Here is a 72,089-nt window from a genome sequence, read left to right as displayed (position 1 = left end):
TGCTTTCTCATGTAATGCTTTTGAAAACAATTTAGTAAATAATTTCAGAAGGATTTCAATTTCATCTACATATTTGTGTTTTTTATACAAGTAACCCCAACTCTAAAAGTTTATTCTGAAAGTGAAATGAGATAAGGAAGTTTTATAATGAAAGATGGTGCCATGTCATTTATAATAGTGAAACTTGAGAAATAACTAAAACATTCAGTGATACCAAGAAGTTTATCTAAATCACGCTATTAGAAATTAATATCAAAAGGTGCATAGTGAAAATAAAGTGGACATATTTAAAATCATAAGACTCCACTCTCTGATGAGACTCATGATTTCTTACCCTTAATGTCCTTCATTGTGCCATTTGTTAGGATGGAAAGACAAAATGCTGTATTCTTTTTTAAAAAATTTCAGAGTAATATGGGAGTACAAATATTTTGGTTATAGGACAATTGCACTTGAATGTTTATAGCAGCACAATTCACAGTCTTAAAGATGTAGAAAAACCCAAATGTCCACCAATATGTGAATGGATTAATAAAATGTGGTATATGTATACTATGCAGTTTTCTCCAGCCACAAAAAAAAAAAATAGTGAACTAATACTTTTTTACTAACCCCAATGGGACTGGAGCCCACTCTGCTGTATTTTATATCAATAACTTTGTAAATGGCAGCACTTCAATTTACCACGTTACATCAGTGATCTTTACAAAGGCTCATAAAATTCTGCTCATTAATCTAAAACATCAGGATGGGGAGAGCAACAGAGGTTAAATGACAATGGGAATATTTTAGAAAGAATAAATAAAATGCTTTGAGGAACAAGGAAAAAGTATGCATTGTTGCATTTCTAAGTTATTCATATTTACCTTAAACATGAAAGGAAAATGGTAGGTCCAATTTCATTAGACAGGAAGTAATTAGGAGATCCTACTGCCCTCCCCCATTAAGCAAACAGGAATTTGCATTCTAACAGCTGCTGTTCATTGAACACATTATGTATAGGGTGCTGTTCTATGGACTTCACATGTATTATTGTATTGTTTCCACATCCTTTCAGTTTGGTAATGTTATTATCCTCCTTATGTGTGAATAGTCTAAGAGCCTGAAAGATTATGTAACTAGCCCAAGTGAGCACAGTTCTTAAGTGATAGGCTCATACATTGCATTAAACCTTATAGGGGAACTACAACACCCACACTTTGAAGCACTACATCACAGTTTGAAATCCTCTCTGAAAATGAAAATATGGGAATTATAAATGTCACCGTTTATCAGTTCATTGAAAATTCTGATGATGGTTATCTCCCATTCTCTGTGGAAAAGAGTCCATCAGGGGCTGGCCAAACATGAAGGTTGTTTTGAACCCTTCCTTGTAAAAATAAGAGGGACAGGAAGGGCATGTCTGGTGGAAGAGGTAGAGAATGTCCCCACGCTGCTTACCAAGTGCCATCTTCTACATGGTTTACAGAAAAATAAGCAAACAAAATTTCGTCCTTGGTTTCTGATTGCAATTTAAAGACTTTTCCCTGACAGGTCATGAGCCTATAGAATTGCGTCTCAGCTTCCCCTCGGGTTTGGAAATTTCTCATGAGTATGATTTTCCAAACACAATTTTATGTGTATTCACTTGCGCAAGTGTTGGCAAAACTTTATGTCTCTGATGGATTGGAGAGTGCTTTACTTTTTTCCTTTTTTAAGTTATTCTGGGTTTCCTTTTGAAGATGCTTGCATTTTCTTTCATGTTTAGGAATAGGACACTGTGTATACTGCGACTGAATATGTAGTTTGTCTTTGCAGAACTAGGACAATTGTACTTACTACATAGAAGAACTGAGTTCTGGGATAAGACAGTATGAATCTATAAGGACAGTGTACATCGTTTTGAGTCTAGGGCAACAATGAATGCTTATTAAAGGATAACATTTTATGTATGAGTAAGTGTGCAAAGATTCATAGGTTAATCAAAAGTTTATTTTTTTCCTCTCAGAAACTGATCTTGAGATTCTAACACTTTAAAACTAAAAGTACCATTTGTAGAGATTAACAGATCTTTTTCTCTATTTATTTTCTTTGAAAAGGAGACATATCATGACTGTTTAAGAAAAATGTAGCATTGAGACTGAAACCTGAAGGACAACTTGAACTTAGCTCATCAGGCCCAGGAAAAACACCAAACAATTTTTTGCTCTATACAGTCTTCAAATATTTTATCCTATGTATTTTTATGTCTATTTACATCCCAAAGAAAAATGCAAAATTTAACTGAATTAAGGGCCAGAAACTCTATCACTTCAATTGTCTGTGGTATTAAGACAAAATTGTTATTTTCTTTGATTGAAATTTTATATGTGTATCCTGACACAGAGGAATCACCTTATATGGACCACAGTCCTATTAAGGGTGATAATTTTTGTAAATATCATTGAGTAACTACACTTGAGAAATACATTCTGTGACCCTAGTTCACTCTTTAAGGCATAGTTAGTATCTTCTATTTCATTCTATGTCTTTCTTGAATTATTATTTTTTTCTGTTAAAAGACTGCACCTTTATGTTTATAGCAGCACAATTCACAATTGTAAATATCTGGAAATAACCCAAGTACCCATCAATACATGAGTGGATTAATAAAGTGTGGTATAGGTATACCACGGATTATTACTCAGCCATAAAAAATGAGGAAGCAATAATACTACTTGTGTCAACCTGGATGGAATCTCAGTCTATTCTTCTAAGTGAAGTATCACAAGAATGGATAAAATGAACATCACATTTACTCACTAGTAAATAGGGACTAATCGAATAACACTTATATGCACATATAGAAATAATATTCATCAGAAACAAAGCAAGATGTAGGAAAGAGGAGGGACAGGTAAATTCACACCTAACAGGCACAATGCACACTATTTGGGGGAAAGGCACACTTATAACTTTGACTCAAATGGTACAAAAGCAATTTATGTAACCAAAACTTTTTTAGCCCCATAATATTCTGAAATACAAAAAGAAAAATATAATAAAAATAAAAGAAATGCAAAAAATAAAGTAGGGCAGGGAATATAAGAAACATTATTTTTGCAGCATTATGAAAAAAATGAGCTGATTTATTGTTAAAGTTCACATCAAAATAAAGAAAAAGACAGAGAGAGCCACTGCAAAGGAGAAGAAACAGCACATAGGTGCTTAATAATTTGCCATTGCAGAATTTACCCAATATTCTACTTATTAAAATTCCATTATCATCAAGTATTAAAGTACAAAATTTATACTAATTTTTCAAAGTTAGATGCTTCAATTTCTGGGAAAGTTGTTCTGTTCATTAGAGTTCTTCATTACTCAGCACTTACCAAAAATTGTACAAACTGGAGCCTTAGGAAATGTTCTGATATCTAGTGAATCTCTTCTTCCATCTCTATGCTTCTTATATAATCTAAGTACCAAAGGCCCATAGTCAACACAGGCACACATCCATGCACATGTTAGAATTGGCTTGCCAATTTGTGTGAAAAAACTGTTTTTTCATTGGGGAGGAAGGGATGGGTGGCTATTAATTCATCACAAAATTATTATCTCCAAAATAAAGACCTCTCCTGGGTTGTGCAGTGTCAGCCTAATATTTTCTACTGTAGCTCTGTTTAAATAATCAGCTTGATGTAAAAAAACAATAAACAATTTGACTGAAGAGTAACGAGTCAGTGTCAGATGTAGTGATTTATTTGTGCAGTTTTATAACCGTGAGCAGAAAGGAGGCACCTAGGTATTTGTATATTGTCCAGTCAGAGAACATGAAGATTCTTCTGGTGTCCACGCATCTGTATTTCTATTCAGGTCCAAGAACTGTCTCATCTTGTTCTCTTCAGATCCTGCTTATGTTGAAATTATGCCTGTGCAATTCCTTAGTGGTATTTATTTAACTTTATTTTACTTCATTACTCAGAATGCTTTCTTATTTTTTTAATTAAATTTTTATTTGGGGATGATTACAGATTCACTTGCAATTATAAGAAGTAACACAGAGAGACCCCATGTACGTTTTACCCAGTTCTCCTCAAAAGCAGCATCCTGCAAAACTATGGCTCAGTATCACACTGGGGAATGGGCATTGATGCAGTCAGGATGCAGGATGCTCCTGTCACACAGGGTCCCAAATGTGGCCTCTTTGCAGCACTTCCTTCCCATCCCCAGTCCTCCTCACCCCTCACAGCCACAATTTGTTCTGCATTTCTGCAATAATGTCCTTTCAAGGTTGTTATATGAATAAAAACATAAAATATGTAGCAATTTGTGGTTGGGTTTTTTCACTTAGTGTAATTCTCTAAAGATTCGTCCAGGTTGCTGCACATATCCATAGCTTGTTCCACTTTTTTGCTAAGTAGTTTTTCATGGTATGGATGCACCAGAGTTTAACCATTCACCTGATAAAGGTCATAGAGGCTGTTTTCAGTTTGGGGTTATTATGATTAAACCTCCTATAAACATTTATGTGAGCATGTTTTTTGTGTGAACATAAATTTTCATTTCTCCAAGATAAATGTCCAAAAGTATGATTTCTGCATCATATGGCAATTGCATGTGTAGTTTTTCTTAAAAAACTCCCAAACTATTTTCTAGAATGGTTATACCATGCTATAGTCTGTCCAGGAACGTTTGAGTGATGCAGTTTCTCCACATTATCACCAGCATCTGGTGTTATCACTATTTTTTATTTTAGCCATTCTGATAGATGTGTAATGACAGCTCATTGTGTTTGTTTTTTTTGGTTTTTTTTTGCATTTTTTTATTTTTTATTTCGGCATATTCTTGGGGTACAGATTATAAAGTTTCAATAAATGCCCCTTCTCCCCCTCCCCTCCACAAGTCTGAGTTTCCAGCATGACCATCTCCCAGATGGTGCGCATCCCACTCATTATGTATGTATATACCCACCCTCCGACCCCCTCTCACCTGCCCTATACCCTATTACTGTAGCACCTATGTGTCCACTTACGTGCTATTCAGTTAATACCAGTTTGCTGGTGAGTATATGTGGTGCTTGTTTTTCCATTCTTGGGATACTTCACTTTGTAGTATGGGTTCCAGCTCTAACCAGGAAAATATAAGATGTGCGATATCACCATTGTTTCTTAGAGCTAAATAGTACTCCATGGTATACATATACCACATTTTATTAATCCATTCTTGGATTGATGGACACTTGGGCTGTTTCCACAGCCTTGTGATTATGAATTGTGCTGCTATAAACATTCGAGTGCAGGTGTCTTTTTTGTAGAGTGTCATTGGATCTTTTGGGTAGATGCTCAGTATTGGGATTGCTGGATCAAATGGTAGATCCACTTGTATCGCTTTAAGGTATCTCCATATTGCTTTCCACAGAGGTTGAACTAGTTTGCAGTCCCACCAGCAGTGTAGGAGTGTTCCTCTCTCTCCACATCCACGCCAGCATTTATTGTTTGGAGACTTTTTGATAAAGGTCACTCTCACTGGAGTTAAGTGATATCTCATTATGGTTTTGATTTGCATTTCTCTGATGATTATAGATGTTGAGCATTTTTTCATGTTTGTTGGCCATTCTTCTGTCTTCTTTAGAAAAATTTCTGTTCAAGTCCTTTGCTCACTTTTTAATAGGGTTATTTGATTTTTTCTTCCTGATTTTCGTGAGTTCTAAGTATATTCTAGTTATCAGTCCCATATCGGATGCATAGGATGCAAAAATTTTCTCCCATTCTGTAGGTTGTCTGTTTACTTTCATGACTATTTCTTTGGCTGTGCAGAAGCTTTGTAGCTTGATCATGTCCCATTTATTTATTTTTGTTGCTGCTGTGATTGCCTTTGGGGACTTCTTCATAAACTCTTTGCCTAGGCCGATGTCTAGGAGAGTGTTTCCAACATTTTCCTCTAGAATTCTAATAGTTTCATACCTTAGGTTTAAGTCTGTTATCCAGCCCGAGTTGGTTTTTTTGAGAGGTGAAAGGTGTGGGTCCTGCTTTAGCCTTCTACAAGTGGCTATCCAGTTTTCCCAGCACCATTTATTGAAAAGGGATTATTTTCCCCAGCGTATGTTTTTGTCTGTTTTGTCAAAGATTAGATGGCTATATGAGGATGGTTTTATATCAGGATTCTCAGATCTAGTTCATTGTGTTTTTATGGTCATTTCCCTAATAACTTCTTATGTTGAACACCATTTCCTGTGTTTATTTCCCATCCTTACATACTTTAAAGGTCTTTTGTCCATTTTTAATTGCACTATCTATTTTTTACTATGGAATTTGAGAATTTTTTCATACAGATACTGGTACTGTCTTGAACACGTAGTTTGCACATATTTCCTATCAGTATGTAGCTGAACTTTTCATTCTCTTCACAGGGTCTTTTGAAAACTAGAAGCTTTTAATTTTAATGAAGTCCATTGTATCAATTTGGTGCTTTTGCCTTTTGGTGTTAATTCTAAGAACACTTTGCCTAACCTTAGATCCCGAAGATTTTCTATTTTTTTTTCCAAAAAGGAAATTAAACAATACACTTCTAAATAATCCATGGGTCAAAGAGAAAGTCTCAAAGGAAATAAAAAGCACATTGAGCTGAATAAAAACAAAATATCAACCCTTGTGAAACACAAACAAGCAGTTAAAAATGGGACATTTCTAGCACTGAAAGCAAACATTAGAAAAGTGGAAAACTGTCAACCCTATAATCCACGCTCCCAAATAAAAAATCAAGAAAAAGAAGGGCAAAATAAACTCAAAACAATCATTAGAAAAGAAATAATAAAAGTGATTTAGGAATAGATGACTATGAAAACAGAAACATAATAAACAGTATAGAAAAATTGGTGAAGCTAAAAGCTAATTTTTTGAAAAGATTGATAAAATTGATAAATCTCTAACAATAATCACAAAGACAAAAAGAAAGACATAATTTATCAGTATAAAGAATGGAATTGGATATCATTGCAGACCCTGCAGACATCTTAAGGGTAAGAATGAAATATTCTGATCAACTACATACAGAAATTTGATGAAAAGAAACCAATTTCTTGAGAATCAAAAGCTACAATCAAGTCACTCAGAGGGAATAACTGTAGTACTCCTTTATCTGTGGTTTCACTTTCAGGGGTTTTAATCACCTGTGCTATTGCACAATAAGATATTTTGAGAAAGAGAGAGACCACATTCACATAACTTGTATTATAGCATATTGTTATAATTGTTTTATTTTAATAATAGTTATTGTTAATATCTTACTATAGCTAATTTATAAATTAAACTTTATCATATGTAACTATCGGAAAAAACATAGTATATAGAATTTGTGGCTATCTGTAGTTTTGAGTATCCTCTGGGGGTCTTGGAAGGTATCCCTCACTGGGAAAGAAAGAACACTATAGATAATTTGTACATGTCTACAAATATTAATAGCCCCCCATCCAAATCTCAAGGCCCAGATGGCTTCACTGTAGAATTATATTCAATGTTATGAAAGAATCAACATTTCACCTTACCTCTTCCAGAAAATAGAAGAGAAGGGATCATTTCCCAATCCATTTAACAAAGCTGGTATTGCTGTGATACAAAAATCAAAAATAATACAACAAAAGAAAACAATATACTAATATCCCTTATGCTACACACTAAAAATCCTGAAAATATTAGCAAAAAAAATGAGCCTCTACCTTAGTTTCATATTTTATATAAAAATTAACTCAAAATGTGATATAGACTTGCATATAAAAGATAAATTATAAATAGAATGCTTTATTTTTTATTGGGCTTCAGGTGAATACTGGCTTCCAATGACTCTGTCAAACATACTTTCTTAAAAAGGGTCACAGAAACAAATATGATGAACAAAATATACAAGACAATTGAATAATTCTTTTCTCGTTCTTGTCAAATCTCTCTTACACACACAACAACTAGGGGGGAGGATAGATGAAAAATGAGACTGAGGATAAGAAAAGTGGTTCAACTCAGGCAAGGCACGTCCCTCCTCACAGATGACTTAAGACCAACGCAGGAGCACAAAGTGTTACCAAGTCCAATGTAATCAAGAGAGAGCACCAATTAGGATCAAATACTGGACTAGGGGATACTGAGATAAACGTACTGAGAGTAGGTGAGAGGCAACTAAAATAATCCAGGTGAAAGGCGATGACCGCTTGGAACTAGGTGACAGCTCTAGAGTGACTGGAAGTGGTTACATTTGGAATATACCTGGAAGTTGACTGGATAGGATTTCCTGATGGACTGGACATGGGGTATGACATACAGAGATCAAATGTGTTCTCAGCTAAGCTAGCAAGTGTTGTGAGTAGAGTAGTTTTGGAAATGGGAGCAGAACCAAGAGTACATCTTTAGTCGTTATCGGTTTGAGAAACCTGTTAGTCATTCAGGAGGCAGTGCCATGGAAGAAGTTGCATTTCCAGGTCTTAACTTCAAAAAAGAAGGCTGGGCTGGAGATATTAATTTCAGAATCTTGGTCATGTTAGAAGAGTATGTCCATGAAAACTGGATTAAATGTTGCTACTGGATTGTATAAACTGAGCAATGAAATAACTAATGCATTTAATGACACAGGGGTCATTGGTATTCTAGACAGCAATTTATTAGTTTAATAACATGTCTGACAATGTGTGGTGTGTAAGGTAGTCCGCTATCCATATTGAGGGAGGCAGAATGAGCACATATGAAACAATGCATGTATGATACAAGTTCCAGAACTGGAAAATATCAGTATGATTTACAGATTTCAAAGTATATGAAATGAGCTAGACCTTGACATGAGTGAGAATTTAGAAAATTCTAAATTTATAAACTTGCAACTTATAAAACGAGCAACTAGGGCAACAGCATTAGCAAGGCATGAAGACAGAAAGCATTGTGTACATAGTTGAAACCTATGGACTTTGCCATCACAAACACTTGGATTATGTTATAGATCTTTCAGGGATGTAATTAAGTAAAGGGTATACACTTTCTCTTAATCTCAGTTGCTTTTCTGAGCGTGCATATTAAACATATTAAATGTCTGCAACCTCTCTGTGCCCCAGTTTCATTTTCTATAGAATGTCAAACTAATGTTACCCACCTCAAAAGGATTTTGTAAGGATTAAATGTTTTTATCAATGTAAAAGTCTTAGATCAGCATCCCCATTTCTTTTCCTAGGATGTGGACAATGATACTGAGCAAAAACTACCTTCAGACAGGACTCCCACCTCTGCATGGATCCCACAGACCTGTGCTTATGTACTCACAGTGGTTACCAGGATGTCACCTTAATACTCCTCCTCAACACACAGCAGGCTGCGACATTTTATTGTTTTGTTTTTATTTTTTGAGGGGGGACAGAGTCTCCCATTTTTGCCCAGCATAGAGTGAGTACTGTGGGGTCAGCCTAGCTCACAGCAACCTCAAAATCCTGGGTTCAAGCAATCCTGCTGCCTCAGTCTCCCGAGTACCTGGGACTACAAGCATGCACCACCATGCCTGGTTAATTTTCTCTCTATATATTAGTTGACCAATTAATTTCTTTCTATTTATAGTAGAGACGGGGTCTTGCTTTTGCTCAGGCTGGTTTTGAACTCCTGACCTCGAGCAATCCCCCTGCCTTGGCCTCCCAGAGTGCTAGGATTACAGGCATGAGGTACCGTGCCTGGCCCTACTGCAACAATTTGTATTGACTTTAAAAGACAAGTCTTCCAAAACCATTTCCTAAAACAGCCTACAGTTCTAACCAAAAGCAAAACAGGTTAAATAAAATATAAGGGTTTTCACTATTATTTTTATAAATTAGGAAAGTAAAGTATGGCCCATAAAAACATTTTATATACAGTGATAAAATATTTAAAGTCAAAGGATCACTCCCAACCACAAGCACTAATGATGGATGAAATTAGCTTAATTTAATCATTACACAATTATACATACCTCAAAACATCACATTGTAGCCCATACATATATATAATTATTATTTGTCAATTAAGAATTAAGACAAAAACACTTTAGTGCATGTTCTTTAGAGGGCCATAGGTAGGTAATATTGTATATGTACAATATTTATGTATTTTACTTTATATAAAAGCATAGGAAATGTGATGCATTAAATTTTATTTTTATGTTTATTTCTTTTACAGATAGGGTCTCACTCTGTCACCCAGGCTAGAGTGCAGTGGCATAGTCATAGCCCAATGGGCTCAAGCAATCCTCCTTCCTCAGCCTCCTGAGCAGCTAGGACTATGGGCACTTGCCACCACACCCGTCTAATTATTTTCTCACTTTATTTATTTATTTTCTTTCTTTTTTTTTTGTTGTTTCTAGGGACAGGATCTTGCCGTGTTGACCAGGCTGGTAACAAACTCCTGGGCTCAGGTGATCCTCTCTCCTTGGCCTCTCAAAGTGCTAGGATTATAGAACTGAGCCATTACACCAATTCTGTAATTCTAATCTAATATTTTCATGGGCATTATCTCATAAGAGAATTTATAAATCTCTTTCTTTTTAATTGGTGAACATAATACCATTTTATAATTGCATCATAATTCCTTTAACCAGCCTATTTTTGCTTGACATTTATCCTGTTTCTAACATGCTACCACACATGATGATGCTGCAATGAATATTTCTTTACAGACATCTTTACTCACTGATTTTTTTTTAATTTCAGAATATTATGGGAGTACAAACACAATGGTCACATAAATTGCCTTTGTACTGTCCCAGGCAAAGCTACAAGGGTGCCCATTCTCTAGAGAGCACATACCATATTCCTAAGGTGTGAATTTACCAATTTACCCATCCCCTGTTCTCCTCCCACCTCTTCCTTCCCGATAAATATTACTTCCATATGTGCACATGGGTGTTGATCGATTAGTACCAATTTAAAGATGAGTACTGTGATGTTTGTTTTCCCATTTTTGTGATATTTTAGTTAGAAAAATGGGTTCCAGCTCTATATAGGATAATATAAGTGGTATTAGTTCACCATTTTTTTGATGGCTGAATAGTTCTTAATACATGAGTTAGCACCTGCTGTGTACCCGATATTTTGCTAGTACTTTATACACATTTTCTCATTTAATCCTCACATCTGGCTAAAATGTGGCACATTTTATGGCTGTGAAAAAGCAAAATAATTAATTTGCTATAGACTCTACAGGGAGTTGTTATAGAGTCAGATTTTGAATCCAGGAAGTTCACTTTATAACTCATGTGTGTATCTTGCATCTGAATTTCTTATGGAGCTAAACAATTTCTTGAATAAAATTTTGAATTGCAAGAAGGTGTTAGTCATGTGTCTAGCACATGCCCAGGGCCACCATTTTTAACAAGCATCAGGGTCCCCGTGTCCTCAGATGGTCTGTAAACTGAACATGCATCATCAATAGCCTGTATCTCTAATTAAGGGCTTAAAAGGATGATTATTGTCCATAAGTCTTCTAAATTCAGTTAGCTTTACTTGAGACATGCGTGGAGATAGAGTTATCCATAGTGACAATTTTATAAGATGAAAATTACTATACCACTGTAGATACCATAGTAATGCTTTCTTACTTTGGGGAGGGAGAGGGCTTAGTCCCTGAACAACTTTCCTGGATATTACCCCACTTCCCAGCAAATCATCAGCATCAACTCAGCATGAATACAGTTGCTCACAACTAAATATGTGTTTATATTAATAAATATATTTACCCTCTAATTCATCTTTGCATTAAAGATGAAAGCCAGAATTTGAAGTATCGTTACCTAATTAAAACAGATAGGGAAATATTACATAACTTCTTTCTCAAAAACAATTAGTAGAAAAATAAAGATGAATGGAAGTTGGTATGAGAGGAAAGCAAAAATACACATACTCTCTCTATATGCATATATATGTGTGTGTAATATATATACACATAGAGAGAGAGAAAGAATTATATGAGAGAGGGGGAAACACATGATCTCTCTAAATTATCCTAGATATAGGAGCTATTTGTGTTCCTCCTCTTCTGAAGATCACATCTCTGCAACATACACACTCTCATTTGCTGATCTTAATTACCTGGATAAAAGCCAAAAGGAAGACACTTAATTTCTGACAACTTGCCAAAAGAGATTAAAACAAATCATGCCAGAAATTGTTGATACTTCAAGTCTCTCCATCCTGGGAGCACAATTTGTGTATACAGATAAAATGAACAAGTGAATTAATGACATATTTTAAATATAATAGAATTTTGCATGTATGTAGGTGATATAATTATTTCAATAATTTCAAAACAGTAGTTCAAATTAACAGGGACATGTTTAATGCTCAAATAAAGTCTTAAGGACACCTCCATGACACACACAGGAATTTCAAAGTAAGTCAGGACCTGCACAGGAAACAAATCATCTAACCATTCAATGGGGAGTGATTTGATAGGACTAGGGTTTCTGATGATTCTAACAAAACATTGAAAACTGATGTGCCTAGTGTCCTAGGACTTCCATAGGGACCAACCTTTGTAGTTGGAGGAGGAACTTAAATTTCATCTCCATTGGAAAAGTTGCCAAAAAAGATAACCAGCTGAGCTGTTTACAAAATCATTCATGGGACTGTGCCTGCCATTTGGCTGTATTTTGAGCTTAATTTGTAAGCAGTTTCCAATCCACTTTTGAGAAGAAATATCATTAATGAGTTGTTCTCCTTTGGGTAACAGATCTGGGCTATAACAAGGCAAAGTGCCATTTCAAAATGGCACAGAATTCCACAGTGTGCAGACTTACATCATTCCAACCACATCCCTTTGAGGCTGTGTCTCTGCTGACCAAGGAGCTCATCACAGTACCACAGAATTCCCATCACCCTGCAGTGATTGGGTTTTCCCAGGGGCAGAGCTCCATTGGAGCCAGGCCAAGCTGATGCACCATGAACAGAAATTCAGATCATGGTCTTACCCATTCAAAGATTTTCTGCACAGCTAAACTCTGATCTTCAGTAACCCATGATCCTGCTGCCAGATCACATAGATGAAGAGAGGGACTATTACTCATTTTGTCCACCTAGAAATATCAGGACCTAGTTTTTCTGACATGTAGTCTGGTGCTGTCTTCACCTTTCAGACTGTTATCAAAATTGTGCCACCTAACTGCAGGTACCTGTCATTACTAAGGACTAATAAATGGACCTCAGCCAGAAAAATAAAAACTAAATTTCTTCTCACTCCATGATACTCAAATAACACGATTCCAATTTAGAAATATTGAACATAGGGTAAGTGGTTTAGCTGAGAAATATTTCCTTTGGTTTACCATGGAGTAATGATTCCCAATTTCTTTCCATATACCTTATAAACCATTTCCTAAAGCATTTATCAAAGAGGATACCAGATTCAAGAACTAAATGTACAATTATATTTTTAATAGTAAAACTATTTTATGGATAAATTCTTGTATTTGCTGTTGTAAAATAACTGCACTTAATTGCCACTAATGATTTTTAACCCAATTTTCACATTTCTAATATATAATCAAAAATATTTTATGTACTAAACCATAATTAAATATTAGTCTCAAGATATTCTATGAATGCTGAAAATACCATAGACTATAGAGTCTATGGTATTTTCTAATGGTTAAAATACCATAGACTATGGAGTAAGCACATTTGGGCTCAAGGATTATGTACATGTTCTATGATTTATTAATAGTTATTTAACCTTTTGATCCTCCATTTTTCTATAAAATTAGAACATTAGGTACCAGTTTTATAAAGTTGTAACCCTGTGAGGACATTTAAAAATTTCACATAGGTTTAATACAATTAATTTTTGACAACTTTTACTCAGTAGAAGAAACCCAATATATTTTGAAATATAAGATATATCAAGTGTGTTCCAAGAGAGTATTGGCTAGATCTTGTTTCTAAATTATAATATTAGTATATTCCACACTATCTTAGATCCCAGTAGGCAATACTGTTTAAATATGCTAACATATTACATAACTCTGCAATTAGAAGAGAAAAATATTTATTTGTTGCAAAAAGAAGGGTTTTCATCTAAATGCTCCCTTTTTTCTGATACCATTGATATGTTTGAAAGAGCATCAGATTTGTATCTAGATGCATGCAGATTTGAACACTAGATCAGTTTCTGACAAGGGGCTGGCTACTTAACTTTTTTGAATTTTCTTTTCTTCATCTGTAAAATTAAATAATTGTAATAGTACCTACCTTGCAAAAGTGTTGGGAGAGTAGAGTGAAAGGTGGGGAAAAGACTTTAAAGTACTGAAATATAAAATTGAAAGGATCATGATGGAAATACAATCTTCATGTTAGATCATTTATTTCCTGAAATTACATTCCTGTTTAATAGCATTCTGATAGCACTTTTTACATCTGCATTTCTTACTGTGTAGATGACCGGATTTAACATCGGAGTGACAAGAGTATAAAACACTGCTATGGCTTTATCCATGGGAAAGGTGGCTACTGGTCTCAGATACATGAAAATACAGGGCACAAAGAATAAAATAACAACTGTGATGTGGGAGCCACAGGTAGAAAGGGCCTTTTTCCTCCCCACAGAGCTGTGAGTCTTCAAGGAGCACAGGATGAGCACATAGGATATCAACAATGTCACAAAGGTGATCAAAGGGATTATCCCACCATTGGCAGCAACCAGGAGACCAACAAGGAAAGTATCAGTGCAGGCCAGTTGTATCAGGGGGAAAATGTCACACACGAAGTGATCCATGACGTTGGGGCCACAGAATGGGAGCCAGAAAGTAACTAAAATCTGCCCAATTGAGTGGAGAAAACCTACTGTCCAACACACCCCCACCAGGAGGCAGCACATGCGATGGCTCATCATGGTCACATAATGCAGAGGTCTACAGATGGCCACATAGCGGTCATAGGCCATGACTACCAGGAGGACAATCTCTGAAGCACCTAAGAAATGTTCAACAAAGAGCTGTGTCATGCAGCCATTGAAGGAGATAGTTTTTGTCTCAGAGAGCAAGTCGGCTAGCATTTTAGGGATTATGGAAGAGGAATAGCATGCATCTATCAAAGATAAGAAAGCCAGGAAGAAATACATTGGGGAGTTCAAAGTCTGGCTACAGATTATGGTCACCACAATGAGCAGGTTTCCCAAGACAGTGACAATGTAGATGATAAGTAACACCAAAACCAGAATTCTCTGCATTTGAGGATTTTGTGTCAGTCCCTTCAGAATGAATTCAGTCACATTCATTCTCATTTATTTTATTTCAATGCTGATGCCAAAATCAGAAGCTGTGAATTAACCTGTAAAAACAAAATTCTTAATGGAAAAGTCACTATGTATTTTGGGTTTTCAGATAAGCCAGAGGCATTTTAATAACAGAAGCTGTTTTCTTTCATGGTGTGCCAGAAGAGAAGAAACATGCTTTTTTTTTTTTTTTTCTATTTTATAAAAAGATAGGAGAATAAGTCTTTGAAGCTATTTAATTCAGCTTCTAATGAGGATTCTGAATTCCCGCTCGCTGGAGGACATCCAGGCAGAGAGAAGTCACCTGTAAAAAATCTGACTCCTTCTCAGCCAGTAAGAAATGTTACAAAACTCCTCCTTAAATATATTTTTAAAAACTCTTTTGCCACTCTTGGTTCTGGTTCTGCGCACTGTTGATATGTAGATTAATTCTAATTGACCCTCCTTGCTCTATTTAAATGCTGTTTAAATAAACTGCAGAAAAGAGGGCTGTGTCTGTCTTGTTCACCTTTTTATGCCCAGCACTTGGTTCAGTGTCTGACTCACAAAGGTATTCAATAAATATTAAGTAAACAAATAATTTGGATACTCTCCTTATTTCCTGGGTTTTCCCATTTCCAGGTAACTCCAAAAAGGGGGGGGGTGTCACAATCTTAGAAAACACTTGAATAAACTTTTGGAAAATAAACTCTATGTACTCCTTTCACTTCTTTGGATCTACTCTTAAATTTTTTCTATGTCGAGTGGCTGTTTTCCAAGTTTACCTTTAACCAGCTGCCTTACCTCTGGCCAACAGGTGAATGCTAGTGATCAGGGAGGGAAGAAAAGGATGACAGGGTATTTATTTGGTTGGTTCCCTCCTGTGGCTTCTCAGTGGCTTGAGTGGCTTTAATTAAGACTACAGCTCTTTGGGGAGGATCTTTAGTGCTACAATTTCTTTTGGATTCATGTAATCACCTTCTTCCTTTGCTCTCTCAGGCCTACTTGTGGTAATGGTTGCCTACTGTTTTCACCATGTTTCCCCGAAAATACTACCTACCCATAAAATAAGCCCTAGCAGGATTTCTAAGCATTTGCGCAATATAAGCCATATCCCAAAAATAAGACCTAGAGATGGGCGTGGCAACGCAGCGTTTATGCACAACCCAAGCATTATCTTGGCGAGTGGTAAAGAAGACCAGCAGCCCTTCTCATCTTCACCATGAGGGCTCTATTGCTGGACATGAGAGATTGGGGCCAATGGATCTAAAGGAAATAGAGTCACAAGAATTTCAGGATATATTTCAGAGTTTGGAGAGTTATGATGATGTTCCAGAGGACAAGGACTTAACTATATTTGAATAAATGTAGATTGTTGTACCTAATTAAAAAAATAACACATTCCCTGAAAATAAGACCTAGGGTGTCTTCTTGAGGAAAAATAAATATAGGACTCTGTCTTATTTTGGGGGAAACACGGTAACTCTGGGATGCTTTATCATGCCTTAGTAGTTTTCTTTACACTTAGCCATACCTTGAGAAGTAATTTTTATTAAACCCCCTTTAATCTTTCATTCTGAGTATGCTATTTCTTGCCAGGACTCCAAAGGATGCAGAACATTTATATTTTTCTCCTGTCAATACAGTTGATCCTTGAATAACATGGGTTTGAACTGCGTGGGTCCACTTCTTTGTGGATTTTCTTCTGCTTCTGCCACCTCTGACCAATTTCTCCTCTTCCTTCTCCTCTTTAGCCTACTCAACATGAAGACAATTAAGATGAAGACCTCTGAGTAATCCACTTTCACTTAATAAGTAAATAAATATGATTTTCTTCCTCCTGATTTCCTTAATAACATTTTCTTTTCTCTAGCTTACTTTATTTTAAGAATACAGTATATAATACGTTTAGCATACAAAATATATATTAATCAACTGTTTATAAGTAAGGCTTCCCATCAACAGTAGGCTATTAGTAGTTAAATTTTGGGGAAGTCAAAAGGCTTTTGTGGATTTTTAACTGCACAGGGGCTCTCACCCATACCCCCTGGCTTTGTTTAAATGTCAATTGTAAATGGAAATATATAATAATATATATTTTCCTCTTATATAAATTTATTTTATTTAAAATCATCTGTACTTCTTTTGATAGATAATGGCTAAATATATTTAATTTTTGTCAGGAGAAAATATTGTGAAAGACATTCAAGTATTATACAAAACTCACTATCTAGCTTCAATCTTTGTGTTGTCTATATCCTTCTCTTTGGGGCTATATGGTTCTATGGAGTTTGCGCCGTTCACTGTCTTTGAGCTATTTTATAACTCTTTAAAAATTTTAAAATCCATATATTCTCACCCTGTTGGTTATTGCATCATGTGTTTTTCTGTTTTATTGTATTTGGGATTTTTTTCTATTTAATCAACTTATAAACATCTGTTTTCAAACTTGCTTTGAAGTCGAATGGAAACAAAATATGCTATTAAAGAACATTCTTATTAACCTTATTCTACTCCTCATATTAGACTTAGCCAATATGAGTATTCTTGTCAATAAGGTACATCCAAGCTGTTGAACAAATTATGTCATTTGGCCCTGGTGTATACACGTGTGTGTGTGCTGGGATGATGGGTAGGGTTACCTAATATAATATAGTTTTAAGCTTTATTTAAAAATTAATTTATAAGTTCATTTCCAAATATTTATTGATTATGTACTATGTACCTGGCACTCTAGGAAATAGAGATATAGCAGTGAAAAAAAGAAAAACAGATAAAATCTGTATTTTCGTGTTCTAGAAGGGAGAAACAGTAGGTAATAAATTTAAAAAAATGAATTATATAGTACGTCCGATTGTGATACCTGCCGTGATAAAAATAAAGCAGAGTAAATGTTATGTGGAGGCCACAGAGAGGGATCATTTTCCATAAGGTAGACAGAGAAGGCTTCCCAGAGAGGGATTACATAACCAGACCTGAAGGAATTGAGGAAGAAGCCAAGAACATATCTAAGGAAAGATGTTCCAGGTAGAAATACAGAAAGTGAAAAGTCCCTGAGGAGGAAGCATGGTTAGTACCAGTGATCTGAGGATGCCAGTGTCGCTGGACTGACACAGGCCAGGCTTGGCTGATGGTAGATCTTGTAAGACCTTTAGATCATTGTAAGGGCCATAACTATTCTAAGTGGCAAATAGGTTTTGTGCTTTGGAAGGTTTTGCATGTTAGCAGAATGACATGATCCGACTTAATTGTCCAGTGGATTATGGTGTCTTCTGTAAGGAGAACAGGCTATAGAGGAGCAAGAGTAGAAGCAAGGTGACAAGTTACGATGTTATTGTAACTATCCAGCTGAAAGTTGATAGTGGTTTGGACCAGAGCGGTAGTAGAGGAAGTGGATGCATTGTGGAAGTGGACCCCGTAGCATTTTTTTTCCTTTTTTATCTCAGCATATTATGGTGGTACAAATATTGAGGTTACATATATTGCTTTCGCCCCACCTGAGTCAGAGCTTTAAGCATGCCCATCCCATCGAATTTGCTGATGGCCTTGAAGTAAGGTATAAAAAGAGAAAAGAATAAAAAGTACTCCAAAGTTTTTGGAGTATACAACCTAAAGATAATGTTGCCATTTTTGATAAAATTGTATGGTTAGAAGCCATAACTAACACAGCCAACATTTGCTTGGGTTGCACCACACATACTCAATTTTTATATCAACATTGAGTCAGACATAATTATTATCCTAATTTAACAGATGAAATAACTAAGAGTTAGTGTAAGGAAGTTGTTCACTGTTACTTAGTAGGCTGTAACTCCAGCCTTCCATTGGTATAAAGAGCAAAGGCAATTCTATAAAATGTATTTAATCTATGAAACTCTATACTATTTTTTGTGAAGTGAAGATTATTGGCTCAAAAGGTAACTGTGAGAGTAAAAGGGATACTAGCTCAGTAATTGGCACAAAGTAGGTATGAATATAAAGTAAGTAGCTGCCAATATCAGCTATTTTAGTTCATATTTAAGTTTTTAAAAGATTATGATATCATTATTGACTAAAAATGGATGACATTTGATCATGACTATTAAAATCATAGTGTTCCTTCTATGAGGCTGTATCTATGCATGCCATGCAAAAGCAAAGGATTATTAAAAAGGATGACATGTTTGTCTATCATTTATCTGCATGTTTTTTAATCTCTCAACATTTATTTTTTTCTTGTTTACCAATGTGACTGTATGTTATTTAACACACATGCACACATACATACTTCACTCACATCAGAATTATTGATTACTTTGACGTTAGGCAGATCCAGACAGTATTTGTCACACATAATTACATTTTTAATATGAATGCCAAATGTAATTTTCTGACATAAAGAACTATATTTACTCACAAGAGTTGTCATTCACTGGTACTTTTTCCTTTAAATCTTTTTTTTTCTACTTTACTGCTCAGCAACCTCCCTTTACCACAAAAAAAGATCTCCACTTGTCACTGCTCTCCATCACCTCCTAATGACTCTAGACGTGTTTTCATTCTCAAGATAATGTGAAATGTTAAGGTAGGTAATACTATTATAACTTTGTACCTGTCTAACCTTGAAATATCCACCTGAGTTTCTCATCACCTCAAAAAGGAGTTCAAAACCAGCCTGAGCAAGAGCAAGACCCTGTCTCTACTATAAATAGAAAGAAATCAATTGGCCAACAGATATATATATAGAAAAACTTAGCCAGGCATGGTGGCGCATGCCTGTAGTCCCAGCTACTTGGGAGGCTGAGGCAGTAGAATAGCTTGAGCCCAGGAGTTTGAGGTTGCTATGAGCTAGGCTGATGCCACAGCACTCACTCTAGCCTGGGTAACAAAGCAAGATTCTGTCTCTAAAAAAAAAAAAAAAAAACAAGCGTTTGCTATTTTTTGTGTTAAGTTGTTAAGAATTTGGAAACATTAAAGCTCCAACTATTTCATATATTTTTCAAGTGAGAAAATTTCAACTCATACAGAGAAGTCCTTGTGTTTCATGGCTTTCACAAGTGATACTAGCAGCCACATCTTGCACCAATATCCATAAAGTTTAAACAAGCCTCTCTCATCTAGTAACAGATACAGAACAACCAAGAGCACCTTTCCAAGCAATGCAGTCCCTCACTTAGAACCAAACTACATGTGTGTCAAGAATGAAAAGTTCTACTAAGCACTTAATTAACACAAAAGCTATAAATAATTAAAGTGTGTTTAAATGAGCTATCCCTTTTTGTCTTCAGGAATTTAGGAAATATTTCTCCAAAGTCTTTCAACTTAATGGAAAGATATATATGCATTTACCATATTGTTAAAGTTTATACATTTTTTGAAAAACAGGGAAATTATGCAAAATTATGCATGAAAAAATAAATAAAATAAATATAGCAAAAGAGCATTACTATGTTTATTATAGTACTGAAACATATTTTTCTTATTACTTTTATTTATCTGTATTTAATATTTTTCTCTAATATTATTAACATATTATTCTCACCTTAGGAAAGATAGCTTTAAAGAAATTTGAATTCTCTTCTGAATGCTACGATAGCTCTTTCTCATCTCTATTTCCATTTTTGTGGTCTTAAAAATATTGAAATTTCTGTGAAATTTAAATACTAAGGAAATTAAGGATAATTTCCTCATAAGAGAGGTGAATAATTTATTGAATTATAAACTTCTGTGTGAAGGTTTGCCATTATTAGTACCTTTAATTATCAAAAACTAATATTAATTGACTGCTTTATACTCATTAGGCACTATGAAAAGCACTTCGTATAGATTATTTCATCTAATATTTTTTAAAGAGGCATATTTGGCAGGAAGGCTCTTCCATCTGTTTTACAGATGGAAAGATTGAGGCATGGGGAGGTGCAGACTTGTAGTGCAGGACATGCAGGTAATGGAGAGCAGACCTGAAGACATAACCCAAGTCTGTCAGGCCTCAAGTCCTGATCTTAGCTTGGCTCCACAGTACTGCCCGTGCAAAAACTTACCTAGGTCACTAGCAGTATCCCTCTTTAAAGTCCATCTTTCATAAAGGCTTTAAGGAGACTATTCCTCATCCTAACTCATAAAAGCATAAAAAGTTGATTTAAAAAACACTTGGGAATTCGAAACATGTCAGCTTCTCAGATTCCTCTGAGAAATTCCTATCTCCCTTCTCAGACAAATGTAGGATTATTAATTTACTCACAATTACACACTGCATAAGGACGTTTCAATCAATAACAGATGACACACACAATGTTGGTCCATTAAGATTGTAATAACATTTTTACTGTGCCTTTTCTATTTTAGTTATGTTTAGATATTTGTCTATCCAAACATACACATTTTTGCTTTGTTTATGTTCTCTTCGTTTTTATATTCTGATTCTGCTTCTGTGCCTTCTCCTTTTTATTATTTGATTTCAGTACATGGTTCCTTCTGAGGAGTATGAGGGAGAATTTGTTCCATTCCTCTCTCCTGCTTCTGATAATTTGCTGGCAATCTTTGAAATTCTTTAGGTTGTAGAGGAATCACCCAGTCTCTCTGCCTCCCTATTCATGTGACATTGTTCCTGTGTGCATGTTTTTCTCTTTCTGATTTTTATAAGGACATAGATGTATAGGATTAGCATTCAACCTAATAACCTCATCTTAACTTGATCATCTGGAAATTTTCTTTTATTTTCAAATAAGGTCATATTCACAAGTACTGGGGGTTAGGATTGCAACATTTTTGAGAGGGGGATGCAATTTAATCTTTAACAATTTTGTATACAGCCCCTCAAGTTGGGGGGAAAGTACTGCCTGATTCTGGCTCTCCAAATTTCCTCCAAAAGCTCTATTGGTGTCTCTTCCCCACTCCACCTCCATCAGTGACCCTCCAACTGTGAAAGCCCTGACTCTCCACTCCCACCAATGCCAAGAATCAAGACATGCTACCAGAGAAAAAATGGCCACAAAATTCAGCTCACTTCATTCAAGATCTTGTTTCTCTAGCAATATCCCTTTCAGCTTTGGTTTTCTCGGTAGGTCTCCAGTTCCTTCAGACAGGTGATTTTTCTCTTGTATCTGGCATTTCTAGTTGTTCACAGTAAGAGTATTTTTGGCCAGGAGTTATTGCACTGCACCGAGGAGAAGAAGCCCATTTATATATATTTATTATCATTCATTTATTAATACAACACATATACATTGACCGATTACCATATGCCAGACACTATTTTTTTTTTTTTTTTTTTGAGACAGAGTCTCGCTTTGTTGCCCAGGCTAGAGTGAGTGCCGTGGCGTCAGCCTAGCTCACAGCAACCTCAAACTCCTGGGCTCGAGGGATCCTTCTGCCTCAGCCTCCCGAGTAGCTGGGACTACAGGCATGCGCCACCATGCCCGGCTAATTTTTTTTTATATATATCAGTTGGCCAATTAATTTGTTTCTATTTATAGTAGAGACGGGGTCTCGCTCTTGCTCAGGCTGGTTTTGAACTCCTGACCTTGAGCAATCCACCCGCCTCGGCCTCCCAAGAGCTAGGATTACAGGCGTGAGCCACCGCGCCCGGCCTAGACACTATTTTAATCACTGAGTATTTACATAAAATCAAACAATTGAAGTTGGGTTCCTTTTTTTAATCATCTGACATTAATTTCACACAGTAAAGTTTTTGAGAAAGAGAAAATCATTACCCTTACATAAATTTTTTCTTGTGTATGAAAAATAAATAAAATAAATAACTAAATTATATGTCATGCTAGGTAATGATAATTATTAAGTAAAAAACTTAAACAGAAATGTTCGAATAGGAGTCACAAAATATTAGTGGGTGGGATTTACTATACTGGGAGGTAGTCAGAAAATACATTACTGAGAAGATACATTTAAATAATAAACCAAAGGAAGTGAGGGGGTAAGCCATGCACATATCTGGAGGAAGAATAACTGAGACATAGAGAATTATTTTTCATACTTTCTTAGGCAAGAGTATGTCTGGGGTCATGTAAAAAGTTGACTGGGACAATAGTTTGTATGTCACCATGGCATTAAAGAATTGTTAGTGTTGAGCACTGTTAGAGGGAAATAATGGATATTGTTTGAAAATTAGTGAGTATAAGATTGAGATTACAGAAAGTTTTAAAATGATGGTAATGACAAGTTCTATGGTATGTCCATGGGAGTGAGCAGCTGAGATAGATTAAAGGATAAGATTTCTAGAAGAAAATTGGCCACTTGGTCCATTTAAGGGACAGTATATCGGAAGGATCATTTATGTGGATGTCAAATCTCCAAGAAGTATGGCAGAACCACTTTAAGTGACAATGAGGTTGGAGCTACCACCTTAAAGGTTTAAGAGGAAGTGAACCTGGAAGCAGTGAATGATTTTTGTAAGAAGTGGAATCTGGCATCATCAGATTCAGACTAGAAACTAGGAATTATCATGAACTGAAACAGGGGTATGAGATGGAACTTGCAGTGAGACGCAACCAGAACAAAGTCTCATCTGTAGGCCTTCAGCATGAGAACTACGGTAGAAGAAAATGCCTCCCTTAAGTGGAAACCTGGAGAAGAGAAACAGGAAAGCAATAAAAGAAAGGAAATGCTCATATAAGACATAGGGAAGGTAGAGGATTTTGCTTATTATTGACCTGAGATCCAGAGGATCTAATGAAAGGGGATTTGGGGTGTGTGTATGGGGGGGATGAGAATTATGATGAACATAGAACATTTGTAGTGCTGGATGGATTCAAACATAAACATTATCTTAAAAACTGGCAATCGCTAGTTGGAGAAAAATTCATGATATTTCTTTGAAATATCTTCAAATTCAAGGAACTCACAAATCTTCTGGACTTACTATGGAATGTTTTGGAAGAGCATAATCCACTATACTGTTATCTGCAAATAGAGATTTTTTTCTCTGTAATTAAATAGTACCGGGCAATGATAAGTTGCAATAAATATCAAATTGTATTCATTTTGAGTTAAAAACATTCAATTTAAAACATTTGAGTTAAAAACTCCTGATGTTGGGTGCTTGTGGCAGGCCTGATAATTGTCCACTAAAACCCACTCTCCTCTCCTGTGCAGTAAGAGATGGGTATTCGTCATGACCAACCAAGTGCAGCCTACTTTACTCACCCCCTGTGCATCCAGGTGTAGCTCTGTCACTAAAGTTTGGTGTATTGAACATAAACAGAAAGGATATGTGTAACACACAGGGGGTTATCTAAAATGTTGTCTCTGTATTCTTCAAGTTTATTTTCCCTGTAAACTGAAAATAAAATCTTAATATAAAGGATCCCACTTAACTTATTAGAATAAATTTCATCATGCCTGGGTAAAATCAACAAGGAAAATAAAATGGAAAGCTAAAGCAATAACTGTTGTTATAAGAATTTTGCAAAATTTTATTCATGAACCTAGTTGGAATGAAAAAGGCTAGGTACGTGTCTTTCAGTATTTTTATTTTCATATGCTATCTACTATATTTTCTTTTTCTCTTGCATATTATTTCCAGAGACCATAGTGAGAAGTTGAGTCAAATTGTTACAATCTGTTTGAATTTTAGTGTTACATGGATCAGGCATGAATCTGTGTTGTGCACAACAATCTGGCCATAATAATGTTTTATTTTCTAGTATGTCAAACCTGGATTCACAGGTTCATAAATTAATTGAGCCAATGATACCAGGTCATCAATATAAACCAAGTTCTTGGGTATAAAGGAACAACTTAACAATAAGAATCTCTACTTGAAGAGAAAAAGACATTAAGAACCTGCCCTTTGTACAATGACAGACAGATGATGGACAGGCCAGGGAAGGAAGCAGGAAAATCTCCCCAGCATGTCCAAGCCCTTGTTGCACAGTTGGTCTGCTGCAGTGCACACATTTATTCAGATAATGTTTTAGATCCTAATCTTAATCCCTCATGGACTTCTCCATGAAGATCACTAAGATTCTTACCTGTACTCCACCAATTCTATTATGAGAAAGAAAACTAATATACACTTGTCTACTTTGGGACTGTCATGAAATGTTGAGGAAAAAAGAAAAATCTCACTTAGTGTTTTTGTCTATCATACTCAACTAATAGGCATTTTATTAGTGTTTATGTGATAGGAGAAATATAAAGGTTTTACTGAGAATAATTTTCTTACAGAAGCCACTTGGAAAGATGAGACTCATGAACCTTGACTACAGGAATGACTTGAAAGATGTCTCTACATCTGAATGATCTCTTCACTAATAATTATTAAAATAGAATTATCTTCACAGGGTATAGGAAGTGAAGAAAATTACAATCACCAAATGAAATGAAAAGTAATCCTCTTTTGAAATCTGCTTTTTGCTGTCTGGTTCATCTGGCTTCTATTCCTCTGTAGGGGGAAGTCAGGTCACTACATCTACAGCTTTGCTACCAGTTTTCTAGTAACCTGTTCTCTCAAGTGTTCCCTTAGATTGTGCTTGAATAAGAGATAACCTCTGCTAACTCCCTTGTGGAATCTGCTCTCTCTTCCTATCCTGTAGCTGGTTGGTAGAGAGTGGTTACCTGACCCAAGAGGAACTCATTTGCAAGGATGACTGGATCAATCATGTTGTTTCTCAAGATATTGACCAAGTGACTCAAATTCTATAGTGGTCGGTAGTGGACCCACATTAAATGACTGAGTCATGTGAAACAGAAACATCTATAGTTGATGTTCTGCTCTGGTCTTTGCTCTACCTCAGTCTTGGCTGTGTTTCTTTTTTCCTTAGAGAGATGAATATCAGTGTTCCAAAAGTAACCTTCTTTTGAATTGGCATAGTTTGCGTAAATTTCTGTCACTAAATTATGAGATATTTTTATCTGCCTTCCAAAAAGAGTTTTCAATGCATCAAGTGAATGGCAGGCAGTCTGATGAGGTAATTTATCTTGTCATTCTTTTTTATTATTAGATTCTTATTCAATATAAAATTCAACACATTTCATTTAACTGTATGTCATACTGGGCTGTGAAAATAGAGTCGATGAGAATCAGAAGGTGATAACATCCTTTTCTGACCTCCATTAATGCTTTGTTATACCATATGTTGAATCTTTCTGTACAGGTATAACCCTTAAATTTTTGTCCAAGAAAGTTTTTTGATGTTTTTACTCTTAACTTTGATTTTATAAATAAAGTTGAATATTTTATTTTCCATCAGAAACCACCACCAATCTCTTCCACACTTTCCTCATGGCACTCTTTACCTCCTTATTCCTGAGAGTATAAATCAGAGGATTTAGTAAGGGAGTCAGGATGCCGTAAACTGCTGCCACAAATTTGTCAGAGGAGAAAGTAGATGGAGGTCGTGAGTATGTATAAATGCAAGGGACAAAGAATAGAACCACAACAGCAATGTGAGATCCACAGGTAGACAGAGCTTTGCTCCGCCCTTCGGAACTATGTGTTCTCAGAGAGAACAAGATGACACCATAGGAGACAAGCAACAAGGAGAAGATTAGGATGCAGAAAAACCCACTGTTGGCCACTGCAAAAATTCCAAAGATGTGAGTGTCGGTGCAGGCAAGCTCCAGTAATGGATGCAAGTCACACATGAAGTGATCAATGACATTGGGACCACAAAAGGGCAACTGGAAAATAAAGAGAATTTGTATCATGGAATGCAAGAAGCCCCCTGTCCAGGCTGCTCCGATGAGAATGCCACAGAACCTGCGGTTCATGATGGAAGAGTAATGCAAAGGCTTGCAAATGGCCACATACCGATCATAGGCCATGGCTGTGAGGACAATCACCTCTGCCCCACTAAAGAAGTGTTCAGCAAAAAGCTGTATCATGCAGCCTTCAAAGGAGATGGTTTTCCTCTCATAGAGGGAGTCCAAAATCATCTTTGGGGTCAAGACAGAGGAGAAGCATTCATCTAGGAAGGACAGGAATGTCAAGAAGAAGTACATGGGAGACCCTAGTAGTGTAGGGCTCCTGAGGATGGTTACTACAATTAGGGTGTTGCCTCCGATGGTGGCAATGTACACAAACAAAAATACAACAAAGACTATTTTCTGAATGTTTGGATTCTGTGAAAGCCCCAGGAGGACGAACTCAGTTACAAAGCTTTGGTTTTGCATGCTTTCCAAGGAAAAGGAGACACCTCCAACAGTGATCAGCATGCAGCATCTGCAGTCATGACAAAGAAAAATTGGCTTCAGTTCCATTCATAGTATTATTGTCATCAAGAAGTTGGTGCATCACTGTACCAAATTATCTTCATGTTTCTGTTGTCACTGAGAACACAAAATTAGAAATTGTTGAATTCAATAGTGACAGGTCAGACAGAATTGGGTTTGTGATAAATTATTGAATTCCTTAAAAGTGTCCATCATTTCAATATGGGGGAGACAAACATCTACATGTGACAGAGAAGAGAAACAGTTTTCATCTCAAGTGCCAGCTTTGATGATTTACTGGTGGGTTCATGGAGTGAATTATTGAGAAGCATTCTGAAGCCACCTCTGAGTGATGAGGAAAGGACTGTAACTTATTAGCAGTGTCTGCCACTGGCATAGAATGAAAGCAGGGATGAACAGCATGGCATCCTAACCTGGAGATTGCCTTTTCTACAAATAGAAGAAGAAATAACATGCAGTTTAAAGGCCACTTGAAAATCAGGGCTACCCTCACATATGTCTTTTAAAGTCTGAATTGTATCGTGCCTTTAAATGAATGTATTCATTCTTTATAAAAGAGAATGATCTCTGGAAAATTCCTAGCTGTAAACTTAATACATAAATAGTATGCACTAAATCTTGAGTTTATTTTAAATCTGCCTTTTTAAAATGAGAAGTTTATAAAAATAATAATTCCACTACCAAGTTGTCGTCATGGTGACTAAGTGAAGTATGGTGGGGCTCAGACAGATTTTTGATGTGGAGTTTGAATACAGAACCTCTGGCTCCAGTGCCCACTGGATCAACAGGGAGAGGAGTGGGATATTTCTTTTCAGCAAGAACTTCAGAGCAGGGGTGACCTTTCTATAAGCACTTACATGAACATATATACACATAGGCAAGGAAGAGAACCCAGTTGTTTATAAGACAGAGTCTTGAGGTTTTATTAATTGTTTGTCATTTATTTACACAATGTGGTCAGGTCTGATCAGGTATAACTAATAAGGGTATAAATTTTTCAAATTTATTTGATATGATTGTAAAGCAGAGAGGTGTGTATATATTAATAGTTTACCTGCTCATCTTCCAGGATTATAATGCGGGTCAAATTTTTAAATGGGAAAATGTTGCTTATCATAAAATGCCCTTATGTATTGTAGTTACCAGTAACTCAGTTAGAAAGCCATGCATCTTACTCACAGAACGCTTCAGAATGAGTCATCCAGACAATTATCTTGCCATTGACTTCATTTTTCACAGGAGTCACGGCTTCACAGGATGATTGTATTCTCATCTATACTCGTAACCTAAATGTATCAGTCAAATAACACATATATCTGCATGTGTTAACATTTGTATATGTATACATATATATGTTTGTTAAAAAATAGGTGAATAAAAGAAAAGTGGGATTTATTGTGAGGTTTACAAATAAGCTGAACTTTTATCAATGCCACTCAGAGTTAACAAAAAGAATCAAATGTTAATAATACTAATAAATATAGAATTAGGTATGTTAATATATGTCCTTTGGCTCACTTTAAAACAATTATTTTCATTAGGTTTCCAGGGTCATTCCTACTGGTGTATGCAAGATGAACCCCATGTCCATTTATAAGTTGTTGCCAAGGAAACAAGAGTTCAACCAAACCCTATGCGTTTAAGGGAATATCAACACTCACTTATTATGTAGCAAAACTATGAATATATGCCCCACTAGTGCACAGCTTAGCCTTGGACAAAAGCAGGACTGACAATGAAGTGAAATGAGTAAGAACATCAGCTCCAGACTCATATAGACCTGGGTTCAAATCCAGGATCTTCTACTGGGTGAAACATGTTACTGAAAAGTCTTTAAATTCTCAAAGCCTCAGCTGCCACTTCTCTAAGTGGGCATAAGAAGAATGTCTATTGATACGGTTCTTGTGAAAATCAGACAAGACAACACACTCAGAAACACTGGTGCAGTAACGAGCATGGAAGGTCATGATGAGTGGTGAGAATAAGCTTCTAGAGTCATTGACACAGAAAGCAGATATAGCATCTTCAGTCTTAATTCCTACTTTACCATGACCAACATGGCTTTTACTCATCCTTTAAGCTACAAATGTAATATATGTTGTTTGTTCAGTGTCAGTACTGAAATGATATTATTAATATGTATACCACTTCTAAACATTCTTAGTAATTCCTGAATATATTATTGTGGCTCTCTGACCAACTAGCATCCACTTGTATTTCAGATAGCTTCATTGAAAAAAAACCTAATGGGTATAGTGCACATGGTCTGGTGGATGGAAATGCTTGATGCTCTGACTTGGGTGGGGCAAAAGCAATATATGCCACTAATTTTTTTTTACCTCTGTATTATGCTGAAATTAAAGAAATAAAATAATGAAACAAACTTAATTGGCTATGTGGTAGAAAGGAAGACAATCTTGCTATTAATTGAATAATTACATTCTTAATGTGTCCATTTCCTGTATCCATAGTTTTCTAAGAGCAATACTATTTTAGAATTAAAATATTCATTATATATAAAGAGCCTCCTCTTTTGTCAGATGAAAAGGATATTTTTAGTTAGTGTTAAAACTTTGAAAATGGAGACTATAACTTCATCACGGTTTATGATCACAAGACTTATGATTTTAAAGTATTTACAAGGTAATTGTCCAAAAGGCACAATGTTGTCCCAGATTGAATACTGAAACAGAAAAGGGACACAAATTGACAAATTAGTGCAATGTGAATAAAATATGATATTTAGTTAACAGCAATATATCAACGTTCATTTAATACCCTTGACAAACATACACATAGTAATGTAAGATGATAATAGTAAAGGAATCTACCTGAGTAGTACACAGGAACTCTCCAAGGCATCTTAGCGACTTTTCTGTTAAACTTAAATTAATCCCAAGAAAAAGTGAGTTGGAAACAGAAGCAATTCTTCAATTTGTGCTAGTACTACGCTAGCAATCCCAGCTTCATTATGCACTAGCCATGTGTCATTGAACAAACCACCATGCCTCAGCATCCTGTATTGTAAAATATATAGTCATATTTGTTCAAGCTGCCTGACCCATGAAAGTAAAACAGACAGTTATTTTTAAAGTGTTTGGTAAAGTAGAAATCAAGTTTTGATGTGGGCATTATTTTTAAGCTGCATTTACCTACAGAAATAAAGTCATTTGCAAAATTAAATCAGTCATAAGAATATAACATGTTTTTTACATTATGCTATAGTTCAATTATACTCATTCTAAAATGACAATGAAACTGCTTTCTCATGTAATGCTTTTGAAAACAATTTAGTAAATAATTTCAGAAGGATTTCAATTTCATCTACATATTTGTGTTTTTTATACAAGTAACCCCAACTCTAAAAGTTTATTCTGAAAGTGAAATGAGATAAGGAAGTTTTATAATGAAAGATGGTGCCATGTCATTTATAATAGTGAAACTTGAGAAATAACTAAAACATTCAGTGATACCAAGAAGTTTATCTAAATCACGCTATTAGAAATTAATATCAAAAGGTGCATAGTGAAAATAAAGTGGACATATTTAAAATCATAAGACTCCACTCTCTGATGAGACTCATGATTTCTTACCCTTAATGTCCTTCATTGTGCCATTTGTTAGGATGGAAAGACAAAATGCTGTATTCTTTTTTAAAAAATTTCAGAGTAATATGGGAGTACAAATATTTTGGTTATAGGACAATTGCACTTGAATGTTTATAGCAGCACAATTCACAGTCTTAAAGATGTAGAAAAACCCAAATGTCCACCAATATGTGAATGGATTAATAAAATGTGGTATATGTATACTATGCAGTTTTCTCCAGCCACAAAAAAAAAAAATAGTGAACTAATACTTTTTTACTAACCCCAATGGGACTGGAGCCCACTCTGCTGTATTTTATATCAATAACTTTGTAAATGGCAGCACTTCAATTTACCACGTTACATCAGTGATCTTTACAAAGGCTCATAAAATTCTGCTCATTAATCTAAAACATCAGGATGGGGAGAGCAACAGAGGTTAAATGACAATGGGAATATTTTAGAAAGAATAAATAAAATGCTTTGAGGAGCAAGGAAAAATATGCATTGTTGCATTTCTAAGTTATTCAGATTTACCTTAAACATGAAAGGAAAATGGTAGGTCCAATTTCATTAGACAGGAAGTAATTAGGAGATCCTACTGCCCTCCTCCATTAAGCAAACAGGAATTTGCATTCTAACAGCTGCTGTTCATTGAACACATTATGTATAGGGTGCTGTTCTATGGACTTCACGTGTATTATTGTATTGTTTCCACATCCTTTCAGTTTGGTAATGTTATTATCCTCCTTATGTGTGAATAGTCTAAGAGCCTGAAAGATTATGTAACTAGCCCAAGTGAGCACAGTTCTTAAGTGATAGGCTCATGCATTGCATTAAACCTTATAGGGGAACTACAACACCCACACTTTGAAGCACTACATCACAGTTTGAAATCCTCTCTGAAAATAAAAATATGGGAATTTTAAATCTCACCGTTTATCAGTTCATTGAAAATTCTGATGATGGTTATCTCCCATTCTCTGTGGAAAAGAACCCATCAGGGGCTGGCCAAACATGAAGGTTGTTTTGAACCCTTCCTTGTAAAAATAAGAGGGACAGGAAGGGCATGTCTGGTGGAAGAGGTAGAGAATGTCACCCCGCTGCTTACCAAGTGCCATCTTCTACATGGTTTACAGAAAAATAAGCAAACAAAATTTCATCCTTGGTTTCTGATTGCAATTTAAAGACTTTTCCCTGACAGGTCATGAGCCTATAGAATTGCTTCTCAGCTTCCCCTCGGGTTTGGAAATTTCTCATGAGTATGATTTTCCAAACATAATTTTATGTGTATTCACTTGCGCAAGTGTTGGCAAAACTTTTATGTCTCTGATGGATTGGAGAGTGCTTTACTTTTTTCCTTTTTTAAGTTATTCTGGGTTTCCTTTTGAAGATGCTTGCATTTTCTTTCATGTTTAGGAATAGGACACTGTGTATACTGTGACTGAATATGTAGTTTGTCTTTGCAGAACTAGGGCAATTGTACTTACTACATAGAAGAACTGAGTTCTGGGATAAGACAGTATGAATCTATAAGGACAGTGTACATCGTTTTGAGTCTAGGGCAACAATGAGTGCTTATTAAAGGATAACATTTTATGTATGAGTAAGTATGCAAAGATTCATAGGTTAATCAAAAGTTTATTTTTTTCCTCTCAGAAACTGATCTTGAGCTTCTAACACTTTAAAACTAAAAGTACCATTTGTAGAGATTAACAGATCTTTTTCTCTATTTATTTTCTTTGAAAAGAAGATATATCATGACTGTTTAAGAAAAATGTAGCATTGAGACTGAAACCTGAAGGACAACTTGAACTTAGCTCATCAGGCCCAGGAAAAACACCAAACAATTTTTTGCTCTATACAGTCTTCAAAGATTTTATCCTATGTATTTGTATGTCTATTTACATCCCAAAGAAAAATGCAAAATTTAAGTGAATTAAGGGCCAGAAACTCTATCACTTCAATTGTCTGTGGTAGTAAGACAAAATTGTTATTTTCTTTGATTGAAATTTTATATGTGTATCCTGACACAGAGGAATCACCTTATATGGACCACAGTCCTATTAAGGGTGATAATTTTGTAAATATCATTGAGTAACTACACTTGAGAAATACATTCTGTGACCCTAGTTCACACTTTAAGGCATAGTTAGTATCTTCTATTTCATTCTATGTCTTTCTTGGATTATTATTTTTTTCTGTTAAAAGACTGCACCTTTATGTTTATAGCAGCACAATTCACAATTGTAAATATCTGGAAATAACCCAAGTACTCATCAATACATGAGTGGATTAATAAAGTGTGGTATAGGTATACCACGGATTACTACTCAGCCATAAAAAATGAGGAAGCAATAATACTACTTGTGTCAACCTGGATGGAATCTCAGTCTATTCTTCTAAGTGAAGTATCACAAGAATGGATAAAATGAACATCACATTTACTCACTAGTAAATAGGGACTAATCGAATAACACTTATATGCACATATAGAAATAATATTCATCAGAAACAAAGCAAGATGTAGGAAAGAAGAGGGACAGGTAAATTCATACCTAACAGGCACAATGCACACTATTTGGGGGAAATAGTGTGCTTATAACTTTGACTTATAACTTTGACACTTATAACTTTGACTCAAATGGTACAAAAGCAATTTATGTAATCAAAACTTTTTTAGCCCCATAATATTCTGAAATACAAAAAGAAAAATATAATAAAAATAAAAGAAATGCAAAAAATAAAGTAGGGCAGGGAATATAAGAAACATTATTTTTGCACCATTATGAAAAAAATGAGCTGATTTATTGTTAAAGTTCACATCAAAATAAAGAAAAAGACAGAGAGAGCCACTGCAAAGGAGAAGAAACAGCACGTAGGTGCTTAATAATTTGCCAATGCAGAATTTACCCAATATTCTACTTATTCTACTTATTAAAATTCCATTATCATCAAGTATTAAAGTACAAAATTTATACTAATTTTTCAAAGTTAGATGCCTCAATTTCTGGGAAAGTTGTTCTGTTCATTAGAATTCTTTATTACTCAGCACTTACCAAAAATTGTACAAACTGGAGCCTTAGGAAATGTTCTGATATCTAGTGAATCTCTTCTTCCATCTCTATGCTTCTTATATTATCTAAGTACCAGAGGCCCATAGTCAACACAGGCACACATCCATGTACATGTTAGAATTGGCTTGTCAATTTGTGTGAAAAAACTGTTTGTTCATTGGGGAGGAAGGGATGGGTGGCTATTAATTCATCACAAAATTATTATCTCCAAAATAAAGACCTCTCCTGGGTTGTGCAGTGTCAGCCTAATATTTTCTACTGTAGCTCTGTTTAAATAATCAGTTTGATGTAAAAAAACAATAAACAATTTGACTGAAGAGTAATGAGTCAGTGTCAGATGTAGTGATTTATTTGTGCAGTTTTATAACTGTGAGCAGAAAGGAGGCACCTAGGTATTTGTATATTGTCCAGTCAGAGAACATGAAGATTCTTCTGGTGTCCAGGCATCTGTATTTCTATTCAGGTCCAAGAACTGTCTCATCTTGTTCTCTTCAGATCCTGCTTATGTTGAAATAATGCCTGTGCAATTCCTTAGTGCTATTTATTTAACTTTATTTTACTTCATTACTCAGAATGCTTTATTATTTTTTTAATTAAATTTTTATTTGGGGATGATTATAGATTCACTTGCAATTATAAGAAGTAACACAGAGAGACCCCATGTGTCTTTTACCCAGTTCTCCTCAAAAGCAGCATCCTGCAAAACTATGGCTCAGTATCACACTGGGGAATGGGTATTGATGCAGTCAGGATGCAGGATGCTCCTGTCACACAGGGTCCCAAATGTGGCCTCTTTGCAGCACTTCCTTCCCATCCCCAGTCTCCTCACCCCTCACAGCCACAATCTGTTCTGCATTTCTGCAATAATGTCCTTTCAAGGTTGTTATATGAATAAAAACATAAAATATGTAGCAATTTGTGGTTGGGTTTTTTCACTTAGTGTAATTCTCTAAAGATTCATCCAGGTTGCTGCATATATCCATAGCTTGTTCCATTTTTTTTGCTAAGTAGTTTTTCATGGTATGGATGCACCAGAGTTTAACCATTCACCTGATAAAGGCCATAGAGGCTGTTTCCAGTTTGGGGTTATTATGATTAAACCTCCTATAAACATTTATGTGAGCATGGTTTTTGTGTGAACATAAATTTTCATTTCTCCAAGATAAATGTCCAAAAGTATGATTTCTGCATCATATGGCAATTGCATGTGTAGTTTTTCTTAAAAAACTCCCAAACTATTTTCTAGAATGGTTATACCATGCTATAGTCTGTCCAGGAACGTATGAGTGATGCAGTTTCTCCACATTATCACCAGCATCTGGTGTTATCACTATTTTTTATTTTAGCTATTCTGATAGATGTGTAATGACAGCTTATTGTGTTTGGGTTTTTTGGGGTTTTTTTTGCATTTTTTTAATTTTTTATTTTGGCATATTATGGGGGTACAGATTTTAAAGTTTCAATAAATGCCCTGTCCCCCCCTCCCCCCACAAGTCTGAGTTTCCAGCATGACCATCTCCCAGATGGTGTGCATCTCACTCATTATGTATGTATATACCCACCCCCCGACCCCCTCCCACCTTCCCTATACCCTATTACTGTAGTACCTATGAGTCCACTTAGGTGCTATTCAGTTAATACCAGTTTGCTGGTGAGTATATATGGTGCTTGTTTTTCCATTCTTGGGGTACTTCACTTTGTAGTATGGGTTCCAGCTCTAACCAGGAAAATATAAGATGTGCGATATCACCATTGTTTCTTAGAGCTAAATAGTACTCCATGGTATGCATATACCACATTTTATTAATCCATTCTTGGATTGAAGGACACTTGCGTTGTTTCCACAGCCTTGTGATTATGAATTGTGCTGCTATAAACATTCAAGTGCAGGTGTCTTTTTTGTAGAGTGTCATTGGATCTTTTGGGTAGATGCCCAGTATTGGGATTGCTGGATCAAATGGTAGATCCACTTGTATCGCTTTAAGGTATCTCCATATTGCTTTCCACAGAGGTTGAACTAGTTTGCAGTCCCACCAACAGTGTAGGAGTGTTCCTCTCTCTCCACATCCACACCAGCATTTATTGTTTGGAGACTTTTTGATAAAGGCCACTCTCACTGGAGTTAAGTGATATCTCATTATGGTTTTGATTTGCATTTCTCTGATGATTAGAGATGTTGAGCATTTTTTAATGTTTGTTGGCCATTCTTCTATCTTCTTTAGAAAAGTTTCTGTTCAAGTCCTTTGCCCACTTTTTAATGGGGTTATTTGATTTTTTCTTCCTGATTTTCATGAGTTCTAAGTATATTCTAGTTATCAGCCCCTTATCAGATGGGTAGGATGCAAAAATTTTCTCCCATTCTGTAGGTTGTCTGTTTACTTTCATGGCTATTTCTTTGGCTGTGCAGAAGTTTTGTAATTTGATCATGTCCCATTTATTTATTTTTGTTGCTGCTGTGATTGCCCTTTGAGAGATCTTCATAAACTCTTTGCCTAGGCCGTTTCTAGGAGAGTGTTTCCAAAATAGTCCTTAGAATTCTAATAGTTTCATACCTTAGGTTTAAGTCTGTTATCCAACCCGAGTTGGTTTTTTTGAGAGGTGAAAGGTGTGGGTCCTGCTTTAGCCTTCTACAAGTGGCTATCCAGTTTTCCCAGCACCATTTATTGAAAAGGGATTCTTTTCCCCAGCATATGTTTTTGTCTGCTTTGTCAAAGATTAGATGGCTATATGAGGATGGTTTTATATCAGGATTCTCAGATCTAGCTCATTGTGTTTTTATGATCATTTCCCTAATGACTTCTTATGTTGAACACCATTTCTTGTGTTTATTTCCCATCCTTACATACTTTAAATGCCTTTTGTCCATTTTTAATTGCATTATCTATTTTTTACTATAGAATTTGAGAATTTTTCATACAGATACTGGTACTGTCTTGAACACGTAGTTTGCACATATTTCCTATCAGTATGTAGCTGAACTTTTCATTCTCTTCACAGGGTCTTTTCAAAACTACAAGCTTTTAATTTTAATGAAGTTCATTGTATCAATTTGGTGCTTTTGCCTTTTGGTGTTAAATCTAAGAACCCTTTGCCTAACCTTAGATCCCGAAGATTTTCTATTTTTTTTTTCCAAAAAGGAAATTAAACAATACACATCTAAATAATCCATGGGTCAAAGAGAAAGTCTCAAAGGAAATAAAAAGCACATTGAGCTGAATAAAAACAAAATATCAACCCTTGTGAAACACAAACAAGCAGTTAAAAATGGGACATTTCTAGTACTGAAAGCAAACATTAGAAAAGTGGAAAACTGTCAACTCTATAATCCAAGCTCCCAAATAAAAAATCAAGAAAAAGAAGGGCAAAATAAACTCAAAACAATCATTAGAAAAGAAATAATAAAAGTAATTTAGGAACAGATGACTATGAAAACAGAAACATAATAAACAGTATAGAAAAATTGGTGAAGCTAAAAGCTAATTGCTTGAAAAGATTGGTAAAACTGATAAATCTCTAACAATAATCGCAAAGACAAAAAGAAAGAAACAATTTATCAGTATAAAGAATGGAATTGGATATCATTGCAGACCCTGCAGACATCTTAAGGGTAATAATGGAATACTCTGATCAACTACATACAGAAATTTGACAACAAGAAACCAATTTCTTGAGAATCAAAAGCTACAATCAAGTCACTCAGAGGGAATAACTGTAGTACTCCTTTATCTGTGGTTTCACTTTCAGGGGTTTTAATCACCTGTGCTATTGCATAATAAGATACTTTGAGAAAGAGAGAAACCACATTCACATAACTTGTATTATAGCATATTGTTATAATTGTTTTATTTTAATATTAGTTATCCTTAATATCTTACTATACCTAATTTATAAATTAAAGTTTATCATATGTAACTATCGAAAAAACATAGTATATAGAATTTGTGGCTATCCATAGTTTTGAGTATCCTCTGGGGGTCTTGGAAGGTATCCCTCACAGGGAAGGAAAGAACTACTGTAGATAATTTGTACATGTCTACAACTATTAATAACCCCCCATCCAAATCTCAAGGCCCAGATAGCTTCACTGTAGAATTATATTCAATGTTATGAAAGAATCAACATTTCACCTTACCTCTTCCAGAAAATAGAAGAGAAGGGATCATTTCCCAATCCATTTAACAAAGCTGGTATTGCTGTGATACAAAAATCAAAAATAATACAACAAAAGAAAACAATATACTAATATCCCTTATACTACACACTAAAAATCCTTAAAATATTAGCAAAAAAAAATGAGCCTCTATCTTAGTTTCATATTTTATATAAAAATTAACTCAAAATGTGATATAGACTTGCATATAAAAGATAAATTATAAATAGAATGCTTTATTTTTTATTGGGCTTCAGGTGAATACTGGCTTCCAATGACTCTGTGAAAGATACTTTCTTAAAAAGGATCACAGAAACAAATATGATGAACAAAATATACAAGACAATTGAATAATTCTTTTCTCGTTCTTGTCAAATCTCTCTTACACACACAACAACTAGGAGGGAGGATAGATGAAAAATGAGACTGAGGATAAGAAAAGTGGTTCAACTCAGGCAAGGCACGTCCCTCCTCACAGATGACTTAAGACCAACGCAGGAGCACAAAGTGTTACCAAGTCCAATGGAATCAAGAGAGAGCACCAATTAGGATCAAATACTGGAGTAGGGGATACTGAGATAAAAGTAGTGAGAGTAGGTGACAGGCAACTAAAATAATCCAGGTGAAAGGCGATGACTGCTTGGAACTAGGTGACAGCTCTAGAGTGACTGGAAGTGGTTACATTTGGAATATACCTGGAAGTTGACTGGGTAGGATTTCCTGATGGACTGGACATGGGGTATGACATACAGAGATCAAATGTGTTCTCAGCTAAGCTAGCAAGTGTTGTGAGTAGAGTAGGTTTGAAAATGGGAGCAGAACCAAGAGTACATCTTTAGTCGTTATCGGTTTGAGAAACCTGTTAGTCATTCAGGAGGCAGTGCCATGGAAGAAGTTGCATTTCCAGGTCTTAACTTCAAAAAAGAAGGCTGGGCTGGAGATATTAATTTCAGAATCTTGGTCAGGTTAGGAGAGTATATCTATGAAAACTGGATTAAATGTTACTACTGGATTGTATAAACTGAGCAATGAAATAACTAATGCATTTAATGACACAGGGGTCATTGGTATTCTAGACAGCAATTTATTAGTTTAATAACATGTCTGACAATGTGTGGTGTGTAAGGTAGTCCGCTATCCATATTGAGGGAGGCAGAATGAGCACATATGAAACAATGCATGTATGATACAAGTTCCAGAACTGGAAAATATCAGTATGATTTACAGATTTCAAAGAATATGAAATGAGCTAGACCTTGACATGAGTGAGAATTTAGAAAATTCTAAATTTATAAACTTGCAACTTATAAAACGAGCAACTAGGGCAACAGCATTAGCAAGGCATGAAGACAGAAAGCATTGTGTACATAGTTGAAACCTATGGACTTTGCCATCACAAACACTTGGATTATGTTATAGATCTTTCAGGGATGTAATTAAGTAAAGGGTATACACTTTCTCTTAATCTCAGTTGCTTTTCTGAGCGTGCATATTAAACATATTAAATGTCTGCAACCTCTCTGTGCCCCAGTTTCATTTTCTATAGAATGTCAAACTAATGTTACCCACCTCAAAAGGATTTTGTAAGGATTAAATGTTTTTATCAATGTAAAAGTCTTAGATCAGCATCCCCATTTCTTTTCCTAGGATGTGGACAATGATACTGAGCAAAAACTACCTTCAGACAGGACTCCCACCTCTGCATGGATCCCACAGACCTGTGCTTATGTACTCACAGTGGTTACCAGGATGTCACCTTAATACTCCTCCTCAACACACAGCAGGCTGCGACATTTTATTGTTTTGTTTTTATTTTTTGAGGGGGGACAGAGTCTCCCATTTTTGCCCAGCATAGAGTGAGTACTGTGGGGTCAGCCTAGCTCACAGCAACCTCAAAATCCTGGGTTCAAGCAATCCTGCTGCCTCAGTCTCCCGAGTACCTGGGACTACAAGCATGCACCACCATGCCTGGTTAATTTTCTCTCTATATATTAGTTGACCAATTAATTTCTTTCTATTTATAGTAGAGACGGGGTCTTGCTTTTGCTCAGGCTGGTTTTGAACTCCTGACCTCGAGCAATCCCCCTGCCTTGGCCTCCCAGAGTGCTAGGATTACAGGCATGAGGTACCGTGCCTGGCCCTACTGCAACAATTTGTATTGACTTTAAAAGACAAGTCTTCCAAAACCATTTCCTAAAACAGCCTACAGTTCTAACCAAAAGCAAAACAGGTTAAATAAAATATAAGGGTTTTCACTATTATTTTTATAAATTAGGAAAGTAAAGTATGGCCCATAAAAACATTTTATATACGGTGATAAAATATTTAAAGTCAAAGGATCACTCCCAACCACAAGCACTAATGATGGATGAAATTAGCTTAATTTAATCATTACACAATTATACATACCTCAAAACATCACATTGTAGCCCATACATATATATAATTATTATTTGTCAATTAAGAATTAAGACAAAAACACTTTAGTGCATGTTCTTTAGAGGGCCATAGGTAGGTAATATTGTATATGTACAATATTTATGTATTTTACTTTATATAAAAGCATAGGAAATGTGATGCATTAAATTTTATTTTTATGTTTATTTCTTTTACAGATAGGGTCTCACTCTGTCACCCAGGCTAGAGTGCAGTGGCATAGTCATAGCCCAATGGGCTCAAGCAATCCTCCTTCCTCAGCCTCCTGAGCACCTAGGACTATGGGCACTTGCCACCACACCCGTCTAATTATTTTCTCACTTTATTTATTTATTTTCTTTCTTTTTTTTTTGTTGTTTCTAGGGACAGGATCTTGCCGTGTTGACCAGGCTGGTAACAAACTCCTGGGCTCAGGTGATCCTCTCTCCTTGGCCTCTCAAAGTGCTAGGATTATAGAACTGAGCCATTACACCAATTCTGTAATTCTAATCTAATATTTTCATGGGCATTATCTCATAAGAGAATTTATAAATCTCTTTCTTTTTAATTGGTGCACATAATACCATTTTATAATTGCATCATAATTCCTTTAACCAGCCTATTTTTGCTTGACATTTATCCTGTTTCTAACATGCTACCACACATGATGATGCTGCAATGAATATTTCTTTACAGACATCTTTACTCACTGATTTTTTTTTTAATTTCAGAATATTATGGGAGTACAAACACAATGGTCACGTAAATTGCCTTTGTACTGTCCCAGGCAAAGCTACAAGGGTGCCCATTCTCTAGAGAGCACATACCATATTCCTAAGGTGTGAATTTACCAATTTACCCATCCCCTGTTCTCCTCCCACCTCTTCCTTCCCGATAAATATTACTTCCATATGTGCACATGGGTGTTGATCGATTAGTACCAATTTAAAGATGAGTACTGTGATGTTTGTTTTCCCATTTTTGTGATATTTTAGTTAGAAAAATGGGTTCCAGCTCTATATAGGATAATATAAGTGGTATTAGTTCACCATTTTTTTGATGGCTGAATAGTTCTTAATACATGAGTTAGCACCTGCTGTGTACCCGATATTTTGCTAGTACTTTATACACATTTTCTCATTTAATCCTCACATCTGGCTAAAATGTGGCACATTTTATGGCTGTGAAAAAGCAAAATAATTAATTTGCTATAGACTCTACAGGGAGTTGTTATAGAGTCAGATTTTGAATCCAGGAAGTTCACTTTATAACTCATGTGTGTATCTTGCATCTGAACTTCTTATGGAGCTAAACAATTTCTTGAATAAAATTTTGAATTGCAAGAAGGTGTTAGTCATGTGTCTAGCACATGCCCAGGGCCACCATTTTTAACAAGCATCAGGGTCCCCGTGTCCTCAGATGGTCTGTAAACTGAACATGCATCATCAATAGCCTGTATCTCTAATTAAGGGCTTAAAAGGATGATTATTGTCCATAAGTCTTCTAAATTCAGTTAGCTTTACTTGAGACATGCGTGGAGATAGAGTTATCCATAGTGACAATTTTATAAGATGAAAATTACTATACCACTGTAGATACCATAGTAATGCTTTCTTACTTTGGGGAGGGAGAGGGCTTAGTCCCTGAACAACTTTCCTGGATATTATCCCACTTCCCAGCAAATCATCAGCATCAACTCAGCATGAATACAGTTGCTCACAACTAAATATGTGTTTATATTAATAAATATGTTTACCCTCTAATTCATCTTTGCATTAAAGATGAAAGCCAGAATTTGAAGTATCGTTACCTAATTAAAACAGATAGGAGGCCGGGCGCTGTGGCTCACGCCTGTAATCCTAGCTCTTGGGAGGCCGAGGCGGGCAGATTGCTCAAGGTCAGGAGTTCAAAACCAGCCTGAGCAAGAGCGAGACCCCGTCTCTACTATAAATAGAAAGAAATTAATTGGCCAACTGATATATATAGAAAAAATTAGCCGGGCATGGTGGCGCATGCCTGTAGTCCCAGCTACCCGGGAGGCTGAGGCAGAAGGATCACTGGAGCCCAGGAGTTTGAGGTTGCTGTGAGCTAGGCTGACGCCACGGCACTCACTCTAGCCTGGGCAACAAAGTGAGACTCTGTCTCAAAAAAAAAAAAAAAAAAAAAAAAAAAAAAACAGGGAAATATTACATAACTTCTTTCTCAAAAACAATTAGTAGAAAAATAAAGATGAATGGAAGTTGGTATGAGAGGAAAGCAAAAATACACATACTCTCTCTATATGCATATATATGTGTGTGTAATATATATACACATAGAGAGAGAGAGAGAGAAAGAATTATATGAGAGAGGGGGAAACACATGATCTCTCTAAATTATCCTAGATATAGGAGCTATTTGTGTTCCTCCTCTTCTGAAGATCACATCTCTGCAACATACGCACTCTCATTTGCTGATCTTAATTACCTGGATAAAAGCCAAAAGGAAGACACTTAATTTCTGACAACTTGCCAAAAGAGATTAAAACAAATCATGCCAGAAATTGTTGATACTTCAAGTCTCTCCACCCTGGGAGCACAATTTGTGTATACAGATAAAATGAACAAGGGAATTAATGACATATTTTAAATATAATAGAATTTTGCATGTATGTAGGTGATATAATTATTTCAATAATTTCAAAACAGTAGTTCAAATTAACAGGGACATGTTTAATGCTCAAATAAAGTCTTAAGGACACCTCCATGACACACACAGGAATTTCAAAGTAAGTCAGGACCTGCACAGGAAACAAATCATCTAACCATTCAATGGGGAGTGATTTGATAGGACTAGGGTTTCTGATGATTCTAACAAAACATTGAAAACTGATGTGCCTAGTGTCCTAGGACTTCCATAGGGACCAACCTTTGTAGTTGGAGGAGGAACTTAAATTTCATCTCCATTGGAAAAGTTGCCAAAAAAGATAACCAGCTGAGCTGTTTACAAAATCATTCATGGGACTGTGCCTGCCATTTGGCTGTATTTTGAGCTTAATTTGTAAGCAGTTTCCAATCCACTTTTGAGAAGAAATATCATTAATGAGTTGTTCTCCTTTGGGTAACAGATCTGGGCTATAACAAGGCAAAGTGCCATTTCAAAATGGCACAGAATTCCACAGTGTGCAGACTTACATCATTCCAACCACATCCCTTTGAGGCTGTGTCTCTGCTGACCAAGGAGCTCATCACAGTACCACAGAATTCCCATCACCCTGCAGTGATTGGGTTTTCCCAGGGGCAGAGCTCCATTGGAGCCAGGCCAAGCTGATGCACCATGAACAGAAATTCAGATCATGGTCTTACCCATTCAAAGATTTTCTGCACAGCTAAACTCTGATCTTCAGTAACCCATGATCCTGCTGCCAGATCACATAGATGAAGAGAGGGACTATTACTCATTTTGTCCACCTAGAAATATCAGGACCTAGTTTTTCTGACATGTAGTCTGGTGCTGTCTTCACCTTTCAGACTGTTATCAAAATTGTGCCACCTAACTGCAGGTACCTGTCATTACTAAGGACTAATAAATGGACCTCAGCCAGAAAAATAAAAACTAAATTTCTTCTCACTCCATGATACTCAAATAACACGATTCCAATTTAGAAATATTGAACATAGGGTAAGTGGTTTAGCTGAGAAATATTTCCTTTGGTTTACCATGGAGTAATGATTCCCAATTTCTTTCCATATACCTTATAAACCATTTCCTAAAGCATTTATCAAAGAGGATACCAGATTCAAGAACTAAATGTACAATTATATTTTTAATAGTAAAACTATTTTATGGATAAATTTTAGTATTTGCTGTTGTAAAATAACTGCACTTAATTGCCACTAATGATTTTTAACCCAATTTTCACATTTCTAATACATAATCAAAAATATTTTATGTACTAAACCATAATTAAATATCAGTCCCAAGATATTCTATGAATGGTGAAAATACCATAGACTATGGAGTCTATGGTATTTTCTAATGGTTAAAATACCATAGACTATGGAGTAAGCACATTTGGGCTCAAGGATTATGTACATGTTCTATGATTTATTAATAGTTATTTAACCTTTTGATCCTCCATTTTTCTATAAAATTAGAACATTAGGTACCAGTTTTATAAAGTTGTAACCCTGTGAGGACATTTAAAAATTTCACATAGGTTTAATACAATTAATTTTTGACAACTTTTATTCAGTAGAAGAAACCCAAGACATTTTTAAATATAAGATATATCAAGTGTGTTCCAAGAGAGTATTGGCAAGATCTTGTTTCTAAATTATAATATTAGTATATTCCACACTATCTTAGATCTCAGTAGGCAATACTGTTTAAATATGCTGGCATATTACATAACTCTGCAATTAGAAGAGAAAAATATTTATTTGTTGCAAAAAGAAGGGTTTTCATCTAAATGCTCCCTTTTTTTCTGATACAATTGATATGTTTGAAAGAGCATCAGATTTGTATCTAGATGCATGCAGATTTGAACACTAGATCAGTTTCTGACAAGGGGCTGGCTACTTAACTTTTTTGAATTTTGTTTTCTTCATCTGTAAAATTAAATAATTGTAATAGTACCTACCTTGCAAAAGTGTTGGGAGAGTAGAGTGAAAGGTGGGGAAAAGACTTTAAAGTACTGAAATACAAAATTGAAAGGATCATGATGGAAATACAATCTTCATGTTAGATCATTTATTTCCTGAAATTACATTCCTGTTTAATAGCATTCTGATAGCATTTTTTACATCTGCATTTCTTACTGTGTAGATGACCGGATTTAACATCGGAGTGACAAGAGTATGAAACACTGCTATGGCTTTATCCATGGGAAAGGTGGCTACTGGTCTCAGATACATGAAAATACAGGGCACAAAGAATAAAATCACAACTGTGATGTGGGAGCCACAGGTAGAAAGGGCCTTTTTCCTCCCCACAGAGCTGTGAGTCTTCAAGGAGCACAGGATGAGCACATAGGATATCAACAATGCCACAAAGGTGATCAAAGGGATTATCCCACCATTGGCGGCAACCAGGAGACCAACAAGGAAAGTGTCAGTGCAGGCCAGTTGTATCAGGGGGAAAATGTCACACACGAAGTGATCCATGACGTTGGGGCCACAGAATGGGAGCCAGAAAGTAACTAAAATCTGCCCAATTGAGTGGAGAAAACCTACTGTCCAACACACCCCCACCAGGAGGCAGCACATGCGATGGCTCATCATGGTCACATAATGCAGAGGTCTACAGATGGCCACATAGCGGTCATAGGCCATGACTACCAGGAGGACAATCTCTGAAGCACCTAAGAAATGTTCAACAAAGAGCTGTGTCATGCAGCCATTGAAGGAGATAGTTTTTGTCTCAGAGAGCAAGTCGGCTAGCATTTTAGGGATTATGGAAGAGGAATAGCATGCATCTATCAAAGATAAGAAAGCCAGGAAGAAATACATTGGGGAGTTCAAAGTCTGGCTACAGATTATGGTCACCACAATGAGCAGGTTTCCCAAGACAGTGACAATGTAGATGATAAGTAACACCAAAACCAGAATTCTCTGCATTTGAGGATTTTGTGTCAGTCCCTTCAGAATGAATTCAGTCACATTCATTCTCATTTATTTTATTTCAATGCTGATGCCAAAATCAGAAGCGGTGAATTAACCTGTAAAAACAAAATTCTTAATGGAAAAGTCACTATGTATTTTGGGTTTTCAGATAAGCCAGAGGCATTTTAATAACAGAAGCTGTTTTCTTTCATGGTGTGCCAGAAGAGAAGAAACATGCTTTTTTTTTTTTTTTTCTATTTTATAAAAAGATAGGAGAATAAGTCTTTGAAGCTATTTAATTCAGCTTCTAATGAGGATTCTGAATTCCCGCTCGCTGGAGGACATCCAGGCAGAGAGAAGTCACCTGTAAAAAATCTGACTCCTTCTCAGCCAGTAAGAAATGTTACAAAACTCCTCCTTAAATATATTTTTAAAAACTCTTTTGCCACTCTTGGTTCTGGTTCTGCACACTGTTGATATGTAGATTAATTCTAATTGACCCTCCTTGCTCTGTTTAAATGCTGTTTAAATAAACTGCAGAAAAGAGGGCTGTGTCTGTCTTGTTCACCTTTTTATGCCCAGCACTTGGTTCAGTGTCTGACTCACAAAGGTATTCAATAAATATTAAGTAAACAAATAATTTGGATACTCTCCTTATTTCCTGGGTTTTCCCATTTCCAGGTAACTCCAAAAAGGGGGGGGGTGTCACAATCTTAGAAAACACTTGAATAAACTTTTGGAAAATAAACTCTATGTACTCCTTTCACTTCTTTGGATCTACTCTTAAATTTTTTCTATGTCGAGTGGCTGTTTTCCAAGTTTACCTTTAACCAGCTGCCTTACCTCTGGCCAACAGGTGAATGCTAGTGATCAGGGAGGGAAGAAAAGGATGACAGGGTATTTATTTGGTTGGTTCCCTCCTGTGGCTTCTCAGTGGCTTGAGTGGCTTTAATTAAGACTACAGCTCATTGGGGAGGATCTTTAGTGCTACAATTTCTTTTGGATTCATGTAATCACCTTCTTCCTTTGCTCTCTCAGGACTACTTGTGGTAATGGTTGCCTACTGTTTTCACCATGTTTCCCCGAAAATACTACCTACCCATAAAATAAGCCCTAGCATGATTTCTAAGCATTTGCGCAATATAAGCCATACCCCAAAATTAAGACCTAGAGATGGGCGTGGCAACGCAGCGTTTATGCACAACCCAAGCATTGTCTTGGCAAGTGGTAAAGAAGACCAGCAGCCCTTCTCATGTTCACCATGAGGGCTCTATTGCTGGACATGAGAGATTGGGGCCAATGGTTCTAAAGGAAATAGAGTCCCAAGAATTTCAGGATATATTTCAGAGTTTGGAGAGTTATGATGATGTTCCAGAGGACAAGGACTTAACTATATTTGAATAAATGTAGATTGTTGTACCTAATTAGAAAAATAACACATTCCCTGAAAATAAGACCTAGGGTGTCTTCTTGAGGAAAAATAAATATAGGACTCTGTCTTATTTAGGGGGAAACACGGTAACTCTGGGATGCTTTATCATGCCTTAGTAGTTTTCTTTACACTTAGCCATACCTTGAGAAGTAATTTTTATTAAACCCCCTTTAATCTTTCATTCTGAGTATGCTATTTCTTGCCAGGACTCCAAAGGATGCAGAACATTTATATTTTTCTCCTGTCAATACAGTTGATCCTTGAATAACATGGGTTTGAACTGCGTGGGTCCACTTATTTGTGGATTTTCTTCTGCTTCTGCCACCTCTGACCAATTTCTCCTCTTCCTTCTCCTCTTTAGCCTATTCAACATGAAGACAATTAAGATGAAGACCTCTGAGTAATCCACTTTCACTTAATAAGTAAATAAATATGATTTTCTTCCTCCTGATTTCCTTAATAACATTTTCTTTTCTCTAGCTTACTTTATTTTAAAAATACAGTATATAATACGTTTAGGATACAAAATATATATTAATCAACTGTTTATAAGTAAGGCTTCCCATCAACAGTAGGTTATTAGTAGTTAAATTTTGGGGAAGTCAAAAGGCTTTTGTGGATTTTTAACTGCACAGGGGCTCTCACCCATACCCCCTGGCTTTGTTTAAATGTCAATTCTAAATGGAAATATATAATATATATATTTTCCTCTTATATAAATTTATTTTATTTAAAATCATCTGTACTTCTTTTGATAGATAATGGCTAAATATATTTAATTTTTGTCAGGAGAAAATATTGTGAAAGACATTCAAGTATTATACAAAACTCACTATCTAGCTTCAATCTTTGTGTTGTCTATATCCTTCTCTTTGGGGCTATATGGTTCTATGGAGTTTGCGCCGTTCACTGTCTTTGAGCTATTTTATAAGTCTTTAAAAATTTTAAAATCCATATATTCTCACCCTGTTGGTTATTGCATCATGTGTTTTTCTGTTTTATTGTATTTGGGATTTTTTTCTATTTAATCAACTTATAAACATCTGTTTTCAAACTTGCTTTGAAGTCGAATGGAAACAAAATATGCTATTAAAGAACATTCTTATTAACCTTATTCTACTCCTCATATTAGACTTAGCCAATATGAGTATTCTTGTCAATAAGGTACATCCAACCTGTTGAACAAATTATGTCATTTGGCCCTGGTGTATACACGTGTGTGTGTGCTGGGGTGATGGGAAGGGTTACCTAATATAATATAGTTTTAAGCTTTATTTAAAAATCAATTTATAAGTTCATTTCCAAATATTTATTGATTATGTACTATGTACCTGGCACTCTAGGAAATAGAGATATAGCAGTGAAAAAAAGAAAAACAGATAAAATCTCTATTTTCATGTTCTAGAAGAGAGAAACAGTAGGTAATAAATTTAAAAAAATGAATTACATAGTACGTCCGATTGTGATACCTGCCGTGAGAAAAATAAAGCAGAGTAAATGATATGTGGAGGCCACAGAGAGGGATCATTTTCCATAAGGTAGACAGAGAAGGCTTCCCAGAGAGGGATTACATAACCAGACCTGAAGGAATTGAGGAAGAAGCCAAGAAGATATCTAAGGAAAGACGTTCCAGGTAGAAATACATGCAAGTGAAAGTCCCTGAGGAGGAAGCATGGTTAGTACCAGTGATCTGAGGATGCCAGTGTCGCTGGAGTGACACAGGACAGGCTTGGCTGATGGTAGATCTAGTAAGACCTTTAGATCATTGTAAGGGCCATAACTATTCTAAGTGGCAAATAAGTTTTGTGCTTTGGAAGGTTTTGCATGTCAGCAGAATGACATGATCCAACTTAATTGTCCAGTGGATTATGGTGTCTTCTGTAAGGAGAACAGGCTATAGAGGAGCAAGAGTAGAAGCAAGGTGACAAGTTACGATGTTATTGTAACTATCCAGCTGAAAGTTGATAGTGGTTTGGACCAGAGCGGTAGTAGAGGAAGTGGATGCATTGTGGAAGTGGACCCCATAGCATTTTTTTGTTTCCTTTTTTATCTCAGCATATAACGGGGGTACAAATATTGAGGTTACATATATTGTTTTCGCCCCACCTGAGTCAGAGCTTTAAGCATGCCCATCCCATCGAATTTGCTGATGGCCTTGAAGTAAGGTATAAAAAGAGAAAAGAATAAAAAGTACTCCAAAGTTTTTGGACTATACAACCTAAAGATAATGTTGCCATTTTTGATAAAATTGTATGGTTAGAAGCCACAACTAACACAGCCAACATTTGCTTGGGTTGCACCACACATACTCAATTTTTATATCAACATTGAGTCAGACATAATTATTATCCTAATTTAACAGATGAAATAACTAAGAGTTAGTGTAAGGAAGTTGTTCACTGTTACTTAGTAGGCTGTAACTCCAGCCTTCCTTTGGTATAAAGAGCAAAGGCAATTCTATAAAATGTATTTAATCTATGAAACTCTATACTATTTTTTGTGAAGTGAAGATTATTGGCTCAAAAGGTAACTGTGAGAGTAAAAGGGATACTAGCTCAGTAATTGGCACAAAGTAGGTATGAATATAAAGTAAGTAGCTGCCAATATCAGCTATTTTAGTTCATATTGAAGTTTTTAAAAGAGTATGATATCATTATTGACTAAAAATGGATGACATTTGATCATGACTATTAAAATCATAGTGTTCCTTCTATGAGGCTGTATCTATGCATGCCATGCAAAAGCAAAGGATTATTAAAAAGGATGACATGTTTGTCTATCATTTATCTGCATGTTTTTTAATCTCTCGACATTTATTTTTTTCTTGTTTACCAATGTGACTGTATGTTATTTAACACACATGCACACATACATACATCACTCACATCAGAATTATTGATTACTTTGACGTTAGGCAGAACCAGACAGTATTTGTCACACATAATTACATTTTTAATATGAATGTCAAATGTAATTTTCTGACATAAAGAACTATATTTACTCACAAGAGTTGTCATTCACTGGTACTTTTTCCTTTAAATCTTTTTTTTTCTACTTTACTGCTCAGCAACCTCCCTTTACCACAAAAAAAGATCTCCGCTTGTCACTGCTCTCCATCACCTCCTAATGACTCTAGACGTGTTTTCATTCTCAAGATAATGTGAAATGTTAAGGTAGGTAATAGTATTATAACTTTGTACCTGTCTAACCTTGAAATATCCACCTGAGTTTCTCATCACCTCAAAAAGGAGTTCAAAACCAGCCTGAGCAAGAGCAAGTCCCTGTCTCTACTATAAATAGAAAGAAATCAATTGGCCAACAGATATATATATAGAAAAACTTAGCCAGGCATGCTGGCGCATGCCTGTAGTCCCAGCTACTCGGGAGGCTGAGGCAGTAGAATTGCTTGAGCCCAGGAGTTTGAGGTTTCTGTGAGCTAGGCTGATGCCACAGCACTCACTCTAGCCTGGGTAACAAAGCAAGACTCTGTCTCTAAAAAAAAAACAAAAAAAAAAAACAAGCGTTTGCTATTTTTTGTGTTAAGTTGTTAAGAATTTGGAAACATTAAAGCTCCAACTATTTCATATATTTTTCAAGTGAGAAAATTTCAACTCATACAGAGAAGTCCTTGTGTTTCATGGCTTTCACAAGTGATACTAGCAGCCACATCTTGCACCAATAACCATAAAGTTTAAAGAAGCCTCTCTCATCTAGTAACAGATACAGAACAACCAAGAGCACCTTTCCAAGCAATGCAGTCCCTCACTTAGAACCAAACTACATGTGTGTCAAGAATGAAAAGTTCTACTAAGCACTTAATTAACACAAAAGCTATAAATAATTAAAGTGTGTTTAAATGAGCTATCCCCTTTTGTCTTCAGGAATTTAGGAAATATTTCTCCAAAGTCTTTCAACTTAATGGAAAGATATATATGCATTTACCATATTGTTAAAGTTTATACATTTTTTGAAAAACAGGCAAATTATGCAAAATTATGCATGAAAAAATAAATAAAATAAATATAGCAAAAGAGCATTACCATGTTTATTATAGTACTGAAACATATTTTTCTTATTACTTTTATTTATCTGTATTTAATATTTTTCTCTAATATTATTAACATATTATTCTCACCTTAGGAAAGATAGCTTTAAAGAAATTTGAATTCTCTTCTGAATGCTACGATAGCTCTTTCTCATCTCTATTTCCATTTTTGTGGTCTTAAAAATATTGAAATTTCTGTGAAATTTAAATACTAAGGAAATTAAGGATAATTTCCTCATAAGAGAGGTGAATAATTTATTGAATTATAAACTTCTGTGTGAAGGTTTGCCATTATTAGTACCTTTAATTATCAAAAACTAATATTAATTGACTGCTTTATACTCATTAGGCACTATGAAAAGCACTTCGTATAGATTATTTCATCTAATATTTTTTAAAGAGGCATATGTGGCAGGAAGGCTCTTCCATCTGTTTTACAGATGGAAAGATTGAGGCATGGGGAGGTGCAGACTTGTACTGCAGGACATGCAAGTAATGGAGAGCAGACCTGAAGACATAACCCAAGTCTGTCAGGCCTCAAGTCCTGATCTTAGCTTGGCTCCACAGTACCGCCCATGCAAAAACTTACCTAGGTCACTAGCAGTATCCCTCTTTAAAGTCCATCTTTCATAAAGGCTTTAAGGAGACTATTCCTCATCCTAACTCATAAAAGCATAAAAAGTTGATTTAAAAAACACTTGGGAATTCGAAACATGTCAGCTTCTCAGATTCCTCTGAGAAATTCCTATCTCCCTTCTCAGACAAATGTAGGATTATTAATTTACTCACAATTACACACTGCATAAGGACGTTTCAATCAATAACAGATGACACACACAATGTTGGTCCATTAAGATTGTAATAACATTTTTACTGTGCCTTTTCTATTTTAGTTATGTTTAGATATTTGTCTATCCAAACATACACATTTTTGCTTTGTTTATGTTCTCTTCGTTTTTATATTCTGATTCTGCTTCTGTGCCTTCTCCTTTTTATTATTTGATTTCAGTACATGGTTCCTTCTGAGGAGTATGAGGGAGAATTTGTTCCATTCCTCTCTCCTGCTTCTGATAATTTGCTGGCAATCTTTGAAATTCTTTAGGTTGTAGAGGAATCACCCAGTCTCTCTGCCTCCCTATTCATGTGACAATGTTCCTGTGTGCATGTTTTTCTCTTTCTGATTTTTATAAGGACATAGATGTATAGGATTAGCATTCAACCTAATAACCTCATCTTAACTTGATCATCTGGAAATTTTCTTTTATTTTCAAATAAGGTCATATTCACAAGTACTGGGGGTTTAGGATTGCAACATTTTTGAGAGGGGGATGCAATTTAATCTTTAACAATTTTGTATACAGCCCCTCAAGTTGGGGGGAAAGTACTGCCTGATTCTGGCTCTCCAAATTTCCTCCAAAAGCTCTATTGGTGTCTCTTCCCCACTCCACCTCCATCAGGGACCCTCCAACTGTGAAAGCCCTGACTCTCCACTCCCACCAATGCCAAGAATCAAGACATGCTACCAGAGAAAAAATGGCCACAAAATTCAGCTCACTTCAATCAAGATCTTGTTTCTCTAGCAATATCCCTTTCAGCTTTGGTTTTCTCGGTAGGTCTCCAGTTCCTTCAGACAGGTGATTTTTCTCTTGTATCTGGCATTTCTAGTTGTTCACAGTAAGAGTATTTTTGGCCAGGAGTTATTGCACTGCACCGAGGAGAAGAAGCCCATTTATATATATTTATTATCATTCATTTATTAATACAACACATATACATTGACCGATTACCATATGCCAGACACTATTTTAATCACTGAGTATTTACATAAAATCAAACAATTGAAGTTGGGTTCCTTTTTTTAATCATCTGACATTAATTTCACACAGTAAAGTTTTTGAGAAAGAGAAAATCATTACCCTTACATAAATTTTTTCTTGTGTATGAAAAATAAATAAAATAAATAACTAAATTATATGTCATGCTAGGTAATGATAATTATTAAGTAAAAAACTTAAACAGAAATGTTCGAATAGGAGTCACAAAATATTAGTGGGTGGGATTTACTATACTGGGAGGTAGTCAGAAAATACATTACTGAGAAGATACATTTAAATAATCAACCAAAGGAAGTGAGGGGATAAGCCATGCACATATCTGGAGGAAGAATAACTGAGACATAGAGAATTATTTTTCATACTTTCTTAGACAAGAGTATGTCTGGGGTCATGTAAAAAGTTGACTGGGACAATAGTTTGTATGTCACCATGGCATTAAAGAATTGTTAGTGTTGAGCACTGTTAGAGGGAAATAATGGATATTGTTTGAAAATTAGTGAGTATAAGATTGAGATTACAGAAAGTTTTAAAATGATGGTAATGACAAGTTCTATGGTATGTCCATGGGAGTGAGCAGCTGAGATAGATTAAAGGATAAGATTTCTAGAAGAAAATTGGCCACTTGGTCCATTTAAGGGACAGTATATCGGAAGGATCATTTATGTGGATGTCAAATCTCCAAGAAGTATGGCAGAACCACTTTAAGTGACAATGAGGTTGGAGCTACCACCTTAAAGGTTTAAGAGGAAGTGAACCTGGAAGCAGTGAATGATTTTTGTAAGAAGTGGAATCTGGCATCATCAGATTCAGACTAGAAACTAGGAATTATCATGAACTGAAACAGGGGTATGAGATGGAACTTGCAGTGAGACGCAACCAGAACAAAGTCTCATCTGTAGGCCTTCAGCATGAGAACTACGGTAGAAGAAAATGCCTCCCTTAAGTGGAAACCTGGAGAAGAGAAACAGGAAAGCAATAAAAGAAAGGAAATGCTCATATAAGACATTGGGAAGGTAGAGGATTTTGCTTATTATTGACCTGAGATCCAGAGATTCTAATGAAAGGGGATTTGGGATGTGTGTATGGGGGGGATGAGAATTATGATGAACACAGAACATTTGTAGTGCTGCATGGATTCAAACATAAACATTCTCTTAAAAACTGGCAATCGCTAGTTGGAGAAAAATTCATGATATTTCTTTGAAATATCTTCAAATTCAAGGAACTCACAAATCTTCTGGACTTGCTATGGAATGTTTTGGAAGAGCATAATCCACTATACTGTTATCTGCAAATAGAGATTTTTTTCTCTGTAATTAAATAGTACCTGGCAATGATAAGTTGCAATAAATATCAAATTGTATTCATTTTGAGTTAAAAACATTCAATTTAAAACATTTGAGTTAAAAACTCCTGATGTTGGGTGCTTGTGGCAGGCCTGATAATTGTCCACTAAAACCCACTCTCCTCTTCTGTGCAGTAAGAGATGGGTATTCCTCATGACCAACCAAGTGCAGCCTACTTTACTCACCCCCTGTGCATACAGGTGTAGCTCTGTCACTAAAGTTTGGTGTATTGAACATAAACAGAAAGGATATGTGTAACACACAGGGGGTTATCTAAAATGTTGTCTCTGTATTCTTCAAGTTTATTTTCCCTGTAAACTGAAAATAAAATCTTAATATAATGGATCCCACTTAACTTATTAGAATAAATTTCATCATGCCTGGGTAAAATCAACAAGGAAAATAAAATGGAAAGCTAAAGCAATAACTGTTGTTATAAGAATTTTGCAAAATTTTATTCATGAACCTAGTTGGAATGAAAAAGGCTAGGTACGTGTCTTTCAGTATTTTTATTTTCATATGCTATCTACTATATTTTCTTTTTCTCTTGCATATTATTTCCAGAGACCATAGTGAGAAGTTAAGTAAAATTATTACAATCTGTTTGAATTTTAGTATTTCATGGATCAGGGATGAATCTGTGTTGTGCACAACAATCTGGCCATAATAATGTTTTATTTTGTAGTATGTCAAACCTTGGATTCACAGGTTCATAAACTAATTGAGCCAATGATACCAGGTCATCAATATAAACCAAGTTCTTGGGTATAAAGGAACAACTTAACAATAAGAATCTCTACTTGAAGAGAAAAAGACATTAAGAACCTGCCCTTTGTACAATGACAGTCAAATGATGGACAGGCCAGGGAAGGAAGCAGGAAAATCTCCCCAGCATGTCCAAGCCCTTGTTGCACAGTTGGTCTCCTGCAGTGCACACATTTATTCAGATAATGTTTTAGATCCTAATCTTAATCCCTCATGGACTTCTCCATGAAGATCACTAAGATTCTTACCTGTACTCCACCAATTCTATTATGAGAAAGAAAACTAATATACACTTGTCTACTTTGGGACTGTCATGAAATGTTGAGGAAAAAAGAAAAATCTCACTTAGTGTTTTTGTCTATCATACTCAACTAATAGGCATTTTATTAGTGTTTATGTGATAGGAGAAATATAAAGGTTTTACTGCAAATAATTTTCTTACAGAAGCCATTTGGAAAGATGAGACTCATGAACCTTGACTACAGGAATGACTTGAAAGATGTCTCTACATCTGAATGATCTCTTCACTGATAATTATTAAAATAGAATTATCTTCACAGGGTATAGGAAGTGAAGAAAATTACAATCACCAAATGAAATGAAAAGTAATCCTCTTTTGAAATCTGCTTTGCTGTCTGGTTCCTCTGGCTTCTATTCCTCTGTAGGGGGAAGTCAGGTCACTACATCTACAGCTTTGCTACCAGTTTTCTAGTAACCTGTTCTCTCAAGTGTTCCCTTAGATTGTGCTTGAATAAGAGATAACCTCTGCTAACTCCCTTGTGGAATCTGCTCCCTCTTCCTATCCTGTAGCTGGTTGGTAGAGAGTGGTTACCTGACCCAAGAGGAACTCATTTGCAAGGATGACTGGATCAATCATGTTGTTTCTCAAGATATTGACCAAGTGACTCAAATTCTATAGTGGTCGGTAGTGGACCCACATTAAATGACTGAGTCATGTGAAACAGAAACATCTATAGTTGATGTTCTGCTCTGGTCTTTGCTCTACCTCAGTCTTGGCTGTTTTTCTTTTTTCCTTAGAGTGATGAATATCAGTGTTCCAAAAGTAACCTTCTTTTGAATTGGCATAGTTTGTGTAAATTTCTGTCACTAAATTATGAGATATTTTTATCTGCCTTCCAAAAAGAGTTTTCAATGCATCAAGTGAATGGCAGGCAGTCTGATGAGGTAATTTATCTTGTCATTCTTTTTTATTATTAGATTCTTATTCAATATAAAATTCAACACATTTCATTTAACTGTATGTCATACTGGGCTGTGAAAATAGAGTCGATGAAAATCAGAAGGTGATAACATCCTTTTCTGACCTCCATTAATGCTTTGTTATACCATATGTTGAATCTTTCTGTACAGGTATATCCCTTAAATTTTTGTCCAAGAAAGTTTTTTGATGTTTTTACTCTTAACTTTGATTTTATAAATAAAGTTGAATATTTTATTTTCCATCAGAAACCACCACCAATCTCTTCCACACTTTCCTCATGGCACTCTTTACCTCCTTATTCCTGAGAGTATAAATCAGAGGATTTAGTAAGGGAGTCAGGATGCCGTAAACTGCTGCCACAAATTTGTCAGAGGAGAAAGTAGATGGAGGTCGTGAGTATGTATAAATGCAAGGGACAAAGAATAGAACCACAACAGCAATGTGAGATCCACAGGTAGACAGAGCTTTGCTCCGCCCTTCGGAACCATGGGTTCTCAGAGAGAACAAGATGACACCATAGGAGACAAGCAACAAGGAGAAGATTAGGATGCAGAAAAACCCACTGTTGGCCACTGCAAAAATTCCAAAGATGTGAGTGTCGGTGCAGGCAAGCTCCAGTAATGGATGCAAGTCACACATGAAGTGATCAATGACATTGGGACCACAAAAGGGCAACTGGAAAATAAAGAGAATTTGTATCATGGAATGCAAGAAGCCCCCTGTCCAGGCTGCTCCGATGAGAATGCCACAGAACCTGCAGTTCATGATGGAAGAGTAATGCAAAGGCTTGCAAATGGCCACATACCGATCATAGGCCATGGCTGTGAGGACAATCACCTCTGCCCCACTAAAGAAGTGTTCAGCAAAAAGCTGCATCATGCAGCCTTCAAAGGAGATGGTTTTCCTCTCATAGAGGGAGTCCAAAATCATCTTTGGGGTCAAGACAGAGGAGAAGCACACATCTAGGAAGGACAGGAATGTCAAGAAGAAGTACATGGGAGACCCTAGTAGTGTAGGGCTCCTGAGGATGGTTACTACAATTAGTGTGTTGCCTCCGATGGTGGCAATATACACAAACAAAAATACAACAAAGACTATTTTCTGAATGTTTGGATTGTGTGAAAGCCCCAGGAGGACGAACTCAGTTACAAAGCTTTGGTTTTGCATGATTTCCAAGGAAAAGGAGACACCTCCAACAGTGATCAGCATGCAGCATCTGCAGTCATGACACAGAAAAATTGGCTTAATGCAGCATCTGCAGTCATGACAAGGAAAAATTGGTTTCAGTTCCATTCATAGTATTATTGTCATCAAGAAGTTGGTGCATCACTGTACCAAATTATCTTCATGTTTCTGTTGTCATTGAGAACAAAAAATTAGAAATTGTTGAATTCAACAATGAAAGGTCAGATGGAATTGGTTTTGTGATAAATTATTGAATTCCTTAAAAGAGTCCATCGTTTCAATATGGGGGAGACAAACATCTACATGTGACAGAGAAGAGAAACAGTTTTCATCTCAAGTGCCAGCTTTGATCATTTACTGGTGGGTTCATGGAGTGAATTATTGAGAAGCATTCTGAAGCCACCTCTGAGTGATGAGGAAAGGACTGTAACTTATTAGCAGTGTCTGCCACTGGCATAGAATGAAAGCAGGGATGAACACCATGATATCCTGACCTGGCGACTGCCTTTTCCACAAATAGAAGAAGAAATAACATGCAGTTTAAAGGCCACTTGAAAATCATGGCTACCCTCACATACCTCTTTTAAAGTCTGAATTGTATCATGCCTTTAAATGAATGTATTCATTCTTTATAAAAGAGAATGATCTATGGAAAATTCCTAGCTGAAAACTTAATACATAAATAGTATGCACTAAATCTTGAGTTTATTTTAAATGTGCCTTTTTAATATGAGAAGTTTATAAAAATAATAATTCCACTACCAAGGTGTCGTCATGGTGACTAAGTGAAGTATGGTGGGGCTCAGACAGATTTTTGATGTGGAGTTTGAATACAGAACCTCTGGCTCCAGTGCCCACTGGATCAACAGGGAGAGGAGTGGGATATTTCTTTTCAGCAAGAACTTCATAGCAGGGGTGACCTTTCTATAAACACTGACATGAACATATACACATAGGCAAGGAAGAGAACCCAGTTGTTTATAAGACAGAGTCGTGAGGCTTTATTAATTGTTTGTCATTTATTTACACAATGTGGTCAGGTCTGATCAGGTATAACTAATAAGGGTATAAATTTTTCAAATTTATTTGATATTATTGTAAAGCAGAGAGGTGTGTATATATTAATAGTTTACCTGCTCACCTTCCAGGATTAGAATGTGGGTCAAATTTTAAAACGGGAAAATGTTGCTTATCATAAAATGCCCTTACGTATTGTAATTACTAGTAACTCAGGTATAAAGCCATGCACCTGATCCACAGAAAGCTTCAGAATGAGTCATTCAGGTAATTATCCTGCCATTGACTTCATTTTCTGCAGGTAGACACGCCTTCACAGGATGATTGTATTCTCATCTATACTCGTAACCTAAATGTTATCAGTCAAATAACACATATATCTGCATGTGTTAAATTTGTATATGTATACATATATATGTTTGTTAAAAAATAGGTGAATATTTGTTATTTGGAGACATTTTGATAAAGGCCACTCTCACTGGAGTTAAGTGATATCTCATTGTAGTTTTGATTTGCATTTCCCGGATGATTAGAGATGATGAGCATTTTCTCATATGTTTGTTGGCCATTCTTCTGTCTTCTTTAGAAAAGTTTTTGTTCAAGTCCTTTGTCCACTTTTTAATAGGGTTATTTGATTTTTTTCTTGCTGATTTTCGTGAGTTCTAAGTATATTCTAGTTATCAGCCCTTTATCGGATACGTAGGATGCAAAAATTTTCTCCCATTCTGTAGGTTGTCTGTTTACTTTCATGACTATTTCTTTGGCTGTGCAGAAGCTTTGTAGTTTGATCATGTCCCATTTATTTATTTTTGTTGCTGCTGTGATTGTCTTTGGGGACTTCTTCATAAACTCTTTGCCTATGTCTAGGAGAGTTTTTCCAACATTTTCCTCTAGAATTCTAATAGTTTCATACCTTAGGTTTAAGTCTGTTATCCAGCCCGAGTTGATTTTTGTGAGAGGTGAAAGGTGTGGGTCCTGCTTTAGCCTTCTACAAGTGGCTATCCAGTTTTCCCAGCACTATTTATTGAAAAGGGATTCTTTTCCCCAGCGTATGTTTTTGTCTGCTTTGTCAAAGATTAGATGGCTATATGAGGATGGTTTTATATCAGGATTCTCAGATCTAGCTCATTGTGTTTTTATGATCATTTCCCTAATGACTTCTTATGTTGAACACCATTTCCTGTGTTTATTTCCCATCCTTACATACTTTAAAGGCCTTTTGTCCATTTTTAATTGCACTATCTATTTTTACTATTGAATTTGAGAATTTTTTTATACGGATAGTGGTACTGTCTTGAACACGTAGTTTGCACATATTTCCTATTAGTATGTAGCTGAACTTTTCATTCTCTTCACAGGGCCTTTCAAAACTAGAAGCTTTTAATTTTAATGAAGTCCATTGTATCAATTTGGTGCTTTTGGTGATAAATCTAAGAACCCTTTGCCTAACCTTAGATTCAGAAGATTTTCTATTTTTTTTTCCAAAAAGGAAATTAAAGAATACACTTCTAAATAATCCATGGGTCAAAGAGAAAGTCTCAAAGGAAATAAAAAGCACATTGAGCTGAATAAAAACAAAATATCAACCCTTGTGGAACACAAACAAGCAGTTAAAAATGGGACATTTCTAGCACTGAAAGCAAACATTAGAAAAGTGGAAAACTGTCAACCCTATAATCCAAGCTCTCAAATAAAAAATCAAGAAAAAGAAGGGTAAAATAAACTCAAAACAATCATTAGAAAGGAAATAATAAAAGTAATTTAGGAATAGATGACTATGAAAACAGAAACATAATAAACAGTATAGAAAAATTGGTGAAGCTAAAAGCTAATTGCTTGAAAAGATTGGTAAAACTGATAAATCTCTAACAATAATCACAAAGTCAAAAAGAAAGAAACAATTTATCAGTATAAAGAATGGAATTGGATATCATTGCAGACCCTGCAGACATCTTAAGGGTAATAATGGAATACTCTGATCAACTACATACAGAAATTTGACAAGAAGAAACCAAATCAGGACTGGACATGGGGTATGACATACAGAGATCAAATGCGTTATCAGCTAAGCTAGCAAGTGTTGTGAGTAGAGTAGGTTTGAAAATGGGAACTGAACCAAGAGTATATCTTTAGTCGCTATTGGTTTGAGAAACCTGATAGTCATTCAGGAGGCAGTGCCATGGAAGAAGTTGCATTTCCAGGTCTTAACTTCAAAAAAGAAGGCTGGGCTGGAGATATTAATTTCAGAATCTTGGTCAGGTTAGGAGAGTATGTCCATGAAAACTGGATTAAATGTTGCTACTGGATTGTATAAACTGAGCAATGAAATAACTAATGCATTTAATGACACAGGGGTCATTGGTATTCTAGAAAGCAATTTAATAGTTTAATAACATGTCTGACGATGTGTGGTGTGTAAGGTAGTACCCTATCCATATTGAGGGAGGCAGAATGAGCACATATGAAACAATGCATGTATGATACAAGTTCCAGAACTGGAAAATATCAGTATGATTTACAGATTTCAAAGAATATGAAATGAGCTAGACCTTGACATGAGTGAGAATTTAGAAAATTCTAAATTTATAAACTTGCAACTTATAAAACGAGCAACTAGGGCAACAGCATTAGCAAGGCATGAAGACAGAAAGCATTGTGTACATAGTTGAAACCTATGGACTTTGCCATCACAAACACTTGGATTATGTTATAGATCTTTCAGGGATGTAGTTAAGTAGAGGGTATACACTTTCTCTTAATCTCAGTTGCTTTTCTGAGCGTGCATATTAAACATATTAAATGTCTGGCATTATGCTTTAAATTTTAATGTTTAAACTCATAGACAGCAAAATATAATAAAATGGTAACTTAAATAATATTTAAATATTTATTAAACATTATAATGTTTTACATGTTGCTTATATCTCATAAAGTTAGTCAGATACACCCCTAATGGCCCTAGGTGCAAGGTGCCTTGTGTACATGCACCACAGTAGACTGGCAATAAGAACGATCTTTACCTGTGTGATATCCCTTATTTTCCACATTACAGTTAGTTCTTATGTCTGACTACCTATTATATGACAACCTCTCTGTGCCCCAGTTTCATTTTCTATAGAATGTCAAACTAATGTGACCTTACCTTACTTCAAACTGATCTTGTAAGAATTAAATGCTTTTATCAATGTAAAAGTCTTAGATCAGCATCCCCATTTCTTTTCCTAGGATGTGGACAATGATACTGAGCAAAAACTACCTTCAGACAGGACTCCCACCTCTGCATGGATCCTACAGACCTGTGCTTATGTGCTCACAGTGGTTACCAGGATGTCAGCTTAATACTCCTCCTCAACACACAGCAGGCTGCGACATTTTATTTTTTTGTTTGTTTGTTTTGTTTTGTTTTTTGTTTTTTTGAGACAGAGTCTCCCATTTTTGCCCAGGCTAGAGTGAGTGCCATGGCGTCAGCCTAGCTCACAGCAACCTCAATCTCCTGGGTTCAAGCAATCCTGCTGCCTCAGCCACCCAAGTTGCTGGGACTACAGGCATGCACCACCATGCCCGGCTAATTTTTTTCTATATATATTAGTTGGCCAATTAATTTCTTTCTATTTATAGTAGAGACGGGGTCCCGCTCTTGCTCAGGCTGGTTTTGAACTCCTGACCTCGAGCAATCCCCCTGCCTTGGCCTCCCAGAGTGCTAGGATTACAGGCATGAGGTACCGTGCCTGGCCCTACTGCAACAATTTGTATTGACTTTAAAAGACAAGTCTTCCAAAACCATTTCCTAAAACAGCCTACAGTTCTAACCAAAAGCAAAACAGGTTAAATAAAATATAAGGGTTTTCACTATTATTTTTATAAATTAGGAAAGTAAAGCATGGCCCATAAAAATATTTTATATGCGGTGATAAAATATTTAAAGTCAAAGGATCACTCCCAACCACAAGCACTAATGATGGATGAAATTAGCTTAATTTAATCATTACACAATTATACATACCTCAAAACATCACATTGTAGCCCATACATATATATAATTATTATTTGTCAATTAGGAATTAAGACAAAAACACTTTAGTGCATGTTCTTTAGAGGGTCATTTGAAGATAACATTGTATATGTAAAATCATTTATGTATTTTACTTTATATAAAAGCATAGGAAATGTGTTGCATGAAATTTTATTTTTATATTTCTTTTACAGATAGGGTCTCACTCTGTCACCCAGGCTAGAGTTCAGTGGCACACTCATAGCTCAATGGGCTCAAGCAATGCGCCTTCCTCAACCTCCTGAGCAGCTAGGACTATGGGCACTTGCCACCACACCCGTCTAATTATTTTCTCACTTTATTTATTTATTTTCTTTCTTTTTTGTTGTTGTTGTTTCTAGGGACAGGATCTTGCTGTGTTGACCAGGCTGGTAACAAACTCCTGGGCTCAGGTGATCCTCTCTCCTTGGCCTCTCAAAGTGCTAGGATTATAAGCCTGAGCCACTACACCAATTCTGTAATTCTAATCTAATATTTTCATGGGTATTATCTCACGAGAGAATTTATGAATTTCTTTCTTTTTAATTGGTGCACATAATACCATCATAATTCCTTTAACCAGCCTATTTTTGCTTGACATTTATCCTGTTTCTAACATGCTGCCACACATGATGCTGCTGCAATGAATATTACTTTACAGACATCTTTACTCACTGATTTTTTTAAATTTCAGAATATTATGGGAGTACAAACACATTGGTCACATAAATTGCCTTTGTACTGTCCCAGGCAAAGCTACAGGGTGCCCATTTTCTAGACAGCACATACCATACTCCTAAGGTGTGAATTTACCAATTTACCCATCCCCTCTTCTCCTCCCACCTCTTCCTTCCCGATAAATATTACTTCCGTATGTGCACATGAGTGTTGATCGATTTGTACCAATTTAAAGATGAATACTGTGATGTTTGTTTTCTCATTTTTGTGATATTTTAGTTAGAAGAATGGGCTCCGGCTCTATATAGGATAATATAAGAGGTATTAGTTCACTAATTTTTTAAATGGCTGAGTAGCTCTTAATACATGAGTTAGCACCTGCTGTGTACCTGACATTTTGCTAGTACTTTATACACATTTTCTCATTTAATCCTCACATCTGGCTAAAATGTGGCACATTTTATGGCTGTGAAAAAGCAAAATAATTAATTTGCTATAGACTCTACAGGGAGTATGTTATAGAGTCAGAATTAGAATCCAGGAAGTTCATTTTACAGCTCATGTGTGTATCTTGCATCTGAATTTCTTATGGAGCTAAACAATTTCTTGAATAAAATTTTAAATTGCAAGAATGTGATAGTTATGTGCCTAGCACATGCCCCAGGGCCGCCATTTTTAACAAGCATCAGGGTCCCCGTGTCCTCAGATTGTCTGTAATCTGAACATGTATCATCAATAGCCTGCATCTCTAATTAAGGGCTTAAAAGGATGATTATTGTCCATAAGTCTTCTAAATTCAGTTAGCTTTCCTTGAGAGATGCATGGAGATAGAGTTATCCATAGTAATAATTTTATAAGATGAAAATTACTATACCACTGTAGATAACAAAAGTAATGCTTTCTTAGAATGCTCTGGAGGGAGGGGGCTTAGTCCCTGAATAACCTTCCTGGATATGAACCCACTTCCCAGCAAATCATCAGCATCAAACTCAGCATGAATGCAGTTGCTCACAACCAAATATGTGTTTATATTCATAAATATGTTTACCCTCTAATTCATCTTGGCATTAAAGATGAAAGCCAGAATTTGAAGTATCATTACCTAATTAAAACAGATAGGGAAATACCACATAACTTCTTTCTCAAAAACAATTAGTAGAAAAATAAAGATGAATGGAAGTTGGAATGAGAGGAAAGCAGAAATACACATACTCTCTCTATATGCATATATATGTGTGTAATATATATACACATAGAGAGAGAGAGAGAGACAGAATTATATGAGAAAGGGGGAAACACATGATATCTCTAAATTATCCTAGATAGGAGTTATTTATGTTCCTCCTCTTCTGAAGATCACATCTCTGCAACATACACACTCTCATTTGCTGATCTTAATTACCTGGATAAAAGCCAAAAGGAAGACACTTAATTTCTGACAACTTGCCAAAAGAGATTAAAACAAATCATGCCAGAAATTGTTGATAGTTCAAGTCTCTCCATCCTGGGAGCACAATTTGTGCATACAGATAAAATGAACAAGTGAATTAATGACATATTTTAAATATAATAGAATTTTGCATGTATGTATGTGATATAATTATTTCAATAATTTCAAAACAGTAGTTCAAATTAACAGGGACATGTTTAATGCTCAAATAAAGTCTTAAGGCCACCTTCATGACACACTGGAATCTCAAAGTAAGTCAGGACCTGCACAGGAAACAAATCATCTAACCATTCAATGGGGAGTGATTTGATAGGACTAGGGTTTCTGATGATTCTAACAAAACATTAAAAACTGATGTGCCAAGTGTCCTAGGACTTCCATAGGGACCAACCTTTGTAGTTGGAGGAGGAACTTAAATTTCATCTCCATTGGACAAGTTGCCAAAAAAGATAACCAGCTGAGCTGTTTACAAAATCATTCATGGGACTGTGCCTGCCATTTGGCTGTATTTTGAGCTTAATTTGTAAGCAGTTTCCAATCCACTTTTGAGAAGAAATATCATTAATGAGTTGTTCTCCTTTGGGTAACAGATCTGGGCTATAACAAGGCAAAGTGCCATTTCAAAATGGCACAGAATTCCACAGTGTGCAGACTTACATCATTCCAACCACATCCCTTTGAGGCTGTGTCTCTGCTGACCAAGGAGCTCATCACAGTACCACAGAATTCCCATCACCCTGCAGTGATTGGGTTTTCCCAGGGGCAGAGCTCCATTGGAGCCAGGCCAAGCTGATGCACCATGAACAGAAATTCAGATCATGGTCTTACCCATTCAAAGATTTTCTGCACAGCTAAACTCTGATCTTCAGTAACCCATGATCCTGCTGCCTGATCACATAGATGAAGAGAAGGGACTATTACTCATTTTGTCCACCTAGAAATATCAGGACCTAGTTTTTCTGACATGTAGTCTGGTGCTCTCTTCACCTTGCAGACTATTATTAAAACTGTGCCACCTAACTGCAGGGTACCTGACGTTGCTAAGGACTAATAAGTGGATCTCAGCCAGAAAAATAAACACTAAATTTCTTCTCATTCCATGATACTCAAATAACATGATTCCAATTTAGAAATATTATACATAGGGTAAGTGGTTTAGCTGAGAAATATTTCCTTTGGTTTACCATGAAGTAATGATTCCCAATTTCTTTCCATATACCTTATAAACCATTTCCTAAAGCATTTTTCAAAGAGGATACCAGATTCAAGAACTAAATGTACAATTATATTTTTAATAGTGAAACTATTTTATGGATAAATTTTAGTATTTGCTGTTGTAAAATAACTGCATTTAATTGCCACTAATTATATTTAATCTAATAAATTGTTACATTTCTAAGATATAATCAAAAATATTTTATAAACTAAACCATAATTAAAAATTAATCTCAAGATATTCTATAGTGAAAATACCATAGACTATGGAGTAAGCACATTAGGGCTCAAGGATCATGTACATGTTCTATGATTCATTAATAGTTATTTAACCTTTAGATCCTCCATTTTTCTATAAAATGAGAACATTAGATATCAGTTTTATAAAGTTATAACCCTCTGAGGACATTTAAAAGTTTCACATAGGTTTAATACAATTAATTTTTGACAACATTTATTCAGTAGAAGAAACCCAATACATTTTTTAAAAATAAGATGTATCAAGTGTGTTCCAAGAGAGTATTGGCAAGATCTTGTTTCTAAATTATAATATTAATATATTCCACACTGTCCTAGATCCCAGTAGGCAATACTGCTTAAATATGCTGGCATATTACACAACTCTGTAATTAGAAGAGAAAAATATTTATTTGCTTCAAAAAAGAAGGGTTCTAATCTAAATGCTCCCTTTTTTTCTGATACCATTGATATATTTGAAAGAGCATCAGATTTGTATCTAGATGAATGCAGATTTGAACACTAGATCTGTTTCTGACAATGGGCTGGCTACTTAACTTTTTTGAATTTTGTTTTCTTCACCTGTAAAATTAAATAATTGTAATAGTACCTACCTTGCAAAAGTGTTGGGAGAGTAGAGTGAAAGGTGGGGAAAAGACTTTAAAGTAATGAAATATAAAATTGAAAAGATCATGATGGAAATACAAACTTCATATTAGATCATTTATTACCTGAAATTACATTCCTGTTTAATAGCATTCTGATAGCATTTTTTACATCTGCATTTCTTACTGTGTAGATGACCGGATTTAACATCGGAGTGACAAGAGTATAAAACACTGCTATGGCTTTATCCATGGGAAAGGTGGCTACTGGTCTCAGATACATGAAAATACAGGGCACAAAGAATAAAATCACAACTGTGATGTGGGAGCCACAGGTAGAAAGGGCCTTTTTCCTCCCCACAGAGCTGTGAGTCTTCAAGGAGCACAGGATGAGCACATAGGATACCAGCAATGTTACAAAGGTGATCACAGGGATTACCCCACCATTGGCAGCAACCAGGAGACCAACAAGGAAAGTATCAGTGCAGGCCAGTTGTATCAGGGGGAAAATGTCACACATGAAGTGATCCATGACGTTGGGGCCACAGAATGGGAGCCAGAAAGTAACTAAAATCTGCCCAATTGAGTGGAGAAAACCTACTGTCCAACACACTCCCACCAGGAGGCAGCACATGCGATGGCTCATCATGGTCACATAATGCAGAGGTCTACAGATGGCCACATAGCGGTCATAGGCCATGACCACAAGGAGGACAATCTCTGAAGCACCTAAGAAATGTTCAACAAAGAGCTGTGTCATGCAGCCATTGAAGGAGATGGTTTTTGTCTCAGAGAGCAAGTCGGCTAGCATTTTAGGGATTATGGAAGAGGAATAGCATGCATCTATCAAAGATAAGAAAGCCAGGAAGAAATACATTGGGGAGTTCAAAGTCTGGCTACAGATTATGGTCACCACAATGAGCAGGTTTCCCAAGACAGTGACAATGTAGATGATAAGTAACATCAAAACCAGAATTCTCTGCATTTGAGGATTTTGTGTCAGTCCCTTCAGAATGAATTCAGTCACATTCATTCTGATTTATTTTATTGCAATGCTGATGCCAGAATCAGAAGCGGTGAATTAACCTGTAAAAACAAAATTCTTAATGGAAAAGGCACTATGTATTTTGGGTTTTCAGATAAACCAGAGGCATTTTAATAACAGAAGCTGTTTTCTTTCATGGTGTGCCAGAAGAGAAGAAACATGCTTTTCTTTTTCTATTTTATAAAAAGATAGGAGAATAAATCTTTGAAGCTATTTAATTCAGCTTCTAATGAGGATTCTGAATTCTCGCTCGCTGGAGGACATCCAGGCAGAGAGAAGTGACCTGTAAAAAATCTGACTCCTTCTCAGCCAGTAAGAAATGTTACAAAACTCCTCCCTAAATATATTTTTAAAAACTCTTTTGCCACTCTTGGTTCTGCACACTATTGATATAGAAATTAATTCTAATTGACTCCCCTTGTTCTATTTAAATGCTGTTTAAATAAACTGCAGAAAAGAGGGCTGTGTCTGTCTTGTTCACCTTTTTATGCCCAGCACTTGGTTCAGTGTCTGACTCACAAAGGTATTCAATAAATATTGATTAAGTAAACAATAATTTGGAAGACTCCTCTTATTTCCTGTGTTTTCTCCTTTCCAGGTAACTCCAAAAGGGGGGGGTTCACAATCTTAGAAAACACTTGAATAAACTTTTGGAAAATAAACTCTATGTACTCCTTCCACTTCCTTGGATCTACTCTTGCTTTTTTCCACGTTGAGTGGCTGTTTTCCAAGGTTAGCTTTAACCAGCTGCCTTACCTCTGGCCAACAGGTGAATGCTAGTAATCAGGAAGAGAATAAAAGGATGACAGGGTATTTATTTGGTTGGTTCCCTCCTGTGGCTTGTCAGTGGCTTGGGTGCCTTTAATTAAGACTACAGCTCATTGGGGAGGATCTTTAGTGCTACAATTCCTTTTGGATTCCTGTAATCACCTTCTTCCTTTGCTCTCTCAGCCTACTTGTGGTAATGGTTGCCTACTGTTACTACCTGTTTCCCTGAAAATAAGACCTACCCATAAAATAAGCCCTAGCAGGATTTCTAAGCATTTAGGCAACATAAGCCATACCCCGAAAATAAGACCTAGTTATGGGCGTGGCAACACAGCGTATCTGCACAACCCAGGCGTTATGTTGCGGAGTGGTAAAGAAGATGAGCAGCCCTTCTCATCTGCCCCATGAGGGCTCTATTGCTGGACATGATAGATTGGGGCCAATGGTTCTAAAGGAAATAGAGTCCTAATAAATTCAGGATAGATTTTGGAGTTTGGAGAGCTATGATGATGTTCCAGAAGACAATGACTTAACTGTATTTGAATAAATGTAGATTGTTGTACCATACTTAAAAAAAAATAATAATAACACATCCCCTGAAAATAAGACCTAGGGTGTCTTCTTGAGGAAAAACAAATATAGGACTCTGTCTTATTTTGGGGGAAACACAGTAGTCTGGGATGCTTTATCATGCCTTAGTGGTTTTCTTTAAACCTAGCCATACCTTGAGAAGTAATCTTTATTAAACCCCCTTTAATCTTTCATTCTGAGTATGCTGTTTCTTGCCAGGACTCCAAAGGATGCAGAACATTTATATTTTTCCCTTGTAAATACAGTTGATCCTTGAACAACACCGGTTTGAGCTGTGTGGGTCCACTTCTTTGTGGATTTTCTTCTGCTTCTGCCACCTCTGACCAATTTCTCCTCTTCCTTCTCCTCTTTAGCCTACTCAACATGGAGACAATTAAGATGAAGACCTCTGGGTAATCCACTTTCACTTAATAAGTAATAATTATGATTTTCTTCCTCATGATTTTCTTAATAACATTTTCTTTTCTCTAGCTTACTTTATTTTAAGAATACAGTATATAATACGCATAGCATACAAAATATGTATTAATCAACTGTTTATAAGTAAGGCTTCCAATCAACAGTAGGCTATTAGTAGTTAAATTTTGGGGAAGTCAAAAGGCTTTTGTGAATTTTTAACTGGACGGGGCTCTCACCCATACCCCCTGGCTTTGTTTAAATGTCAATTGTAAATGGAAATCAATAATAATATAGATTTATCTTTTACATAAATTTATTTTATTTAAAATCATGTGTACTTCTTTTGATAGGTAATGGCTAAATATATTTAATTTTTGTCAGGAAAAAATATTGTGAAAGACTTTCAAGTTTTATATAAAACTCACTAGCTATCTTCAATCTTTATGTTGTCTATACCCTTCTCTTTGGGGCTATATGATTCTATGGAGTTTGCGCCGTTCATTGTCTTTGAGCTATTTTATAACTCTTTAAAAATTTTAAAGTCCATATATTCTCACCCTGTTGGTTATTGCATCATGTGCTTTTCTTTTTATTGTATTTGGGATTTTTTTCTAGTTAATCAACTTATAAACATCTGTTTTCAAACTTGCTTTGAAGTCAAATGGAAACAAAATATGCTATTAAAGAACATTCTTATTAACCTTATTCTACTCCTTATATTAGACTTAGCCAATATGAGTATTCTTGTCAATAAGGTGCATCCAAGCTGTTGAACAAATTATGTCATTTGGCCGTGGTGTATACACGTGTGTGTGTGCTGGGGTGATGGGAAGGGTTAACTAATATAATATAGTTTTAAGCTTTATTTAAAAATCAATTTATAAGTTCATTTCCAAATATTTATTGATTATGTACTATGTACCTGGCACTCTAGGAAGTAGAGATATAGCAGTGAAAAAAAGAAAAAACAGATAAAATCTCTATTTTCATGTTCTAGAAGGGAGAGCCAGTAGGTAATAAATTTAAAAAAAATGAATTACATAGTACGTCCGATTGTGATACCTGCCGTAAGAAAAATAAAGCAGAGTAAATGATATATGGAGGCCACAGAGAGAGATCATTTTCCATAAGGTAGACAGAGAAGGTTTCCCGAGAGGGATTACATAACCAGACCTGAAGGAATTGAGGAAGGAGCCAAGAAGATATCTAAGGAAAGACGTTCCAGGTAGAAATACAAGCAAGTGAAAAGTCCCTGAGGAGGAAGCATGGTTAGTACCAGTGGTCTGAGGATGCCAGTGTCGCTGGAGTGACACAGGCCAGGCTTGGCTGATGGTAGATCTTGTAAGACCTTTAGATCATTGTAAGGGCCATAACTATTCTAAGTGGCAAATAAGTTTTGTGCTTTGGAAGGTTTTGCATGTCAGCAGAATGACATGATCTGACTTAATTGTCCAGTGGATTATGGTGTCTTCTGTAAGGAGAACAGGCTATAGAGGAGCAAGAGTAGAAGCAAGGTGACAAGTTACAATGTTATTGTAACTATCCAGGTGAAAGTTGATAGTGGTTTGGACCAGAGCGGTAGTAGAGGAAGTGGATGCATTGTGGAAGTGGACCCCATAGCATTTTTTTTTCCTTTTTTATCTCAGCATATTACGGGGGTACAAATATTGAGGTTACATATATTGCTTTAGCCCCACCTGAGTTAGAGCTTTAAGCATGCCCATCCCATCGAATTTGCTGATGGCCTTGAAGTAAGGTATAAAAAGAGAAAAGAATAAAAAGTACTCCAAAGTTTTTGGACTATACAACCTAAAGATAATGTTGCCATTTTTGATAAAATTGTATGGTTAGAAGCCATAACTAACACAGCCAACATTTGCTTGGGTTGCACCACACATACTCAATTTTTATATCAACATTGAGTCAGACATAATTATTATCTTAATTTAACAGATGAAATAACTAAGAGTTAGTGTAAGGAAGTTGTTCACTGTTACTTAGTAGGCTGTAACTCCAGCCTCCCATTGGTATAAAGAGCAAAGGCAATT

The 72,089-nt window shown here is 35.9% G+C and overlaps 3 protein-coding genes and 2 pseudogenes across 3 annotated transcripts; all 5 read right to left on the bottom strand.

Moving 5' to 3' along the window:
* Positions 1–14,300: 14,300 nt before the first annotated feature.
* On the bottom strand, positions 14,301–17,236 carry LOC109730704 (olfactory receptor 4C12-like; annotated as a pseudogene).
* Positions 17,237–26,369: 9,133 nt separating this feature from the next.
* On the bottom strand, positions 26,370–27,567 carry LOC142870457 (olfactory receptor 4C15-like). The gene has a single exon (XM_076001262.1). It carries the CDS (start codon positions 27,390–27,392, stop codon positions 26,370–26,372), a length of 1,023 nt encoding a protein of 340 aa, XP_075857377.1. The 5' UTR covers positions 27,393–27,567.
* A 17,754-nt stretch (positions 27,568–45,321) lies between these two features.
* Positions 45,322–56,476, bottom strand: LOC105884101 (olfactory receptor 4C12-like). Its single transcript, XM_012787813.2, is given in 3 exon segments — positions 45,322–46,261; positions 55,530–55,594; positions 56,432–56,476. Coding segments are annotated over 3 exon segments (1,050 nt in total).
* Positions 56,477–57,052: 576 nt separating this feature from the next.
* LOC105884154 (olfactory receptor 4C15-like) lies at positions 57,053–58,688 on the bottom strand. Its single transcript, XM_012787873.3, has one exon. The coding sequence runs from the start codon at positions 58,112–58,114 to the stop codon at positions 57,053–57,055; it is 1,062 nt and encodes a 353-aa protein (XP_012643327.2). The 5' UTR covers positions 58,115–58,688.
* Positions 58,689–67,353: 8,665 nt separating this feature from the next.
* On the bottom strand, positions 67,354–70,543 carry LOC105884102 (olfactory receptor 4C12-like; annotated as a pseudogene).
* Positions 70,544–72,089: the final 1,546 nt, after the last annotated feature.

Source organism: Microcebus murinus, chromosome 4 (genome assembly GCF_040939455.1).
Source record: "Microcebus murinus isolate Inina chromosome 4, M.murinus_Inina_mat1.0, whole genome shotgun sequence".
Taxonomy (NCBI): domain Eukaryota; kingdom Metazoa; phylum Chordata; class Mammalia; order Primates; family Cheirogaleidae; genus Microcebus; species Microcebus murinus.
This window is presented reverse-complemented; position numbering and strand designations above follow the sequence as displayed.

Bases quoted from the DNA above. Each gene is read 5' to 3' on its own strand.
- LOC105884154 (XM_012787873.3), bottom strand. From the start codon at position 58,114: ATGGAACTGAAACCAATTTTTCCTTGTCATGACTGCAGATGCTGCATT.
- LOC142870457 (XM_076001262.1), bottom strand. From the start codon at position 27,392: ATGGAACTGAAGCCAATTTTTCTTTGTCATGACTGCAGATGCTGCATG.